General features: G+C 46.0%; 2 protein-coding genes across 3 annotated transcripts in view; both read left to right on the plus strand.

The window, feature by feature from the left end:
- The window catches only part of LOC118385697 (complement C1q-like protein 2), a 4842-nt gene extending 1231 nt beyond the window's left edge, over nucleotides 1-3611 (plus strand). The window contains exons 2-4 of the mRNA XM_052521785.1: nucleotides 2618-2747; nucleotides 2845-2979; nucleotides 3183-3611. Of these exons, the coding sequence (XP_052377745.1) occupies nucleotides 2618-2747; nucleotides 2845-2979; nucleotides 3183-3472 (555 nt within the window). The 3' untranslated portion in view covers nucleotides 3473-3611. The remainder of the gene's footprint in view (nucleotides 1-2617; nucleotides 2748-2844; nucleotides 2980-3182) is intronic.
- Nucleotides 3612-25246: 21635 nt separating this feature from the next.
- Nucleotides 25247-60437, plus strand: LOC118385470 (ceramide transfer protein-like). Of its 2 annotated transcripts, XM_035772620.2 has the most exons (16): nucleotides 25247-25888; nucleotides 28516-28650; nucleotides 44933-45049; nucleotides 47881-47958; nucleotides 52989-53096; nucleotides 53208-53343; nucleotides 54987-55070; nucleotides 55304-55554; nucleotides 55688-55774; nucleotides 55899-55991; nucleotides 56439-56534; nucleotides 56692-56824; nucleotides 56985-57055; nucleotides 57191-57319; nucleotides 57557-57686; nucleotides 58143-60437. In XM_035772620.2, the coding sequence occupies exons 1-16, from the start codon at nucleotides 25772-25774 to the stop codon at nucleotides 58268-58270; spliced, it is 1893 nt and encodes a 630-aa protein (XP_035628513.2). In that variant the 5' UTR covers nucleotides 25247-25771; the 3' UTR covers nucleotides 58271-60437. The 2 variants fall into 2 exon arrangements, with proteins under 2 accessions (XP_035628513.2, XP_035628514.2); XM_035772621.2 differs by lacking the exon at nucleotides 47881-47958.
- The last annotated feature ends 2477 nt before the right edge of the window (nucleotides 60438-62914 follow it).

Below are 62914 nucleotides of genomic sequence, written 5' to 3' on the forward strand. Positions count from 1 at the left end.
TGGCACAGGCAGGGAGCCCAGCCAACAGCGAGTTGCAGTAATCAAGACGGGAGATGACAAGTGCCTGGATTAGGACCTGCGCCGCTTCCTGTGTCTACTCTGCGGATGTTGTAGAGCATGAACCTACAGGAACGGGACACCGCCTTGATGTTAGTTGAGAGCGTCAGTGTGTTGTCCAGGATCACGCCAAGGTTCTTAGCGCTCTGGGAGGAGGACACAATGGGGACCGTGATGGCGAGATCATGGAACGGGCAGTCCTTCCCGGGAGGAAGAGGAGCTCCGTCTTGCTGAGGTTCAGCTTGAGGTGGTGATCCGTCATCCACACTGATATGTCTGCCAGACATGCAGAGATGGCCACCTGGTCATCAGAAGGGGAAAGGAGAAGATTAATTGTGTGTCGTCTGCATAGCAATGATAGGAGAGACCATGTGAGGTTATGACAGAGCCAAGTGACTTGGTGTATAGCGAGAATAAGAGAGGGCCTAGAACAGAGCCCTGGGGACACCAGTGGTGAGAGCGCGTGGTGAGGAGACAGATTCTCGCCACGCCACCTGGTAGGAGCGACCTGTCAGGTGCAGCGTGGGCCGCGCCGGAGATGCCCAACTCGGAGAGGGTGGAGAGGAGGATCTGATGGTTCACAGTGTCGAAGGCAGCCGATAGGTCTAGAAGGATGAGAGCAGAGGAGAGAGAGTTAGCTTTAGCAGTGCGCCTCCGTGATACAGAGAAGAGCAGTCTCAGTTGAATGACTAGTCTTGAAACCTGACTGGTTTGGATCAAGAAGGTCATTCTGAGAGAGATAGCGGTAGAGCTGGCCAGGACGGCACGCTCAAGAGTTTTGGAGAGAAAAGAGAGAAGGGATACTGGTCTGTAGTTGTTGACATCGGAGGGATCAGTGTAGGTTTTTTTCAGAAGGGGTGCAACTCTCGCTCTCTTGAAGACGGGAGGGCGAGCCAGCGGTCAGGGATGAGTTGATGAGCGAGGTGAGGTAAGGGGAAGGTCTCCGGAAATGGTCTGGAGAAGAGAGGAGGGGATAGGATCAAGCGGGCAGGTTGTTGGGCGGCCGGCCGTCACAAAGCGAGATTTCATCTGGAGAGAGAGGGAGAAAGAGGTCAGAGCATAGGGTAGGGCAGTGTGAGCAGAACCAGCGGTGTCGTTTGACTTAGCAAACGAGGATCGGATGTCATCGACCTTCTTTTCAAAATGGTTGACGAAGTCATCTGCAGAGAGGGAGGAGGGAGGGGGGGAGGATTCAGGAGGGAGGAGAAGGTGGCAAAGAGCTTCCTAGGGTTAGAGGCAGATGCTTGGAACTTAGAATGGTAGAAAGTGGCTTTGCAGCAGAGACAGAGGAGGAAAATGTAGAGAGGAGGGAGTGAAAGGATGCCAGGTCCGCAGGAGGCGAGTTTTCCTCCATTTCCGCTCGGCTGCCCGGGCCCTGTTCTGTGAGCTCGCAATGAGTCGTCGAGCCACGGAGGCGGGAGGGGAGGACCGAGCCGGCCTGGAGGATAGGGGACATAGGGAGTCAAAGGATGCAGTAAGGGAGGAGAGGAGGGTTGAGGAGGCAGAATCAGGAGATAGGTTGGAGAAAGTTTGAGCAGAGGGAAGAGAAGATAGGATGGAAGAGGAGAGAGTAGCGGGGGAGAGGCGAAGGTTTTGATACCATCAGTAGGGGCAGTGTGGGAAGTGTTGGATGAGAGCGAGAGGGAAAAGGATACAAGGTAGTGGTCGGAGACTTGGAGGAGTTGCAATGAGGTTAGTGGAAGAACAGCATCTAGTAAAGATGAGGTCAAGCGTATTGCCTGCCTTGTGAGTAGGGGGGGAAGGTGAGAGGGTGAGGTCAAAGAGGAGAGGAGTGGAAAGAAGGAGGCAGAGAGGAATGAGTCAAAGGTAGACGTGGGGAGGTTGAAGTCGCCCAGAACTGTGAGAGGTGAGCCGTCCTCAGGAAAGGAGCTTATCAAGGCATCAAGCTCATTGATGAACTCTCCAAGGGAACCTGGAGGGCGATAAATGATAAGGATGTTAAGCTTGAAAGGGCTGGTAACTGTGACAGCATGGAATTCAAGGAGGCAATAGACAGATGGGTAAGGGGAGAAAAGAGAAAGACCACTTGGGAGAGATGAGGATCCCGGTGCCACCACCCCGCTGACCAGAAGCTCTCGGGGTGTGCGAGAACACGTGGGCGGACGAGGAGAGAGCAGTAGGAGTAGCAGTGTTATCTGTGGTGATCCATGTTTCCGTCAGTGCCAAGAAGTCAAGGGACTGGAGGGAGGCATAGGCTGAGATGAACTCTGCCTTGTTGGCGCAGATTGGCAGTTCCAGAGGCTACCGGAGACCTGGAAACGTGGAGTAAACGCGCTGGGACCACCAGGTTAGGGTGGTCAAGCGTTTGTATGGTCTGTGCAGAGAGGAGAGAACAGGGATAGACAGACACATAGTTGACAGGCTACAGAAAAAGGCTACGCTAATGCAAGGAAATTGGAATGACAAAGCGGACTACACGTCTCGAATGTTCAGAAAGTTAGGCTTACGTAGCAAGAATCTTATTGACTAAAATGATTAAAATGATACAGTACTGCTAAAGTAGGCTAGCTGGCAGTAGCTGCGTTGTTGACACTACACTAATAATGACAATAATAATAATTTGTTGAGCCTTTACTACACTGTAATGTTGAGGTTTTATTACGAAATCTTTTCTGTTATTACAGCTCAAGAGGAAGAACTGAAAGCCTTGAAGAAGAGATTATCAACTGGTAAGAGCAAGGTTCCACTCTTCCTCAAAGTGGCATGTATCTATCTATGTCCTTCTTGACATCTACTTGATTGTTCGGTCATTCATTCATTCCCCAGCCCAGCCAAAGGTGGCCTTCTCTGCAGCTCTCAGAGACTCTGGGGGTGGGCATATTGGACCCTTCACAACCAATACCCCTTTACAGTACAAAAGAGTCTTCTCCAACACCGGCAGTAGCTACAATCCTGCTACAGGTACTGTGTGTGTGTGTGTGTGTGTGTGTGTGTGTGTGTGTGTGTGTGTGTGTGTGTGTGTGTGTGTGTGTGTGTGTGTGTGTGTGTGTGTGTGTGTGTGTGTGTGTGTGTGTGTGTGTGTGTGTGTGTGTGTGTGTGTGTGTGTGTGTGTGTGTGTGTGTGTGCGCGGTCAATCAGGTAGTGTTATTCATCTTCCTTCATAGGCATCTTCACAGCCATGGTCAGAGGGGTGTACTGCTTCCGCTACTCCATGTACGGCAACAACTCTGGCCGTCCCAACTCTGTCGTGTCTCTGATGAAGAACGGTGAGATGCTGGTTACTACGTGGAACACTGATGACAGTGTGAATGTCCACGAAAGCGCTAGCAACACAGCGGTAGTGCAATTGGAGGTGGGAGACGGTGTGTACATCCAGCTCTGGGCTAACAGGGTCCTCTATGATGACCGTAATAACTACAACACCTTCACTGGGTTCCTATTGTTCACTGTGTAACAAGACCAGTTGATTTAACTGAGGTTTTGTAAAAAATGTAATTGTGTGACAAGATATTAATTTGGCCACACAGTATAGGTTTTCAAAACAAATGCATCATATCTGTATGAGTGAAACGAAATAAAAGTGAGTTGGCTTATCTGCTGGTTCTCTGGCCCCTTCCTGACTAATGTGTTAAACGGACCTATTTGGATCTGTAAATGTCTCCCGAGGCCACTAGCTAGGACATTACCTAATGTAATGTTATGCCAGGGTATTGGTGTGCTGCTGGTCCCTGTGCTGTGACAGTCAGTTGACACCATGGAAATCCTGTGGGCTGAGCTGCTCGCTGCTGCTGCCAGAGATGCTGGATCAACGACAAGACGTCTAAACAACAGGCCCACTGCGGCCAAGGCCATTGTCTTACCTTTGTACGTTGTGTGTGTGTGTCCTGTGGGATGTGCGCACACACGTCATATATCACCACAGAGAAGCCATAATGACAAACTGCAGGAACACTGAGTGCATATAGTCGCTGGGGAAGGTCTACACACCTCTTGCGCAGTCTTCACATTTTGCTGCCTTCAAAATAAATCTTTAAAGAGATTCAATTAGATTTTGTTTTCCTACTAATATACACAACCTACTCCACATTATGAAAGTGGAAGAGAAATTATAGAACACCACCCCTCCCCACACCATAAACTGAACAAGTTCCACAGATATGTGACTAACATAAATGGAACAATGTGTCCCTGAACAAAGGGGGGGTCAAAATCAAAAGTAAGTCAGTATCTGGTGTGGCCACCAGCTGCATTAGGTACTTGCAGTGCATCTCATCCCCTAACCCTTCGCTGGCCATGGCAGAAACACTGACATTCCTGACTTGCAGGAAATCACGCACAGAACGAGCAGTATGGCTTGTGGCATTGTCAAATCCGACCATCACCCCTGCCTTGAGACAAAACTGCAACTCGTCAGTGAAGAGCACTTTTGCCAGTCCTGTCTCGTCCAGCGACGGTGGGTTTGTACCCATAGGCGACGTTGTTTCCAGTGATGTCTGGTGAGGACCTGCCTTACAACAGGCCTACAAGCCCTCAGTCCAGCTTCTCTCAGCCTATTGCGGACAGTCTGAGCACTGATGGACTGATTGTGCGTTCCTGGTGTAACTCGGCCAGTTGTTGTTGCCATCCTGTACCTGTCCCACAGGTGTGATGTTCAGATGTACCGATCCTGTGCAGGTGTTGTTACACATGGTCTGCCACTGTGAGGATGATCAGCTGTCCGTCCTGTCTCCCTGTACCGCTGTCTTAGGCGTCTCACGGTACAGACATTGCCATTTATTGCCCTGGCCACATCTGCAGTCCTCATGCCTCCTTGTAGCATGCCTAAGGCATGTTCACGCAGATGAGCAAGGACCCTGGGCATCTTTCTTTTGGTGTTTTTCAGAGTCAGTAGAAAGGTCTCTTTAGTGTCCTAAATTTTAATAACTGTGACCTTAATTGCCTAAGCTGTTAGTGTCTTAATGACTGTTCCATAAGTGCATGTTAATTAATTGTTTATGGTTAATTGAACAAGCATGGAAAACAGTGTTTAAACCCTTTACAATGAAGACCTGTGAAGTTATTTGGATTTTTACGAATTATCTTTGAAAGACAGAGTCCTGAAAAAGGGACGTTTCTTTTTTTGCTGAGTTTATATCCATTGTCTTTGTCAAAATGTCTCATGTTTAGTCAATTTGGTTGGGAATCATTGATGGACAGCGATATTCAAACCTTGTTTCTGATTTTCAAGCAGATTTAAGTCAGGACTGTGACGGGCACATTCAGGTACACCCGACGACAATTGGATTCTGGTGTGTCTTTGGAACTCAAATTTGCGTAGTTGTCCTGCTGAAAATGTTAATTCTATCCCAGGGTTTTCAGACGACGACGGCGGGTTTTCGTAAAATAAATTTACCCTGGGTTTTGCTCCTCATCTTTATTTTGATCCTGACAAACTCCCCGGTGTCTGCAGGTGATAAGAATACCCAGAAAATGATGCTGCCACGACCAATATTTGAAAATACAGACGATCAACAGCATTGCATTCACTCCTCACTACTGGCCTGTATGACAAAGTGAAAAGGAGGCCTGTGTTAATAAAATCCACTCCAAATAATACATTTATGTTTGCATCGAGGACGTTAAGTAATACTGCAAGACAACACAGCAAAGAAATTGCATTTTTGGCCTAAATGAAAAACAACAGGTTTAGGCCTGTAATACTCAAGGTTGACTGGTGGACAAACAAAGGATTGATTCCACCAGTCAGCAGGGTATTGAGGAAGAGAGGCCCTTCCCCAGTGGAGATTAAAACCATGTATCTCGTTCTTTCTCTCTCTGGCCCCTATGGAGCAGCAATCTAAGGGCATATCCAAACAACACAAAAGAGATGAAGAGAACATTAGAAAGAGAGATGAGGAAAGAGTCACTGACTGGGACCGTAGAGTGGTCACACATACAATTTGCGTCCTTTGTGTCCCCTGCCCAGACTGGCCCTGGTCAGACATTGGAGTAATATTGGCCAAACATTCCTCTCAACAATGATGGAGATGTGGAAATTACTATCAAGGATCCATAATGTATGAGTCCACAGAAATGGATCTGATTGGCTAGTCTGAGTGGACAGAAGGCAAATTATGGTTTGTTCAGAATTGGGGTTCAGAATTGGCTTTCCTATGCCACCATAGCAGCCATCCCCAGCCTCTGCCCCTCTCCTCACACAGATATACACAAACGCACACCTGTCCCTACATGCTCACCTCCCTCCCTCGGGAAATTCTATACTTGTCCCTGTCTGACCGACCGGCCGCTCCGTTTGGCTGGTCGCACTAGCAACGGCCTGCCCGTTGCCAACGGCAGCAGAGGATAAATAAAGCCTGTGTGTGTGTGTGTGTGTGTGTGTGTGGGATGAATGAGGCCGACAGACAGCCTTGCCATCGTCAGTAAACAGAGAGAGAGAGGGGGAGAGAGTGATAAACACAGGGCTGAAAAGTGCAGGAGAAAGACAGAAAATGGGGGGGAAGGGGGGGGTATGTTGCTGAAGATAAGGATATTATAGATGGATATTTCCTGTCTCTGCTGCTGTGTCGTATAGAATACCCATAATACATCACAGGAGGAACAACGGAAAGGGAGATTCCACAACATTTTCCTAGAAATTAGGCAGATGCTGTGGCTCTGCAAATCAGCTGCTCCCAAATGGATTATGTTAATCCAGTTGCATTATCACATAATGATGAGGATGGCTGGCTGTAAATTACAATGAGAGGAACGTTTTGAAGTGCTCTTATTCACCGTGGTGTGCTATGCAGACAGATTATCCCAACTGTTTTCTCTCACTACCTGTGATTCTGACTGGGTAACATTTGGTTTCTTCATATTGGGCAATGAGGCCACGTGCACGCAACGCGCACACACACACACACACACACACACACACACACACACACACACACACACACACACACACACAGTGCAACAAGGCTTTATTTCATCCCTCCGTTTTGCCAAGTCAGTCAGCTCAGTGATGTCATCGTGTCAGTGTGCCTATGCAGGATTACTGCCACAGCTGTTGTAACTTGCTGAGATCCAAAAATACACACACAAACAAACACACACCCTTTTGACTAGTCATAGGCTACAGGAAAAACGAAACACTTATAACCAAATGCACACATCTCACACCGAATAAGGGAGATGGACAGTATCGCTCACGTTCCTGCTCAAGGTATATAGACTCACTCACTATCAATGATTACATCAACAACAAAACAGCACCTTAGGAGTAAGGGGCATAAGAAGTGTCTGAGGAGAGTTAGTGTGAGGTTCTCCTCCATGCTGTGATTGTTTACGGAGGGTTAAAAAGCCTTAAACACCCGCTGGGTGTGAGTCATTGAGCAAGAGGAGTGTGTGAACACACACACACACTGGGACCAACAGCCAGCAAATGAAGAACATGCAATAAGAGTGGGGGTGTGATTGAATCAACCTGCTGCCTCTTGGCTCCCAGCTCTTGACTCACAGCCCATAACTGAATAACAATGCCAGGGAGTCCAGGTTGATTTGCAACTCATGGTGATTGATTTAGATTCTTACTCTCATCCACTCTACTTCTACACAGCAGGTCATTTACGAGCGCTCCCGTTGGCTATACTATCAGTATCAGTACTATCAGTATTATTAGATTTTGGGAGGATCTTTAGTGTCACAAAAAACTTGAGCTGACCTTCAGAATTTGGAGAGGTGATGTGTCTCGCTCTTCTACCATGAACTCTGGCCTGAAAATAGTTTATGGATTGCAAACATTCCCCCTGGCTTGCGCTGCTCCTTTCTTTCGGTCTCGCTCTCGCTCTCTCTGTCTTCCCCCCTCAATTCAATTCAAAGGGCTTTATTAGCATGGGAAACATACATTATGTTTACATTGCCGAAGCAAGTGAAATAGATCAACAAAAGTGAAATAAACAATAAAAAGAATGCACAGTAAACAATATACTCACAAAAGCTCCAAAGGAATAGAGACATTTCATATGTCATATTATGGCTATATACAGTGTTGTAATGATGTGCCAATAGTTTTCATTTCAATTTGAAGTACAAAAGGTCAAATAAATAAGCATAAATATGGGATGTATTTACCATGGTGTTTGTTCTTCACTGGTTGCTCTTTTCTTGTGGCAACGGGTCACATCTTGCTGCTGTGATGGCACACTGGTATTTCACCAAATAGATATGAGTTTTCCAACATTTTGATTTGTTTTCAAATTCTTTTTGGGTCTGTGTAATCTGAGGGAAATATGTGTCTCTAATATGGTCATACATTTAGCAGGAGGTTAGGGAGTGCAGCTGTGTCACGCCCTGGTCGAAGTAATGTATGTTTGTCTTCATTTATTTGGTCAGGCCAGGGTGTGACATGGGTTATTGTGGTGCGTTTTTGTCATGGGGTTTTTGTAGGGTGTCTAGCATAGTCTATGGCTGCCTGAGGCGGTTCTCAATCAGAGTCAGGTGATTATCGTTGTCTCTGATTGGGAACCATATTTAGGAAGCCATATTCTTTGAGTATGTTGTGGGTGATTGTTCCTGTCTCTGTGTAGTTTCACCAGATAGGCTCGGTCACTTTGGTTTTTCTTTTTTACTTGTTTTGGAAGAGAAGAGAACGAGCGCCATTCTCCTTGCGGAGATGGTGCTAAATACATCAACACGGTCGGTCCCTGGGATTGGGCTGGCCAACACGATTCGGTTTGCTTGGAAGGAAAAGGAGTTGGAGCCTTTAGGACGCAAAACTTTTGGAAGGATAATATTGATGGGGATTCTAAAGCTGACGGTGAAGGACGTGTTTTGTTTCCAAGGCAACTCGCTGGAGGGAGCATACGACGGACGTGGCACTATATACAGAGGAAAAATATGATGATATCCTAAGACGTGCCATGGGTGTGGCTCGTCAGCACACCTGTGGCGGGGGTGCCCGGCCCGTCAGAGGTCATATGCGTCTGCGGCTGGGGGGGGAGCAGGAGCGGGGGATGGGGGAAGAAGAGGAGGGGAAGGAAGCACGCCTCATGACCAGAGTACAGGTCCAGAGGGGAAGGCCACAAGGAAGGAGGAGGAGCAAGAAGCGGCGGATGGAAGAGAGAAGGAAACGGAAGGCACGGGAGTAGGAGAACCAGGAAAAGCGGCGGAAGAAGGCAACCGAGTGGAGGAGCATGAGAGAGAAGAAAGCGAGGGAGGAGTGGTGGAGAAGGAGATGGTGGAAGAGCAAGTGGACTGGGGGAAAGTGCCCTGGTGGAAGAGATGAGGGGTATGGTGGAGGAGCTGGCGGGGGGGGTGGTATCTCTCCACTGCCGCCATCACCAAAGAAGAGAATGAAGAGGAGGGTGCGATTGGCCGACAGTGAGAGGGAGGGGATGGCCAAGAGAGTGATGGGGGTGGGAGAAACCTCTGGGTTGCTGCTGGTTTCCCCAGGCCCTCAACTTCTGTTGGGTGGGGACACACCTAACAAGACTCAGGACTGGGTACAGGAGGAGGTGGGGAGTTTTTTGTTTGGGGACTCAGCCTCCCCGATTTTTTTCCAAACCAGCTACAACACTGGGGAGGGGGAGGATTGTGGGGGTAGACCCAGGGTGCAGGGCACCCCGGAGCCAAACACTATTCCTGCATCCTGGGATGGTGAGATGGAGGAAGAGGGGGGGATGTCGGGAGTACGGATGGTGTTTTCACCGGTAGATATGGAGCAGGGGAGCATCGGGTGAGTCTCCTGTTTTTTTTTTTCTGTCTGGGTTTAGAATTTGAGTGTATTACATGTTTTTATTTTTTCATGGGGTCTAATTTTACTTTTGTTAGTTTAAATGTAAGGGGTTTAAGGGATTTTGTTAAGAGGAGGGCGGTTTTTAGTTATTTGGAGGGTGTGGGGTTTGATTTTTGTTTTTTACAGGAGGTTCACCTGAGGGATGGAGGGGATGTTAGTAGGTTTAAGAGGGAGTGGGACAAGGGGGAGTCGGTTTGGGGTATTGGGGGGGTGCACTCATCGGGGGTAGGGATTTTGTGTGGGCACAGGGAGGTAAAAGTGGAGGATTCTTTTGTGGTAATGCAGGGGAGGGTTATAGGGGTGGATGTCACGATAAGGGATTGTAAATTTAGATTAGTGGTGGTGTATGGGCCACAGGTGGTGGCAGACAGGAGGGAGATGGTGGACTGTCTGACGCCCCTGTGTGTCACAAATAGGAAATTAGTGATGGGGGGGATTTTAATACAGATTTAGGAAGGGGGGATAGCAGTGCAGGCGCCATTGCCGGGCTAATGGCTTGCCATGGTCTGGTAGATGGTGGTCTGCACACTACTCCGAAAATGGACGGTCCTACATGGCGCAACTCCAGGGGTTGAGCGGAGGCGTGACTATATTTTTGTACCCAGGTCTTTGGGTAAGTTGTCTGGGCGGCTGTTGCCTGTTTTCTTTTCGGATCACGACGGGGTGCTCCTGCAGGTGGGGTCGCCAGTCTGCCTCTTTGGTAGGGGTACTGGAAGTTAGATCGGGATGTGCTGGAGGAGCAGGCTTTTGTTGACGGGTTTTATGGTTTCTTTGGGAGGCTTGAAGGCCTCCGGTCCATGTGCGAGGGGGTGTTAGAGTGGTGGGAATTAGTTAAGGTGAGGATTAGGGCTTTTATAATAGGGTATTGCAAGAGGGAAAAAAGGGAGGAGAGGAGGGAGGTGGATCGTATCCAAAGGTTAACTGAACTCGAATACGAGGCAGGCAACCTCGGCAGGTCGTTTGACTGGGGGAGACCCGAAAGGCGCAGCTCAGGGAGTTGCAGGAGCGGAAGGCTCGAGCTTTCCTGGAGCGTGCGCATAGTGGCTTTCTAGAACATAATGAGACTTGTTCTGCTATGTTCTTTAAGTTGGTTAGGGCCAGACAGAGTAGGAAGGTAATGCATGGTGTTAGGGAAGAAAATGGTAGTATAGTTAGAGAACCCGAGGATATGGTCAGGGTGACAACTGATCATTTCCAAGGTTTATTTCCAAGGAAAGGGAAATAGATGTAGAGCAGGGAAATGTGTTTTTAGAACACTTGTCCAGGCGGTTACCGGAGGACATTAGAGAAGTGATGGAGGCCCTGATCTCACTAGAAGAGGTTGAGAGCGCTCTTAGGAGGATGGGAAAAGGGAAGGTGCCTGGGATGGATGGGCTGCCGGCTGAGTTTTATCTCAAGTTTTGGGGTATACTTGGACCAGTGGTCCTCGAAGTCTTGAAGGCCATCCTTGAGATGGGGGTCCCGGGGGGATCAATGGCTGTTGGTGTGCTGTCACTTTTATATAAGAAGGGGGAAGTAACAGACCTTGGCAACTGGCGGCCGTTGACCATGCTGTGTGTAGATTACAAGCTACTAGCAAAGGTTTTAGCAGAACGGTTGCGCACAGCCCTTCCCTACGTTGTCCATGAGGATCAGACGTGCGGGGTAGAGGGCCGCTCTATTAGATGGAACCTACAGTTAATCAGGGACTCCATCGCTTGGGTTGAAGATAGAGGACTGCCTTTAATGGTAGCAGCGCTAGATCAGGCGAAAGCCTTTGATCGCGTGAATAGATCCTTTTATTCAGAGTGTTAGGTCGATTAGGATTTGGGGAGAAGTTTATAGGATGGATTCGTACATTATATGTCGGAGCGGGGTGCCGAGTTAGTGTAAATAGTCACTTGGGTGACGTTTTTGACCTCTCGTCTGGGGTCAGGCAGGGGTGCCCACTCTCGGCTCTCCTCTTCGTTCTGTACATGGAGCCTCTGGGGGCTGCCATTAGGGCAGACACAGGAGTGGAAGGCTTGCTGATCCCTGGATGTGGTGGGCTGCGTGTTAAGATGACGCAGTACGCCGACGACACTTCCTTGCTGTTGTGCAAGGACTCGTGCCTGACAAGGTCCCTTGCCATCTTTGGGGATTTCACCCGAGCGTCGGGAGCAGTTCTGAACCATGCAAAGTCTTCCGTCAAGTTTTTCGGAGATGGCGTGGTAGAACGGATGTGCCTGGGGGTTATCTCTCTGTGAGGGAGCCCTGAGGATTCTCGGGGTCCATTTTGAGACCTCCTGCTCAGCGACGCTAAACTGGAACATGCGTATCGCAGTGGTACAGAGGAAGCTAGCAATGTGGAAGGCTAGGTATTTGTCTTTTATGGGCAAAGTCCTGGTCCTAAAGGTGGATGTGTTGCCGTCTCTTTTGTATTTGGCATACATCTACCCATTGCCGGCTTGTCTGAGGAGGCCTCTAGTGAGGCTTGTGTTTCAGTTTATGTGGAGTGGCAGGTGCGAGTGGGTCGCCAGGGCACGCATGATCTGTCCCATCGGGGAGGTAGGTAGGGGGTACCACATTTCCCTCTCAAGCTGGACACAATTTTTGTTTCTTTCTTGTTAACGGAGCTTGCTCAGCCAGTGATACACCCGTCCGGTTACCTCCTGCGGGTGTTCTTCTCGTATCAGGCGAGAAGCATAATGGTGTGGTCTAACACGGGTCCTCGGGCGGAACAGCTGCCGTGGCACTTTGGTCATGCGGCCAAGTGGCTGCGTGCGCACCCTGAGGTTGAAGTTGCCCGAGTAGGTTTAGATCACAGGCACCTGTACGAGGAGGTCAGAAAGGCAGGGAGTCCGGCGCCTGTAGTGGGCATCTCGGAAGTGGTCTGGGAGGGAGTGCAGGCGCGGGGTCTGGACAACAGGCTCAAGGACCTGAATTGGTTGAGCCTCCATAAGTGCTTGCCGGTACGTTCCATCTTGTACCGGTATAGTTTGGTGCAATCCCCCACCTGTCCAAGATCCTCTTGTGGCAGGGAGGAGACTATGTGCCATGTCTTTTGGGACTGTGCCTTTGCCGGAGTAGTATGGGCTAGGGCACGGGTGTTGTTAGGTTTGGTAAAGGGGGATTTTGTATTGACGTGGGCCAGGTTAGCGAGGGTGTAAGGGAGAGCGAGAGGGACGGATAGGGACAGGTTTCTGCTCTGGCTTCTCATGAGTCTCTTTAAACGGGGGCTGTGGGAAGCAAGGCAGAACATGGTGAAGACAGGGAGAGATTGGGGGGTGGAAGGGATAGTGAGGAGGGTGGAAGGAGATTTGAGGGGGAGGATGAAGAGGGAGGAGAGGAAGTGGGGGCAGCATGCTGCTCGGGAGAGGTGGAAGGGGGGTTTAGGGCTGGGTGTCATTTAGATTTGTAAGGGGATAGATTATGGACGGGGAGATAGGGAAAGGTATTTTGTAGGGTGACGGGGAGGGAAGATGCTCCCCTGAGGTTTTGTTTGGGGTTTATGTTTAGTTTATTTAGTTTAATTAAAATTCCATTATTTGAGTATGTATGTAAATTATGAGTTGTAAAGAATGAATGGTATTGAAGATAATAAATTATATTTTTTATAAAAAATAAAAAAAATAGGCTGTCTATTAAAGATGTATCGAACTAACCACGCTGCATTTTGGTCCGACTCTCTTTCGACGGAAGAAAACCGTGACAGCCTGTCTTCTCTTGAGAGCTAAGTCTGCCAACGGCAGCCTCTCTCAATAGCAAGGCTAAGCTCACTGAGTCTGTACATAGTCAAAGCTTTCCTTAAGTTTGGGTCAGTCACAGTGGGCAGGTATTCTGCCACTGTATACTCTTTGTTTAGGCCAAATAGCATTCTAGTTTTTGTTAATTCTTTCCAATGTGTCAAATAATTATATTGTAGTTTTCTCATTATTTGGTTGGGTCTAATTGTGTTGCTGTCCTGGGACTTTGTGAGATCATTTTGTGTTTGTGAATAGAGCCCCAGCACCATCTTGTTTTGGAGACTCTTCTCCAGGTTCATCTCTCTGTAGGTGATGGCTTTGTTATGGAAGGTTTGGGGATCGCTTCCTTTTAGGTGGTTGTAGAATTTAACGGCTCTTTTCTGGATTTTGATAATTAGCAGGTATCGTCCTAATTCTGCTCTGCATGCATTAATTGGTCTTTTACGTTGTACACAGATTACATTTTTGCAAAATTCTGCATGCAGAGTCTCAATTTGGATCCCAGACCTCACAAACATAAAGGGCAATAGGTTCTATAACTGATTCAATCATTTTTAGCCAGATCCTAATTGGCAGGATTAATTTTATGTTCCTTTTGATGGCGTGGAAGGACTTTCTTACCTTGTCTCTCAGATCGTTCACAGCTTTGTGGAAGTTACCTGTGGTGCTGATGTTTAGGCTGAGATACAGTATGTATGCTCCAGGGCAACAGTGTCTAGATGGAATTTGTATTTGTTGTCCTGGCAACTGGACCTTTTTTGGAACAGCATTAGCTTTGTCTTACTGAGATTTACTGTCAGGGACCAGGTCTGAGAGAATCTGTGCAGAAGATCTCGGTGCTGCTGTAGGCCCTCCTTAGCAGTGGTGTAAAAGGGGGGCACTGCAAATAGTTTTGGTAGCCATTTGATTAGATGTTCAGGAGTCTTACGGCTTGGGGATAGAAGCTGTTTAGAAGCCTCTTGGTGCTCCGGTACCGCTTGCAGTGCGGTAGCAGAGAGAACGGTCTATGACTAGGGTGGCTGGAGTCTTTGACCATTTCTAGGGCCTTCCTCTGACACCGCCTGGTATAGAGGTCCTGGATGGCAGGAAGCTTTGCCCCAGTTATGTACTAGGCCATATGCACTACCCTCTGTAGTAACTTGCGGTCGGAGGCCGAGCAGTTGCCAAACCAGACAGTGATGCAACCAGTCAGGATGCTCTCGATGGTGCAGCTGTAGAACCTTTTGAGTATCTGAGGACCCATGCCAAATATCCTGAGGGGGAATAGGTTTTGTCGTGCCCTCTTCATGACTGTCTTGGTGTGCTTGGACCATGTTAGTTTATTGGTGATGTGGATGCCAAGGAACTTGAAGCTCTCAACCTGCTCCACTACAGCCCCGTAGATAAGAATGGTGGAGTGCTCGGTCCTCTTTTTCCTGTAGTCCGCAATCATCTCCTTTGTCTTGATCACATTGAGGGAGAGGTTGAGGTCCTGGCACCACATGGCAGGTCTCTGACCTCCTCCCTATAGGCTGTCTCATCATTGTCGCTGATCAGGCCTACCACTGCTGTATCATCGGCAAACTTAATGATGGTGTTGGAGTTGTGCCTAGCCATGCAGTCATGAGTGAACAGGTAGTACAGGAGGGGACTGAGCCCCTGTGTTGAGGATCAGCGTGGCGGATGTGTTGTTACCTACGCTTACCACCTGGGGGCAGCCCGTCGGGAAGTCCAGGATCCAGTTGCAGAGAGAGGTGTTTAGTCCCAGGTTCCTTAGCTTATTGATGAGCTTTGTGGGCACTACGGTGTTGAACGCTGAGCTGTAGTCAATGAATAGCATTCTCACATAGGTGTTCCTTTTGTCCAGGTGGGAAAGGGCAGTGTAGAGTGCAATAGAGATCATCTGTGGATCTGTTGGGGCGGTATTCAAATTGGAGTGGGTCTAGGGTTTCTGGGATAATGGTGTTGATGTGAGCCACGACCAGCCTTTCAAAGCACTTCATGGCTACAGACGGGTCTGTAGTCATTTAGGCAGGTTACCTCAGTGTTTTTGGGCACAGGGACTATGGTGGTCTGCTTGAAAGATGTTGGTATTACAGACTCGGACAGGGAGAGGTTGAAAATGTCAGTGAAGACACTTGCCAGCTGGTCAGCGCATGCTCAGAGTACACTTCCTGGTAATCCGTCTGGCCCTGCAGCCTTTTGAATGTTGACCTGTTTAAAGGTCTTACTCACATCGGCTGCGGAGAGCGTGATCACACAGTCTTCTGGAACAGCTGATGCTCTCATGCATGTTCCAGTGTTATTTGCCTCGAAGCGAGCATAGAAGTAGTTTATCTCATCTGGTAGGCTCGTGTCACTTGGCAGCTCTCGGCTGGGCTTCCCTTTGTAGTCTGTAATGGTTTGCAAGCCCTGCCACATCCGGCGAGAGTCAGAGCCGGTGTAGTACGATTCGATCATGTTCTGCCTACGGCTATGGAACCCTGACCTGTTCACTGGACGTGCTACCTGTCCCAGACCTGCTGTTTTCAACTCTCTAGAGACAGCAGGAGCGGTAGAGATACTCTGAATGATCGGCTATGAAAATCCAACTGACATTTACTCCTGAGGTGCTGACCTGTTGCACCCTTGATAACCACTGTGATTATTATTATTTGACCCTGCTGGTCATCTATGAACATTTGAACATCTTGGCCATGTTCTGTTATAATCTCCACCCGGCACAGCCAGAAGAGGACTGGACACTCCTCATAGCCTGGTTCCTCTCTAGGTTTCTTCCTAGGTTCTGGCCTTTCTAGGGAGTTTTTCCTAGCCACCGTGCTTCTACACCTGCATTGCTTGCTGTTTGGGGTTTTAGACTGGGTTTCTGCACAGCACTTTGTGACATCAGCTGATGTAAGAAGAGCTTTATAAATACATTTGATTGATTGATGTGGATAATGTAGTTGCTGTCGGATAAACGCAAACAAGTGGAACAAATGAGCGAGGACGAAGAGCCTGCAATGTCTCAGTCAAATTCCGGTGCCCAGAGCCATGGACATGCCTAGTGCCAGGTGAGCTCCACCAAACCTACTAAATGGATAAGCAGCATGGTTGAGGTGGAAAAGCCTGGCAAAATAAGAGTCTGCCTTGATCCAAGTGCCCTGAACAAAGCCTTATGTAGGGCACATTACCAAATGCCTACCAAGCATGGCAAAAGCACAAATATTTTCGGTTATAGATGCAAAAAATGGGTACTGGCAGGTACGTTTGGATGAAGAGAGTAGTTACCTCACCACATTTTGGATCCCCAATGGTAGATACCAGTAGAAGAGGTTACCTTTTGGAGTGAAACCAGCTGCAGAGGAAAATCAGCGAAGGCAACATGATGCACTTCAGGGACTGCCAGGAATAAGTGTCATAGCTGATGACATCCTGGTATACGGCTGTGGTGCTACAATGGAAGAAGCAGGAACATGACCACGACCTGACTCAGCTCTTACAAAGGGAAAGGGAGATGAATCTACAACAGTGGTAGGCTTGATTACCAACAACGACGAGACGGCCTACAGGGAGGAGGTGAGGGCCCTCGGAGTGTGGTGTCAGGAAAGCAACCTCTCACTCAATGTCAGCAAAACAAAAGAGATGATTGTGGACTTCAGGAAACAGCAAAGGGAGCACCCCTCTATCCACATTGACAGGACAGCAGTGGAAAAGGTGGAAAGTTTTAAGTTCCTCTGTGTACATATCACCGACAAACTGAAATGGTCCACGCACACAGACAGTGGGGCTTAAAAAATAACTTTTACAGGTGCCCAATCGAGAGCATCCTGTCGGGCTGTATCACCACCTGGTACGGCAACTGCACTGCCCACAACTGCAGGGCTCTCCAGAGGGTGTTACAGTCAGCACAGCGCATCACCGGGGGCAAACTACCTGCCCTCCAGGACACCTACAACACCTGATCACACCTGTCACAGGAAGGCAAAAATATATATAATCAAGGACAGCAACCACGCGAGCCACTGCTTGATCACCCCGCTTCCATCCAGAAGGCGATGTCAGTACAGGTGCATCAAAGCTGGTACAGAGAAGCTGTTTTTCAATCTCTATCTCAAGGCCATCAGATTGTTAAACAGCCACCACTAGCACAGAGGCGGCTGCCTACCTACGGACTTGATATCATTGGCCACTTTAAGGATATGCACAAATTGAAAAGGAGTGCCTCGTCATAGTGTTAACCTGTGAGCGTTTTGATCAATACCTTCATGGTAGGGACTTCATCACGGTGCACACTGATCACAAGCCACTTTAGGTTATCTTTAAAAAAACTATTCTGTCTACCCTGAATCGACTTCAAAGCATTATGCTAAAGCTTCAGAATTATTGACCACAGGTAGTATGCAAGAAAGGAATAGAGCTTCACATTGCAGATGTATTGTCTAGAGCAGCACTACCAACTATCGGACAAATTAGACGGTATATGCTGTACAAGCTGAGTTTGAAGATGTGAACCATGCTACTGATAAAAACATCTCCCCGCAGACACGGGGTGCTATCAAAGCTCATTCAGCAGAGGACAAAGACATCTCGAATGCTTCAGTCTTTTATCCTAAGAGGCTGGCCGGACACAAGAAAGAGTACGCCCATCCTGGTGAGGGACTAAGACGAACTCACAACGCAGGAAGAGGTCGTCTACAAAGGCGACAGGGTGGTAGTGCCAGAAACTCCACGCCCAATGATTCTGTCTCGTATCCATGCAGGGCACTCAGGGGTCGAAGCCAGTCTCAGGAAAGCCAGAGACTCAGTATTCTGGCCCAACATGACCCAAGAAATGAAACATTTTGTGGCTGTGTGCAGCATATGTAATGCTAATCTACCAAAGCAGCAAAAGGAAACGCTGCAGCCACATGACGTACAGTACCAGCACGTCCTAAAGAGGGAATGGATCTGTTCACAGCAAAGAACGTTCCTTTTCTGATTATGGTGGACAACTATTCCGATTTTTGGGAGGTGGAGAAAGTGATTGACACAACAGCCGCTTGCATCATCGACTGTTATAAGCAGCAGTTTAGCAGCAGTTATGGCATACCTGACAGTGGTATAGTGACGGATAATGGGCCCCAGTTCACGAGTCAAGACTTTGCTTTGTTTGCAAAAGCCTGGGAGTTCCGTCATGTGCCCTCTTCACCACACCACAGTCGTAGTAATGGTGAGGCGGAGGTCAGCAGTGAAAATAGCAAAGGCTGTCATCACAAAGGCTATGCACTATGCAGGAAGGCACAGATGTGTGGCAAGCCATTTTGGCATGGAGAAATACTCCCACAGAGGACTTCAGCAGCAGTCCAGTACAGCGCTTAATGTCTAGATGCACTCGCTCTCTGTCGCCAACAACTCCCAAGCTCCTCGCACCAAAGGTCATTAGGGATGTTCAGGCCCACAAACGTGCATGTCAGGCCAAGTCAAAACATTTTTATGGCCAGCATGCAAAACATCTGCCTGTAATAAAACAAGGCCAAGCTATCAGAGTGCTCCGGTGTGGGCAGGACACATAATGAGGAGACATGGAAGACCCCACCAGGGCAGTTCTCTGCTGACCGTGCCTCCACAATTTCAAGAGGCTGTGGAAGAGGAAGGAGAGGCCCTAAGGCTCCCAGAGGTGCCCAACATCCCAGAGGTGCCCAACATCCCAGAGGTGCCCAACATCCCAGAGGTGCCCAACATCCCAGAGGTGCCCAACATCCCAGAGGTTCCCAACATCCCAGAGGTTCCCAACATCCCAGAGGTGCCCAACATCCCAGAGGTGCCCAACATCCCAGAGGTGCCCAACATCCCAGAGGTGCCCAACATCCCAGAGGTGCCCAACATCCCAGAGGTGCACAATATGCTACTAGTGCAACACACTAGGACAAGGGCTAACATAAGACCGCCCCTGCGGTACGGGGACTATGTCCCTTAAGAGATGAACAATAAAAAAAAACGTCTTATGTTTTGGTTTTAATTAAGTGTTGATAATGTAAATAGGTATTTTCACTGTGGCATTAAAATGGTATGAAGTGCTCGAACTAATTTTACATGAAAAGGAAAATGTTAAGATAAATAGGCATAATGCCAACCCCGAGATGGCGCTAGTGGGGCACCTATCTAAAATATATAAACAGGTGCATTTTGAGCGTCTGATTAGGATGTCGTGACCTGTAACATGTAATACCCGAGTAAAGGATTAGGCAGTTGTGTAAAGTACTTAAGTAAAAATATTTCAAGTACTACTTGAAAAAGTCATTTTGTTTGGTATCTGTACTTTACTCATTTTTTTTTTTTACTTTACTTACATTCCTAACAAAAATAATGTACATCCTTACTCCATACATTTTCCCTGACCCCTAAAAGTACTCGTTGCATTTTGAATGCTTAGCAGGACAGGAAAACGGTCCAATTCAAGCACTTATTAAGAGAACATCCCTGGTCATCCCTCTGCCTCTGATCTGGCAGACTCACTACACAAACGCTTTGTTTGTCAATTATGTCTGAGTGTTGGAGTGCGCCCCTGGCAATCCATAATTTAATAAACAAGACAATGGTGCCGTCTGGTTTGCTTAATATAAGGAATTTGAAATGATTACACTTTTACTTTTGATAATGAAGTATATTTAAAACAAAATGCTTTTAGACGTTTACGCTCTTGATATAAATTTCAAAATAAACTTGTTCAACCATAACACTGACAACAATTCTCACTCAGAAAGCATGCAACACTCATAACACACTAACCGAAAAAAAACACTAACTTCTCTTTGAAGTTTGAAGGATTTTTCACATAAATCAGTATTTCACTTTATTGACTGTACTAAAGTATATGTAACAGGAATGAATCAGTGTAAGGGTGGGTGAGTGATGGGTGTGGAGTCAGACGCAGAGAGCAAAAGTAAACGGGGAAAAACCACTTTCATGTCCTCTACAAAGTAACAGGTCCAAACATGGGTGAAGCCCTAAACACAGGTGCAAACAAACCCAAAACCTTAGTTACAAAACCCGGATAGCGAAAACCCAAAAGACAACGCTACACCACAAACGTAACAACAAGCCCGCACAAACACCAGCGGGCTAAACGAACTTAAATAACACCCATCCCAAAACCCCAACAAGGAACAGGTGAAAACAATCAGACAAAACCAAACGAAAAGGAAAAAGGGATCGGTGGCAGCTAGTAGACCGGCGACGACGATCGCTGAGCGCCGCCCCAACAAGAAGGGGAGCCACCTTCGATGGTATTCGTGACAATCAGGAATGCAACAATTTGCTTCAATAGCCTTTATTTGTTCTATATCTTTGCAAATAGTAATTTACTTGTGAAAAAAATAAAATCCTGATATTACAGGGCTGCAATAATAATAAACACAAAAAAAACATCAACTTGTATAGTATAATCACTCATACTGTACAGTACTGTGAGGTTCTAGTTCTTATTAACATGTCTAGTATAATCACTCATACTGTACAGTACTGTGAGGTTCTAGTTCTCATCAACATGTATAGTATAATCACTCATACTGTACAGTACTGTGAGGTTCTAGTTCTCATCAACATGTCTAGTATAATCACTCATACTGTACAGTACTGTGAGGGTTCTAGTTCTCATCAACATGTCTAGTATAATCACTCATACTGTACAGTACTGTGAGGGTTCTAGTTCTCATCAACATGTATAGTATAATCACTCATACTGTACAGTACTGTGAGGTTCTAGTTCTCATCAACATGTATAGTATAATCACTCATACTGTACAGTACTGTGAGGTTCTAGTTCTCATCAACATGTATAGTATAATCACTCATACTGTACAGTACTGTGAGGGTTCTGGTTCTCATCAACATGTATAGTATAATCACTCATACTGTACAGTACTGTGAGGTTCTAGTTCTCATCAACATGTATACTATAATCACTCATACTGTACAGTACTGTGAGGTTCTAGTTCTCATCAACATGTATAGTATAATCACTCATACTGTACAGTACTGTGAGGTTCTAGTTCTCATCAACATGTATAGTATAATCACTCATACTGTACAGTACTGTGGGGGTTCTAGTTCTCTCTCTCCTGCATTTGGCCACAAGTTCTCATCAACATCACATCTTTTGTCGTCTCTGGCGATGCATCTTGGAAAGTATCTTCTGGAATGTCTCCACACCCCGCATTCATGTCCAGTGAGGACATCTGGTCATGTGGATGTTGGTCATAAACCTTCCACCTCCACGCAGAGAAACACTTCTCTATGGGGTTTAGGAAGGGGGGAGTGTGGAGGCAGGAATAGTACTGACATCCTGGGATGTGCAGCAAATCAGTCTGACTGCAGCAGAGTGGTGGAATGCCACATTATTCCACACAACAACGAAGGTAGGGGAGTTTCTTGCCCCTCCCTCTCTCGCTTCTACGCCATCATTGCTTGCTGTTTGGGGTTTTAGGCTGGGTTTCTGTACAGCACTTTGAGATATCAGCTGTTGTAAGGGCTATATAAATCAATACATTTGATTTGATTTTATTATGCAGGTCATCCAGAAAAGAAAAGAGCCTGTCTGGTTTCTGTAACAGCAAACAATCATTGGAAAGTTGATTTTATTTATTTAACCTTTATTTAACCAGGTAGGCAAGTTGAGAACAAGTTCTCATTTACAATTGCGACCTGGCCAAGATAAATCAAAGCAGTTCGACACATACAACGACACAGAGTTACACATGGAGTCAAACAAACATACAGTCAATAATACAGTAGAAACAAGTCTATATACGATGTGAACAAATGAGGTGAGATAAGGGAGGTAAAAGGCAACAAAAAAAGGCCATGGTGGCAAAGTAAATACAATATAGCAAGTACACATGGGTCGGCTTTCAGCTGAAATCAGCTGTGTTCGGAATGATTCAATATTCGGCTGAGATTTTCTATATTTTTCAGTCTAGTTACTGCAGAAATGCACGACATTTGAAAACATGTGCTGCAAATATCTAACAAGTAATATAACCGATATAGTTTTGCAGGTGGTGAAGTATGAATGAGAACAGAGTTCATGGATTTCGGAGAATGTGGTCATTGGATGCATTTTGTGTGAAAGCAAGGAAAAATGATTCAGAGTTTGGTCCACATACACTTCTGTTTCGCTGACTGTGTAAAGAGTTTTGACAATGTGACTTCAGTTTTGACCAATGCATCTTAGCAATTGAAAAAACTGTAACATATATTTACTTTTACTCAAGTATGACAAGTACTTTTACTCTACCACTGGGATTATGCTTGCATTTGACCAAACTCTCTGACGTGAGTTATACACTAAAGCACAATAACACTAACGTTGCTCATTTATGCTGAGTTTTGCCTGGAATCCACAGAGCTGGAGGTAATCTGCTGCTTTCTGTGAAGAGGGATGGTATTGTTGTTTGGCTAACAGAGGTGTGTGTGTGTGTGTGTGTGTGTGTGTGTGTGTGTGTGTGTGTGTGTGTGTGTGTGTGTGTGTGTGTGTGTGTGTGTGTGTGTGTGTGTGTGTGTGTGTGTGTGTGTTCAGCTAATGGAGGTCTTGTGGTTTCCTCTCACGGGTCTCATGATCGCACTGAGCTCCAAGTCAGAGCCATGGAACCCATGACACAGTTACACGGTGACCTGCTAGTAGAGGAGAATGCCCTCAGGCTCAGAACTTGGATCAGTTCACCCTCTCTAAATGATGCCCGTTTGAAGTCCACAAAACTGACCCTAGATCAGTGTTTATGGGTAATTTAAACACAAACACGTACACACACTTGGCTGCATACCACTGTGCCATACCACTGTGATATACATATGGTTCTATGTAGAATAGAATCTGAGGGACCCATCGAGCTGAGCCATTCTGGAAATCATAGCATAGCATAGGCCATCTCATCTCAGACTGGAGGAGAGGATAAGGATAAGTATATCACTATGTGTGTGTGACAGGGAGAGCTGCCCAGCCCGAGCGAGCATGGATTGTCACATGACTGTGACTTATAATTAAAACTCTCCTTTGAGTCAGCTCATGTGTTCTTACCAATATGACTGGTAGAGTGAGGGAGGGACAGAGGGGGGGGGCGACAAGATGAATGAAGTTGGGGCTTTGGGGATGTCATTGACGGTTAGAGGGAGGGCTTTAAGGGTTGAGCAAGGGATGTTGTCGTTGGGTAGGCGTGTGTGTGTGTGTGTGTGTGTGTGTGTGTGTGTGTGTGTGTGTGTGTGTGTGTGTGTGTGTGTGTGTGTGTGTGTGTGTGTGTGTGTGTGTGTGTGTGTGCTTCTACATCTGCATTGCTTGCTGTTTGGGGTTTTAGGCTGGGTTTCTGTATAAGCACTTTGTGACATCGGCTGATGTAAAAAAAATCTTTATAAATACATGTGACTGGTTGATTGATTACTAGGCCCACATAAATCACTACTTTCCCACTTACATGACAACACAGGTATTATACAGGTAGGTGAAGGTTTCCTCAGTGTGTCTGTTCTAATGGGTTGTTACTGAAACACATACACACTAATCTACTGTCATCAACAAATAGTGGTGTACTGTTCCCTTCATACTGGGTCATACTGATCTCAAGTGACATTTTTAATTGACAAAACCTGTTTGTTCATTGAGATTGTCGTAAATAGCTAACTAGAGCTTGACCCTTGACCAGGTGACCCTCTGGGATAGTCACTCCCACCTGTGCCATGAAAATCCAGACCTCTTGGCAGATATGTTTGTTTGTCTGCCCTATAATAGACACATAAAGATCAAAGGAACATGGCATGTGAATGAGAAATAATGCATATGTAGTCATTGACATGATATGCCATGCTATTTAGGCCATATCTATTGATCTCTGCAGCTGTACATAGCCCATTAAGTGGCTGCTCCCAACATACTGACTCAACTTCAGCCACTTTAATAATGGAAAAATTGATGTAATAAATGTTTCACTAGCCACTTTAAACAATGCCACTATATAATGTTTGCATACCCTACATTACTCATCTCATATGATGTATATACTGTACTCTATGCCATCTACTGCATCTTGCCTATGCCGTTCAGCCATCACTCATTCATATATTTTTATGTACATATTCTTATTCATTCCTTTACACTTGTGTGTATGAGGTAGTTGTTGTGAAATTGTTAGGTTATATTACTTGTTAGATATTACTGCATGGTCGAAACTAGATGCACAAGCATTTCGCGAAACTCGCATTTACATCTGCTAACCATGTGTATGTGACAAATAAAATGTGATTTGATTTGTAAATCGCCCTTCCAACTACCTGCCTCATCCCCATATTGTTTTTATTTACTTTGTTGCTCTTTTGCACACCAGTATTTCTACTTGCACATCATCATCTGCACATCTATCACTCCGGTGTTAATTAGCAAAATTGTAATTACTTCGCTACTATGGCCTATTTATTGCCTTACCTCCTTGCTCTATTTGCACACACTATATGTAGATTTTCATATAGTGTTATTGACTGTACTGTTGTTTATTCCATGTGTAACTCTGTGTTGTTGTTTTTTTGTCGCACTGCTTTGCTTTATCGTGGCCAGGTTGCAGTTGTAAATGAGAACTTGTTCTCAACTGGCCTACCTGGTTAAGTAAATGTGAATAAATAAAACAAATTATAATAATAATAATAATAATAATTACTGTATGCAGTACACGAAGGAGGGGCTTGCTTTATTTTTCGGGAATAGTTTAAGTGACGTCACCCCCAGCAGCCAGCGCCCCTTCCACCCAAGCCCTAACACGCTCTCCACTCGGGTTCTCCAGGCGTGTACATGGTGCTTAGTAGAGCTGTCAGCCGCAATAGAAATACACATCTACTGGTATAGAGCGTTTTTTTTTTTTGTCGTCGTAGTAAAGTAGGGATTACATTACCAAATCAGTTCGAATGTCGACATTCTTTATTTAAACGAGCTCCTCGTGTTTTGAGTATTTCAAACGGGTCCCGCTAGAAGGAGCAACATAAAAGGGGCGGGTGCGATTCATTACTGGCTCCAGTCCTGTGCAACACCTCAGCTAATCTGACGTTACAGTCTGGTGAGACATACTGTCACTGAGCCTGCCAGGTGAAGAGCTCATTTGGACGAACACTAGCGATGAAATAATTATTTACGGCATTTTTATAGCTATATGTGTCTTTCCTAACACCGAGGTGTCACGCGGGTGATATTGCGCTGTCAATTATTTGACTTTCTTTTAAAAAAAAATTTATATCTGTATTTATTCCATTGGCTGTTGGATAACATTAGCTTGTTAGCAAGATAGCTAGTTAAACAACAATGTCGGATAACCAGAGCTGGAATTCTTCGGGTTCCGATGAAGACGTGGAGACGTCGGAATCGGGAGTCGGGCAGCCAGTTGTTGGTGTCGCGGAGCTCGGTGGAATCATCAGCAAGGTAACTTTAACGTCTAAGCTGGTTTTAGGCTCACTCCCCCTCTTCATAAGATACAAAAATGAAACAGGTTGATGATTTTGAGGGTACTTAGCCCACATCCGTACTGGCGAAGCGTTGGTTTCCCCCTCTGTTCGCACAGAGCCAACTGTGGTCGAATGTAACCGCTGAAAGGCGTCACATTAAATGTTTTCAATAGCTAACTAAGCCTTATAGAATCAGGTATTGCCTGATTGATCTAATTGAAAACTGTGTGTGTGGGGTTGTCATTCTAAAGAGATTGTATGCCTGACCTGCTAACCCGAGCATGTTGAGAGCAGAATCATGTAATTAATACAACGGGTTTGGAATCTCTAACCCTGACAATTTGACTGGTAAACTCATGGGTACACTTGCAATGGCTGCCTGGTATTTCCATGGTAATGTAGAATGTTCATTTAAATGATGCTAACTAATGTGGCTCATGCGATGGAATGTATACTGAACCAAAATATAAACGTTACATGTAAAGTGTTGGTCCCATGTTTCATGAGCTGAAATAAAAGATCCCAGACATGTTCCATAAGCACAACAAGCTTATTTCTCTGAGCTTTCTCTTTCTCTCATTTCTCCTTTGCCAAGATAATCCATTCACCTGACAGGTGTGGCATGGCAATAAGCTGATTTAATGGCATGATCAATACACAGGTGCACCTTGTGCTGGGGACAATAAAAGGCCACTCTAAAATGTACAGTTTTGTCACAACACAATGCCACAAGATGTCTCGTGTTTTCAGGGAGTGTACAATTGGTATGCTGACTCCAGGAATGTCCATCAGATCTGTTGCCAGAGAATTGAATGTTAATTTCTCAACCATAAGCTGCCTCCAATGTCGTTTTTAGAGTATTTGGCAGTACGTCCAACCGGCCTCACAACTACAGACCATGTATAACGTAGCCAGCCCAAGACCTCCACATTCGGCTTCACCTGCGGGATCGTCTGAGACCAGCCACCCAGACAGCTAATATATCTGTGGGTTTGCACAAACACAAAATTAATGCACAAACTGTCAGACGCAGTCTCAGGGAAGTTCATCTGGTTCTCGTCGTCCTCACCAGGGTCTTGACCTGACTGCAGTTCGGCGTCGTAACTGACTTCAGAGGGTAAATGCACTAACTGACTTCAGAGGGTAAATGCTCTGACTTCAGAGGGTAAATTCTCACCTTCGATGGCCGCTGGAGAAGTGTGCTCTTCACTGATGAATCCCAGTTTCAACTGTACCAGGCAGATGGCAGACAGCGTGTATGGCGTCGTGTGGGCGAGCGGTTTGCTGATGTCAACATTGTGAACAGAGTGCCCCATGCTGGGGTTATGGTATGGACAGGCATAAGCTACACACAAGGAAAACGATTGCATTTTATCGATGGCAATTTGAATGCACAGAGATACTGTGACGAGATCCTGAGGCCCATTAATCCGCTACCATCACCTCATGTTTCAGCGTGATAATGCACGGCCCATGTCGCAAGGATCTGTACACAATTCCTGGAAGCTGAAAATCGCCACGGTTCTTCCATGGCCTGCATACTCACCAGACATGTCACCCATGGAGCATGTTTGGGATGCTCTGGATCGACATGTACGACAGCGTGTTCCAGTTCCCGCCAATATCCAGTATCCATTGAAGAGGAGAGGGACAACATTCCGCAGGCCACAATCAACAGTCTGATCAACTCTATGCGAAGGCAAGGTGTCCCACAGTATGAGGCAAATGGTGGTCACTAGATACTGACTGGTTTAATGATCGAGTTGAAAGATGACAATGGGATTCTAATATACCATAACTCTGCAAAACTGGGACCAGCGTTGCTAGTTAGCAGCGTTGCTAGTAGTTATCAATAAAGGTCCAATAAATGTGTATTTTCTAACGCTGCAAAATGGAATTATTACTTTGTCTTAACCCGTATATTTTTTTAGACCTAGCCTAGTATGGGTGCACATAACAATGGCCGTCAGTCTTCCCATTATGCCATCATTGAGTTGAATGGGGATAACCATTCTATTTCTATGGCTTGGGAGATTATTGCACATCGTCATTTTAAACTCACTCGCACGGTCATAGTGAGCCCCTTACACATGATACATGAGTTTTAGATGGATGAACATTACATTCCTTATATTCTCTTGTTTTTATACAGCTGTGTGTGTGTGTGTGTGTGTGTGAGAAAGAGATTGTGTGAGTGCTTGCCACAGATTGTAACCTCAGATTGTTGCCACAGTAGAAGATTGTATCAAAACATTTAGTTAAGAATCGGATATGAATGTGGATGTTATAGACTTAACCAATGAGCTCAAAGCACAGTAAGTTTATGGTTTGAGTGTTCCACTGGCTATCCTAATCACGACTCTCCCTTCCTAGTGTTTCATCACCTACTACCCGTTGTGTGATTTGAAATGGTTGTTTTCATCCAATTCAAATGTCTCATTTAATGGGGGGGGTTTCTCATATTGCTTGAATTGTCAGTGTTTCTGTTGTGGCCAACTAATGTGTCCCAAACTATCGTGCGCATCCTCATAACATTATCACTTTGTAAATTCCTCCCTCATAGTGAGGTAACTTTTTTAAAAATTGTACGTTCTCTCCCTTCAGTGGACTAACTACATCCACGGCTGGCAGGATCGCTGGGTGGTCCTGAAGAACAACACTCTGAGCTACTACAAGTCTCAGGACGAGAGAGAGTTCGGCTGCAGAGGGTCCCTGTGTCTCAGCAAGGCTGTCATCACTGTGAGTATGCTACCCTGTTCTATAGACCAGTGGTTCCCAACCTGAGGCGGGCCCCCTAGCAGGGTTCTACCCTGACCTTTAAAAAAAGAAGGGGGAGGAAAAAAGGGGGGGAAAAATTACTACAAGGCGCACGAGTGCGTTTTAAGTTGAAAAATGTAGGCGCGCGTAAAGAAATTTAGGAGCACAATGAAAAATATTTGAGGTAATAATTGGTTGCGCCTAAATGAGAATTCCAGGTCACACAGCAAAATATTTTGGCGCATATGCTAATAAAATGGTTGTACTGTGTGTGGGGGGGTAGGCGGGGGGGAAATGGTAGTGCATCAGCTGCCTTCCTCTTGTCATGTCAGTCATTGCAGACCTTAGAGAGCTATTTATAACTTGTATAAATGTCCAGATCAATTAGCCCATGTCAGCTAATGTTTTTAGCCCATTGCTTCTGTTGTAATGTTTGAGTCACATGAAATTCCAAAATGTTTGAAATTAGCTTTGTTGGCTGGTGGGATGTTCCCCAATGATGGAGGGGGGTCTGGCTCAGTCAGATGCTTGTATGCTCAGTCAGATTATATGCAACGCAGGACACGCTAGATAATATCTAGTAATATCATCAACCATGTGTAGTTAACTCGTGATTATGATTGATTGTTTTTTATAAGATAAGTTTAATGCTAGCTAGCAACTTACCTTGGCTTACTGCATTCGCGTAACAGGCAGTCTCCTTGTGGAGTGCAACGAGAGAGAGGCAGGTCGTTATTGCATTGGACTAGTTAACTGTAAGGTTGCAAGATTGGATCCCCCGAGCTGACAATGTGAAAATCTGTAGTTCTGCCCCTGAACAAGGCAGTTAACCCACCGTTCCTAGGCTGTCATTACAAGTAAGAATGTGTTCTTAATTGACTTGCCTTGTTAAATAAAGGTATAAAAATTAAACGGCAAATCGGCGCCCCAAAATACAGATTTCTGATTGTTATGCAAACTTGAAATCGGCCCTAATTAATCGGCCATTCCGATTAATCGGTCGATCTCTAGTAGAGATGGTGCCAGCCAAGCAAAGATTAGGGGCACAGTGGTATCTCCTGACTCAAGCTGCCTGCCAAGTCAACACACACACAGCAGGGCACAGCGCAACGTGTGGAAGTGCGTTTGGGTCAGAGAATGACATGACATGTCTGGCGCTGTGCCAAGATCACAATTCAGCACATACTTCTGAGCTCTTGTTTATTTCTGACTCCAGTTGAATTAGTGGGTATGTGAATGATCTGGAAGTGGTATTTTATGGACAGCGTAACAAGCTAGTGAGGGATCAGCTATTGACAACGACATACATTTTACACGCACTCTGAGATGTGCATTGGATCCAAAATGTGCCCTCTTAATCAACTGAGGAAAAACTAGCTACCAAAAGCATCTCATGGCTCAAGTTCATCGTTATAATCATATGGTTCTAAAGATTAACTTCAACTTAAGATGCCCTTGGGGAACTGGGCCCAGAGCTAAAGCTGAGTGTATGACTGAGCAGAAGAAACTGTTTTCATTTAAAAACAAAAACAACACAACTCCTGATTGCGACTTAGTGCTGGAGGGTTAGTAGCTCATCAGGTGACTGCTGGTTTCAACACACCACTCTGAGCTGGGATAAACTTAAGCCCTACTGAGACCTACTCAGATCCTTTCACAATGCGTCCTTCCTTCCTCCCTTCCTCCCTTCCTTGAACTAATCACTGATCTAAGGCTTAGATTCAATCAGATCGAGCGTTAACCGGCGATAGCCAACACAAGCATAGCTGATGTTTTGGCAGTGTTGGTGGTTTAACTGTGTTGGCGCTGTCAAATTTATGAGCAGCTGCTCTTGTGATTGTCATGAAGCTGCACCCGTCCCACTCGCCTCAGAAGTTAAGAATGAGAAAGTGACAACTATAGGCCTATAGAAATAATGATGCGAAAATGGAAAATCTTTAAGCGAAATAATTAGGATTTCTATCAGCCTAATTGAGGTGTAGATTACATCTCACATTCCCGTGTTTGGACCTCAAACGAGGGGAAATGGGATTTCTCTTAATGCAACCCCGTGCAGCCAATGGCAATGTCCATTTTAGGTATAACACCGGGAGCCACTTGTGGATTTGACAGCTCTGACACAGTTCCGACACTGCCAAAACAACCACTCTGCCTGCGGGTGTCGTCTCATGTAGATCTAGCCCTAACACTATTTGATCACGGCAAGGGGGAAAACTATCATAGCTTTTACCAATCTAGTCATGTCATCCACTGACCATAGCAGGATGATGACACGAATGGGGGGGGGGAAAAATAATGGGTTCAAAGGTCAGGTTGTCATGGTAACTGATGAACGTTGAAGACTGATTCTTCAGGGCTTTGAACCCTGTGAACCGTCACTGTCCTGTAACTGGCAGCTCAGTGGTTTGCCAAGCACATTATCATATCCCACCACCGTGTGTACACACACACACACACAGCAGGATGAATGAGTGACTGTTCCCGGACTGGTCAGAGTGGTCAATCCATTCAATCTGTATTTATTCAGCTTCATCCATTCTCTACCACTGTAAATATTAACTTCCACTGTGTGTGTAATTTAGTCTATGTTCCAGACCTGGGGAGCAAACTTTCCATAACGGAAGCTTCCATTTGATCATAAGAAATCAACAGTGGAAACAAACAAAACTAAAATGTTAGTGTGTGAGAGAGGCACTCGTCAGTAGGGCTGTCCCTGACAAAAAAACATGTTTAACCTTATTTTTCCCCATATAGACACACACCCAATGTGTTTGAATAAAATCAACTACATTTTTATTTTACCTTTATTTAACCAGGCAAGTCAGTTAAGAACAAATTCTTATTTTCAATTACGGCCTAGGAACAGTGGGTTAACTGCCTGTTCAGGGGCAGAACGACAGATTTGTACCTTGTCAGCTCGGGGATTTGAACTTGCAACCTTTCGTTTACTAGTCCAACGCTCTAACCACTAGGCTACACTGCCAGTATGCACTGAGCTTGTCTGATGCTTTAAGCATACTGATATATTAACTAACTAAGATGCACAAATGACTCAAGAACCAGCCCGATAGTCACACTGTTAAAAATGTTTTACAGCGAGTGCCTGTGTGGCTGGCGCACGTTGTCTCGCTCTCCTCCCTACTGCATTGAAAAAGCACCACAGCAAGTGTTTGTGCTGAAGCTCAACATTTCAGCCATTTAGTTTCTTACTTGTTTCTGACTGAAAGGTTATTTGTTTAGGAAAACCATTCCCTCAACCCTTGCTCTCTTCATGTGATATGTATGCATTGCATGCATGTGACCAATAGGCTATAGATCAAGGCCCTATCATGATCACATCAATAAATTGGTTATAACCAAACTCCGAATACAGTAACAAGTGACAGCAAAATGGATGTAGAGGACGTGAAAAAGAAACTCAAAGCGGGCAAATGTTTACTGGTTGCTCAGGAGGGAAAGGGGATGTCAGATGTGTGAAAGAGCCTGGGCGCGAACCCAGAGCCTGGGCACGAACCCAGAGTTTCTGGTGGCACAGCTAGCACTGCAGCGCCCTAGACCACTGCGCCACCCGGGAGGCCCTTTTTTGCAGCCTTTTAATTAAGAATTCTAGTACAGTTAAATAGTTAACACATGGACGCAGCGGTCTAAGGCACTGCATCTCAGTGCAAGAGTCGTCACTACAGACACCTTGGTTCGAATCCAGGCTGTATCACAACCGGACGTGATTGGGAGACCCATAGGACGGCACACAATTGGCCAAATGGGTTCAGCCCTACTCTCCAGGCAGTGGAGGACGGTTGGCAGTCAGGACAATTGGGTTCCCAGTTATTGTGACCAGGATCTAATACAATCTACTGCTCTCAGCTCTATTCAATTGAACTGATTCCATTTAGTCTGGAATACGCCGGCTTTTTCTCACTCGGTCTCCCTCTACCTCTATATGTCCCGTTCTATATACGTCTCTCTTTTATGTGTATATAATATCTGCTCTTGCTACTCTGCATGTGGCTCTGGCGTACTCCCCTTGCCTTGAAATCACTGAGTGACTCCCAAAGAAGGTTCACACTCCCCTGTTACACAAAGTGTGTCTGTCTGTCACGCTCACTGAAGTGGAAGATGTCTGTTGCTTTGCCTGAGGCTGGTTCGGCAGGCAAAATATATATATATACACACACATTGTCATTCTCCAGTGCTCAGTGATTGTCACTTGTGAGGTTAGGACATGCAGAAATGTGGCTTTACTTCCCTGTCAGTGTTAATAGACATGTTATCATGTCACAGAAAGACACCGAGGTAGGTAGATGTGTGTGTGTGTGTGTGTGTGTGTGTGAGAGAGGTCACAGGCTTCCGCTTCAGATGAAATCGCATCGTGCAGTGTGTGTCCGTTCCCCGAGGGAAGCAGAGAAAACAAAGATGAAAGAAACAACCCCAGGGGAAGAGGGAGAAACTCATAGAGGGGGCTGACAATGGGTCTGTCTGCTGTCTCCGTTGCTGCTCTGCACCGATTCAATGAGCCGTGTTGGCCTAGCTTTTTTTTTTATCCCCCCTCTCTGTGTGTGTGTGTGGTAAATCAGAGATTTGAGCCAGTATATCGGTTGAGTGGTCAAGCAGCACAGATCCTTGTGGATCTGCAGCATGGGCAGTTGTCTAATTCTCACTCTCGTCCTTTGCTCTCTCTCACTCATTATTTTCCCTCCCGTTCTCTCTCTCCTATATTCCTCTCTCATTCAGTGGGGGGTTTTGACGTTCAGTTGAATGCTATTAAAACGTGACTGCTCATTGTCAGGCCACTGCTGAAGGTGTCTGCATGCATCATGGCATTTCTTCTTGAGGCAGGCTGAAGTCGGTAGCCGAACTCTACGCCCATTCGTCTGTGATTGGTCAACAGTAAGGATTTTTCAGTAAAGTCTTTGTCATTCTTTTTCGTGCACATTTTTTTTTCATTTAGAAATACTACACCAAACATCTTGTAAAATTGTCCAACTAAGATCTCGCAAAACAACGTCAAAGCTCAAGAATTCTGAAATTTGTCTGACTATTTTGAGGAAGTTTGTACTGGCTATGGCGTCTCTCAATAGACAAAACGTACTATTGCCGTTTTTTTTTTCTTCAGGTTTTTGAAGCAAATGTCTTTTAAGGGAGTATGCAAGCACACTTGATCGCATAGCCGAACTGAAGCATGCTGACTCCTTTAGCCAGTGCAAACGACTGAACAGAGAGTGTGTGTTGGTCAACCAGTTTCTGTTGGAACTGAAACCGGAGTTGCTCAAGCCCACTTGAGCCTGCTGTCCTGGCACGCACGCACCCATTCCGTCCGCTCGACATTGAGGATGAATTTGAAGGAAGCACCTTTCCTGTTGTCACTCTCGCTTTTCATAGCCTTACTAGAAAAGCAAACGTGAAAATAGTCATGTAAATATTACAGCCATTCAACTAATATTGCATAATAATTCCGTTATATGCAGCCACTGACTGGATGATTTTGGCTTATTTAAAATATATATATATATATATATACTGCTCAAAAAAAATAAAGGGAACACTAAACTACGCTGACAGACACAGCAAACCTTCTTGCCACAGCTCGCATTGATGTGTCATCCTGGATGAGCTGCACTACCTCAGCCACTTGTGTGGGTTGTAGACTCCATCTCATGCTACCACTAGAGTGAAAGCACCGCCAGCATTCAAAAGTGACCAAAACATCAGCCAGGAAGCATAGGAACTGAGAAGTGGTCTGTGGTCACCACCTGCAGAACCACTCCTTTATTGGGGGTGTCTTGCTAAATGCCTATAATTTACACCTGTTGTCTATTCCATTTGCACAACAGCATGTGAAATTTGTCAATCAGTGTTGCTTCCTAAGTGGACAGTTTGATTTCACAGAAGTGTGATTAACTTGGAGTTACGTTGTGGTGTTTAAGTGTTCCCTTTATTTTTTTGAGCAGTGTATTTGAGTGGTCCATTTGTTGTTTTTTTCCCCCAGGACAATGGGGAATAAAATGTGTTTGTGTTTTAGGAGTTTACCCTGGATAAGATGACAACAAAAGGACACTTTAGGTAGCCTTGCTTGTAGGAGCGTTGGGCCAGTAACCGAAAGGTTGCTGGATCGAATCCCCGAGCTGACAAGGTAAAAATGTAATTCTACCTCTGAGCAAGGCAGTTAACCCACTGTTCCCCAGGCGCCGAAGACGAGGTTGTCGATTAAAGGCAGGCAGCCCCCCGCACCTCTGATTCAGAGAGGTTAAATGCGGAAGACACATTTCAGTTGAAGGAATTCACTTATCCAACTGACTAGGTATCCCCCTCTCCCTTTTAAGGATCAATTCCTCAGTTCAAAAGGCTGGCGAGTAGCCTAGAGCCCGAAAGTAGTAGACCTGGCCTTTAGCCTCGTCACTCAGAAAGCCACTAGCATCCATTATTTGCTCCAGATTTAGCTTCAGCTCTCCTCTCCTCTCCACTCCCCTCGGGGGCTTGGAAACAGACCACACAATGGGGAGGGTCTGTTGATTTGGTTCAATCTCTCTTTCTCTCTCATTCCCTCGCTCGTTCTCCTTCCTCTCTCGTTCTTTCTCTCTCTCTCATATGTTCTTTGGTTCTCTTCCTCTCACATTCTTTCTTTCCTTCTCTCTTTCGCTATTTTTCTTTTTTCTGACATTGTTTTTCTCGTACTTTCTTTCCTCCTTTCACTCGTTCTATCTTCTACCTCTCTACATCCCCTTTTTTCTCGTTCTTTTTTTCTCTCGTTCTCATGTTTTTTTTCTTTCTCGCTCTTGTTCTGCTTTGCACTCTACCTTTTTTCTCCTTCCCCCTCTCTATACATCCATCTCCCCTTCTGACTCAATGCATATTTGATAAAAACCAAGGCCATTGCCAGTGATACTCTGAGGAAGGATGGCAAAGCAGAGGTCAAGAGAGTTGACAAATGTCAATGTGTGCAAATTAAGTCTTCTCTCTGCCTACCTCAAACCCTTCAGCCTATTTATGTTGCTATTGCAGAAGGAAGCTATTTGATGGGTTTCATCTGTCCAATGAATGGCTGAATCTGTTTTATTCAGTAATATTGTAGTTTTAGGGTGATTGGGGAGGAATTGGAAGGGGCAGGGGCAATCAGGGTTGATTTTCAAGGGTTTACTAAGAGAGATTGGAGGGTAGTATGGAAGAAAAGAGAGGGAGACAGAGACCAACAGAGAGCCGGAACGAAAGACGGGCTATGGGGGAGGTGTTGAAAGTGTTAGAAAGTGTTAGTTGAAACAGGAAATGGGTCTCTTCCTCCGGTCTGGTTCTCATGACATCCTGTGGGCTGATATCACAGGAGACGAGTCGTCTCTGGCCCGCTGTCCTATTTTAAAAATGTATTTCACCTTTATTTAACCAGGTAGGCTAGTTGAGAACACCTTTATTTAACCAGGTAGGCTAGTTGAGAACACCTTTATTTAACCAGGTAGGCTAGTTGAGAACACCTTTATTTAACCAGGTAGGCTAGTTGAGAACAAGTTCTCATTTACAACTGCAACCTGGCCAAGATAAATCAAGCAGTGCGACATAAACAACAACACAGATTTACACATGGAATAAACAAACATGCAGTCAATAATACAATCGAAAAGGTCTATATACAGTGTATGCACTGTATATAGACAGTCCCGCCCTATCCTGCCCTCTCTCGTCCCTATCCTGCCCTCTCTCGTCCCTATCCTGCCCTCTCTCGTCCCTATCCTGCCCTCTCTCGTCCCTATCCTGCCCTCTCTCGTCCCTATCCTGCCCTCTCTCGTCCCTATCCTGCCCTCTCTCGTCCCTAACCTGCCCTCTCTCGTCCCTAACCTGCCCTCTCTCGTCCCTAACCTGCCCTCTCTCGTCCCTAACCTGCCCTCTCTCGTCCCTAACCTGCCCTCTCTCGTCCCTAACCTGCCCTCTCTCGTCCCTAACCTGCCCTCTCTCGTCCCTATCCTGCCCTCTCTCGTCCCTATCCTGCCCTCTCTCGTCCCTAACCTGCCCTCTCTCGTCCCTAACCTGCCCTCTCTCGTCCCTAACCTGCCCTCTCTCGTCCCTAACCTGCCCTCTCTCGTCCCTAACCTGCCCTCTCTCGTCCCTAACCTGCCCTCTCTCGTCCCTAACCCATCCTGCCCTCTCTCGTCCCTAACCTGCCCTCTCTCGTCCCTATCCTGCCCTCTCTCGTCCCTATCCTGCCCTCTCTCGTACCTAACCTGCCCTCTCTCGTACCTAACCTGCCCTCTCTCGTACCTAACCTGCCCTCTCTCGTACCTAACCCATCCTGCCCTCTCTCGTACCTAACCCATCCTGCCCTCTCTCGTCCCTAACCTGCCCTCTCTCGTCCCTAACCTGCCCCTCTCTCGTCCCTAACCTGCCCTCTCTCGTCCCTAACCTGCCCTCTCTCGTCCCTAACCTGCCCCCTCTCGTCCCTAACCCATCCTGCCCCCTCTCGTCCCTAACCCATCCTGCCCTCTCTCGTCCCTATCCTGCCCTCTCTCGTCCCTATCCTGCCCTCTCTCGTCCCTAACCTGCCCCTCTCTCGTCCCTAACCCGTCCTGCCCTCTCTCGTCCCTAACCCATCCTGCCCCCTCTCGTCCCTAACCCATCCTGCCCCCTCTCGTCCCTAACCCATCCTGCCCTCTCTCGTCCCTAACCCATCCTGCCCCCTCTCGTCCCTAACCCATCCTGCCCTCTCTCGTCCCTATCCTGCCCTCTCTCGTCCCTATCCTGCCCTCTCTCGTCCCTAACCTGCCCTCTCTCGTCCCTAACCTGCCCTCTCTCGTCCCTAACCCATCCTGCCCCCTCTCGTCCCTAACCCATCCTGCCCTCTCTCGTCCCTAACCCATCCTGCCCTCTCTCGTCCCTAACCCATCCTGCCCTCTCTCGTCCCTATCCTGCCCTCTCTCGTCCCTATCCTGCCCTCTCTCGTCCCTATCCTGCCCTCTCTCGTCCCTAACCTGCCCTCTCTCGTCCCTAACCTGCCCTCTCTCGTCCCTAACCTGCCCTCTCTCGTCCCTAACCTGCCCTCTCTCGTCCCTAACCTGCCCTCTCTCGTCCCTAACCTGCCCTCTCTCGTCCCTAACCTGCCCTCTCTCGTCCCTAACCTGCCCTCTCTCGTCCCTAACCTGCCCTCTCTCGTCCCTAACCTGCCCTCTCTCGTCCCTATCCTGCCCTCTCTCGTCCCTATCCTGCCCTCTCTCGTCCCTATCCTGCCCTCTCTCGTCCCTATCCTGCCCTCTCTCGTCCCTATCCTGCCCTCTCTCGTCCCTAACCTGCCCTCTCTCGTCCCTAACCTGCCCTCTCTCGTCCCTAACCTGCCCTCTCTCGTCCCTAACCCATCCTGCCCTCTCTCGTCCCTAACCCATCCTGCCCTCTCTCGTCCCTATCCTGCCCTCTCTCGTACCTAACCTGCCCTCTCTCGTCCCTAACCCATCCTGCCCTCTCTCGTCCCTATCCTGCCCTCTCTCGTCCCTAACCTGCCCTCTCGTCCCTAACCTGCCCTCTCTCGTCCCTAACCTGCCCTCTCTCGTCCCTAACCCATCCTGCCCTCTCTCGTCCCTATCCTGCCCTCTCTCGTACCTAACCTGCCCTCTCTCGTACCTAACCTGCCCTCTCTCGTACCTAACCTGCCCTCTCTCGTCCCTAACCCATCCTGCCCTCTCTCGTCCCTAACCCATCCTGCCCTCTCTCGTACCTATCCTGCCCTCTCTCGTACCTAACCTGCCCTCTCTCGTACCTAAGCTGCCCTCTCTCGTCCCTAACCCATCCTGCCCTCTCTCGTCCCTAACCCATCCTGCCCTCTCTCGTCCCTAACCCATCCTGCCCTCTCTCGTCCCTATCCTGCCCCCTCTCTCGTCCCTATCCTGCCCTCTCTCGTACCTAACCTGCCCTGCCCTCTCTCGTCCCTAACCTGCCCTGCCCTCTCTCGTCCCTAACCTGCCCTGCCCTCTCTCGTCCCTAACCCATCCTGCCCTCTCTCGTACCTATCCTGCCCTCTCTCGTACCTATCCTGCCCTCTCTCGTACCTATCCTGCCCTCTCTCGTACCTATCCTGCCCTCTCTCGTCCCTATCCTGCCCTCTCTCGTCCCTATCCTGCCCTCTCTCGTCCCTAACCTGCCCTCTCTCGTCCCTAACCTGCCCTCTCTCGTCCCTAACCTGCCCTCTCTCGTCCCTAACCTGCCCTCTCTCGTCCCTAACCTGCCCTCTCTCGTCCCTAACCTGCCCTCTCTCGTCCCTAACCCATCCTGCCCTCTCTCGTCCCTAACCCATCCTGCCCTCTCTCGTCCCTAACCCATCCTGCCCTCTCTCGTCCCTAACCCATCCTGCCCTCTCTCGTCCCTAACCCATCCTGCCCTCTCTCGTCCCTAACCCATCCTGCCCTCTCTCGTCCCTAACCCATCCTGCCCTCTCTCGTCCCTATCCTGCCCTCTCTCGTCCCTATCCTGCCCTCTCTCGTCCCTATCCTGCCCTCTCTCGTCCCTATCCTGCCCTCTCTCGTCCCTATCCTGCCCTCTCTCGTCCCTAACCTGCCCTCTCTCGTCCCTATCCTGCCCTCTCTCGTCCCCATCCTGCCCTCTCTCGTCCCTATCCTGCCCTCTCTCGTCCCTATCCTGCCCTCTCTCGTCCCTATCCTGCCCTCTCTCGTCCCTATCCTGCCCTCTCTCGTCCCTAACCCATCCTGCCCTCTCTCGTCCCTAACCCATCCTGCCCTCTCTCGTCCCTATCCTGCCCTCTCTCGTCCCTAACCTATCCTGCCCTCTCTCGTCCCTAACCCATCCTGCCCTCTCTCGTTATAGTCTTCTTTTCCCCAGTGACCCCACCCATCTACCCTTTTAGGGTTTGAGTTTTTGTACCAGAACACAGATTTATGCTCAGTGTTGTTGTATACACCGCAGTAATACTGTCTGTGAAATGCTGGCAGTCTTGTTCATATATGTAGATATGTGGTGGGCTGTTTAGATTGGTTTCTCTTAGGGATGTTAACAGTTTACGGTTAATTGGTTAGATGCCGAAAATACATTTGAGCGTCAAGCTTATTGGTCTATAGGATAATTTGCATAATTGAGTGGAATTAAATTGATGCGTGTTTTGTTAGTTAATCATGTAAATTATTTATGACATTCGCACAGCATGTGTTACAGAACCCAGGAGCTGAATAATATCACTTGTCGGAGAGTACAGCTCTCAAACAGCTGGATGCTTCTGGAGTAGAAAGTGTTCTTATTCGAAGCCCAGTCATTGTGCAACAATTCTAAATGCAATCGCATGTTAAAAACAGGTTGGGCCGGCCGCTTCAACAGCACAATGGGGAGTTTGTCTTTCGAAAGAGAGGCGTGAAAGAGGCCTCAGCCTGAAACCTGTCCTTTAGAAGTTTCAGGACTCCTCCCTGCATGCTTCAGACAGAACTTTAAAGAGAACGTTGGAGGAGAGGGTACCTAAGTATTCACTCGCGTGTTTATGTCCGTCAGCTGAGAGATCCACTCTTTGCCTGAAATCAAATTTTATGTCACATACACATGTTTAGCAGATGTTAATGCGAGTGTAGCGAAATGCTCTTTGCATCTTCCAGAGGAATGAGTGTTTATTTTAACCCTGCTTCCCAGTATACCCTCCCAGTTTACCCACGCCCGGCAGCCCATTCCAAGGAGCCCTCTCACCACCGTCTCCCATTCCTAGCACCCTAGAGTAGGCTTGGGCGGAATATCGTCTTTAGGGATATTTGAAAATAGCCACAATGTTTTTTTATTTTTATACCGTCAATACTGTTAACTATTTCGTTTATGTTTTTCAGTACATTTTCATGTTTGTAGCTACTTTTTAAGTAAATACTTGCAGTCAATATGTGTGCAATATGTAAGGAGATTGCGTTCTTCATTTCACATGTCGCATTAGTTTACATTATGAAGCTTACCGTAGTTCCCCAGAACAGTTGAGCCAGTCGTGTTTGTTTGTAAATAGCACAACGGGAGGAAGCTGGATCAGATGAGTCCATTTGTGTATTTACAGGGGTTGTGTTTTATTTTGACAGTCAAGTGTTTTTCTTCAATAGAGTGATCAGAGAAGTACAACTGTAGTTTTCCTTCACGGAAAATACATTAGTGTAACACATTTGGCTGGCAGCCACACAAGTAAATGAGCTTACAATTGAAAAGGTAGGGTCTATTTAATTAAAAAAAGATGCATGGCCATCATATTTCTAATGTTTAATCGTAAAAATAATGAGACCAATATACATTTCCTAAAGTTAATCTGGCATCAGTCAGAGCGCTGTCTGCTGATGTGCCTGTTCGTGAATTCTCATCTGAGTGGAGAAGAGTAACTGAGGCACAGAATCAGTCCGATGCCGAGCAGAAATTACAATAAGAAACATTATAGATCTTTGTTTACAGAACGCAGCAAGATATTTCTTGTGCTTTTTTTTTTAACCTTTTTTTTTTTGCCCTGTGTGAAAAAACGAATTCTGCGTTAACTAGCCAGTTTAATCTTAGGGGTCGCGTTATAAGGGGACGGGGCATCGTAATGTGTTAACTTTCTGCCATGTTTGAGAAGTCAAAGCCCTTTTGGATGAGTTATCTGTACAGCTGCCACTGCCAAATTTTTGATTTCCTTACGCTCCTCCCCCGTCTTCCCCGAGCAGCAGGCGGGCTCCCGAGTGGCGCAGCGGTCTAAGGCACTGCATCGCGCTCCTAGAAGCGTCACTACAGACCCTGGTTCGATCCCAGGCTTGATCACAACCTGGCTGTGATCGGGAGTCCCATCGGGCGGCACACAATTGTCCCAGGGTTGTCCTGGTTAGGGTTTGGCCGGTGTAGGCCGTCATTTGTTCTTAACTGACTTGCCTAGCTAAATAAAGGTTGCCCTAGCGAGTCCAGACTCCAGTACTCTTCTTCCTTCAGATAAACACAATGTCTCTCGTTCACATTCACTTGTAAATGTCCAAACTCACCAAAAATAACATTCGGTAGCTCTTTAAGGTGTTTGCACCAATTTGTAAGTCGCTCTGGATAAGAGCGTCTGCTAAATGACTTAAATGTAAATGTAAATGTCTTATGTGTGTGTGTGTGTGTGTACATACTACCTCAATCAGCCTGACTAACCGTTGTCTGTATGTAGCCTCGCTACTGTATATAGCCTGTCTTTTTACTGTTTTATTTCTTTACTTGCGTCTTGTTCACCTAATACCTTTTTTTTGCACTATTGGTTAGAGCTCGTAGGTAAGCATTTCACTGTAAGGTCTACTACACCTGTTGTATTTGACGCACGTGACAAATACACTTTGATGTATAACTTTATGAGCTGGATTGCCGGTCTTTGCAATTTGTTTTTCATTTGCGCTCGTTAGCATATTTAGCTAGCAGCCTCCGTGGAAATTCATTATTACTTGTGCTAATTTTGTTAACATTCTGGTAATAGATGGCCAATGAGCTTTTTTGTCTTTTGAGGCCTCATGTGTGCTAAACACATGGTAATACCATAAATCCCGGCATGAGAGAAAGACGGTATTATGATATGAAAATCTGGATACCGCCCTAGCCTTGAGACCCCCTCTCTCCCCTCAAACACACAGGCTTTCTTTAAGGCTAGTGGTAGATTATTAGTAAAAATAGAGAACAATAAAGGACCAAGACTGCTGCCTTGCAGAATACCACACTTGACATGTTTTACATTAGAGAAGCTTCCATTAAAAAGACCCTCTGTTCTATTGGATAGATGGCTCTCAACCCATGATATGGTAGAGGATGTAAAGGCCATAACACTTAAGTTTTTCCAATAACAGACTACGGTCAATAATATCAAAGGCTACCATTACAGCTCCCACAATCTTATCAATTTCTTTCAGCCAATCATCAGTCATTTGTCAGTGCAGTACACATTGAGTGCCCTTCTCTATAAGCATGCTGAAAGTCTGAAATTGCTCACAGACGAGGTTTTGGCTAATAGTCAGTCAATCAATCACTGGGTGTCAGTTGGTGTGCGACGTGGGGCTGAGGCTACTGAGCAACACGAAGACTGGAGATTGACGTTCTGCAGTAGTTAACTTCAGTAATGGACAGCAACGTTTGAACGTGTGTTTTGTATGCCATTTACTATTGTTATTTCCCACCCAAACTGAGCATCTGGTCCTGTCCTCTCTCCCGTCTAGGTTTCAGCACAGCTAAATTAGACTCTTCCACTGAGCCCCTCCATTCTATGGAGCTGATGCTGGCTGGCTGGGCTAGAATGACTCTGCCAACTCACTAAAATAGTCCCGTTCTGCTGTGATGCACACACATTCTCTCATTCCATTAGATCTGCCAGTGTGAGGTTTGGTATTGGAAGTGGGGTGTTGTAAAATAAATTGACCATCTTACAAGGTACTAGTCTGGACGGGCTTAACATTAGTTCACGCCCAAATAAATGTGTTTTGCCATAGCTTTCCAAGAAGGTCTGAGCCTACTGTCAGTCTTTACAATTTATGTGGGATTGAGGCATGCAGATTTCTACTAAGGAATGAATTCCAGAACAGGATTTTAAAACCACTTAATTAGCCTAATGTCTGACGTTCAGGTTTTGATGGTAAATGAAGGAGCCATCATGTTGTAGCTTGGGGATCTGGACATTTACCTTACTCTCTATCGCTCGCTGTCCTAAACTGCCCTTGACCAAACCACACACACCCAGTCCCCTGGCTGTGATTAGCCCTGGTTTGTGACTTGGCTCCTAGACTCGCTTCCGTCCCTCTCCCCGCCCCTACCTGGGCTCGAACCAGGAACACATCGACAACAGCCACACTCGAAGCAGCGTTACCCATCGCTCCACAAAAGCCGCGGCCCTCAGAAGCCGCGGCCCTCAAAAGCCGCGGCCCTCAGTCTCAGAGCGAGTGACGTTTGAAACGCTATTAGCGCGCACCCAGCTGACTAGCTAGCCATTTCACATCAGTTACACCAGCCATTAGGCTGATAGGCTTGAAGTCATAAACAGCAATGTGCTTTTGAAGAGCTGCTGGCAAAATGCACGAAAGTGCTGTTTGAATGAATGCTTACGAGCCTGCTGCTGCCTACCATCGCTCAGTCAGACTGCTCTATCAAATCTTAGACTTAATTATAACATAACACACAGAAATAAGACCCTTTGGTCATTAATATGGTCGAATCCGGAAGCTAACATTTCAAAAACAAGACGTTTATTTCAGTGAAATACGGAACCGTTCGGTATTTTAACTAACAGGTGACATCCCGAAGTCTAAATATTCTTGTTACATTGCACAACCTTCCAATGTTATGTCATAATTAAGTAAAATTCTGGCAAATTAGTTCGCAATGAGCTAGGCTGCCCAAACTGTTGCATATACCCTGACTCTGCGTGCAATGAACGCAAGAGAAATGACACATTCACCTGGTTAATATTGCCTGCTAACCTGGATTTCTTTTGGCTAAATATGCACGTTTAAAAATATATACTTCTGTGTATTGATTTTAAGAAAGGCATTGGTGTTTATGGTTAGGTACAGTCGTCCAACAATTGTGCTTTTTTCAAATCATCCCCGATTATAGGACAGGACACGCTAGATAAACTAGTAATATCATCAACCATGTGAAGATGACTAGTGATTGTTTTTTTATAAGAAGTTTAATGCTAGCTAGCAACTTACCTTGGCTTCTACTGCATTTGCGTAGGCAGGCTCCTCGTGGAGTGCAACGAGAAGCAGGTGGTTAGAGCGTTGGACTAGTTAACTGTAAGGTTGCAAGATTGGATCTCCCGAGCTGACAAGATACAAATCTGTCGTTCTGCCCCTGAACAAGGCAGTTAACCCACCGTTCCTAGGCCGCCATTGACAATAAGAATGTGTTCTTAACTGACTTGCCTAGTTAAATAAAGGTATATAGAAAATAAAAATCGGCGCCCAAAAATACCAATTTCCGATTTGTTATGAAAGCTTGAAATCGGCCCTGATTTTAATCGGTCGACCTCTAGTCTGTTCACTTCTGCTGATCGGCTACTTCAAAAGCCCATTTTGTCTCTCACCTGCCTCATAAAATGGAGGATGTTCTGATTTTGAACTCTGATTTCTCTCTGCCTTTTTCCTCTTTCTTTCAATGGCCTGCTATATAAGCTACAAACACGTAATGCTTCACTGTCCGTGTGAATCGCAAAGAACTTGCTGTCTTGTGTTATTCCCAGTACTATGGCCTGTGCAATATTTTAAGTGTTTTTGTTGCTGTACATTTGATAGTTTTTCCTCCCGTTCTCTTTCCTCGCTTCGTCTCTCTCTCTCTCTCGCTCCCTCAGCCCCATGAGTTTGACGAGTGCAGGCTGGATGTCAGTGTTAACGACAGCGTGTGGTACCTGAGGGCCACAGACCCGGAACACAGACACCAATGGATCAATTCCATCGAACTACACAGGGTAAGACTTCTAATAATACACACACACACACTGGACTGTTCAATATGTCTTGGTTTTTACCTTGGCTGCATGTTTCTTATCGTCACATCTTATGTCTACCGACGAGTGCCAGGGAATAAGATATCATGTAGGTCATGGTTGCACACAGTCCGATCAGGGATGTGGTACATATACTGAACCAAAATATAACCGCAACAATATTTCATTGATTTTACTGAGTTACAGTTCATATGAGGAAATCTGTCAATTGAAATAAATTCATTAGGCCCTAATCTATGGTTTTCACATGACTTTGGATACAGACATGCATCTGGTAACAGATACCGTAAAGACATTTTGAGGGGGGTCAGTATCTGGTGTGACCACCATTTGCCTCATGCAGCACGACACATCTCCTTTGCATAGAGTTGATCAGGCTGTTGATTGTGGAATGTTGTCCCACTCCTCTTCAATGGCTGTGCGAAGTTGCTGGATATTTGCGGAAACTGGAACACGCTGTCGTACACGTCGATCCAGAGCATCCCAAACATTATTCAAACATTATTCCAAACATTATTCATGGGTGACATGGTCTGGTGGTGAGTATGCAGGCTATGGAAGAACTGGGACATTTTCAGCTTCCAGGAATTGTGTACAGATCCTTGTCATGGGGCTGCAGACCTGCCAACATGCACGCATTTTGCTTACCAACTACGCAATTCTCTGTACATGTCCGAGTTAAAAGTACGCAGAAATGAATAGGGCCTGATTTTTTTTTTAAATTGTATTTTAAACATTTTAATGAAAAATAAATCCACTGAGTAAATCTGACATCCGATTCTCGAGCTGCCATATATGCAGATGTACGGAGTTTGTGCCAACCCGACATGGAGATGAATACATCATTATTCAACGTAGCTCCCCTGTGTCTGCTTTTCCTCCTGTTTGTTGTGTTGCTGAGTTTGCCGACCCGTCATCTGTACGTAAACACATGGACAAATCCCTTATCGGCTCCGTGTGTTGTGGAAAGGTCAACGTTAGAGAACATAAGATGGACATTCAGTGGGCTCTAAAGTGACAGCAGTTCACTCACATTTGCTCGTGAAAGAAAATGAAATGAAATGCAAATACGAAAATGAACTGGTCGCATTTGTGCGCGTGTGATATATTTAATTCTGTGTCCCATTAGTTGTATTTTCCACGTAACATTGCGAGGATCACGCAACCTGATAGACTAACTAATTATGAGCCATGTCACAAAAAGCATAATGTAAACATCTTGGCATTAAATGGAATTCGGGAGTTTAGAAGACGATGAAGATTGAATGAATGTCTGCTATTAGCTATAGCGGCAATGCTTCTAAAATGCCTTTACTCCAGATTTGATATTTTTCCAATTTCGACTATCTGAAATGAAATCCAATCGGCACCTTTTGACATAGGCTGAAGCAGCGCACTTTTGACATAGGCTGAAGCAGCGCACTTTTGACATAGGCTGAAGCAGCGCACTTTTGACATAGGCTGAAGCAGCGCACTTTTGACATAGGCTGAAGCAGCGCACTTTTGACATAGGCTGAAGCAGCGCACTTTTCTAGCAAACAGCGTTCAGATTCCCTTTGCGGCCCACTTAAGCTTTGTGTAGCCAGTTTGCGATCATTTGTTTTTATGTTTTCAAAATGATTTGCTTTTAGTGTTGATTAGGAACCGTGTCTAAAAAGCCAATACTTGTGAGCTGTCCCTGTTTGAGAGGTGACAAGCATTCCTCTACTATAGAGACTTGGGGGCATATGCTAAGAAAAACGTTATAGACAATTATCTCCATTCTACACTGTACATGTAATGGAATAAACATGCAGACAATCTGCGCTAATTCCACAAAACAAATATTTATTTTATATGTTCTGTACTTAGCAGTATGAATCTTATTTCTGTTTTGTAAATACCTTTTTCAGAGAACTGAACCGAACCACGCGTGATCCATAATGTTTGTCTAAGCACATGAATCTCCAATTTGCCACACACGTCTGGTACTCTAAACAGTTGGACAGGGTTGGCAGGTCTGGGGCTGTGCATTGTCGTGCTAAAACATGAGATGGCAGCAGATGAATGGCACGACAATGGGCCTCAGGATCTCGTCACGGTATTTCTGTGCATTCAAATTGCCATCGATAAAATGCAATTGTGTTCGTTGTCCGTAACTTATGCCTGCCTACACCATAACCCCACTGCCACCATGGGCACTATGTTCACAACGTTGACATCAGCAGACCGCTCACCCACACGTCTCCATATACGTAGTCTGCGGATGTGAGGCCGGTTGGAAGTACTGCCAAATTCTCTAAAACGACATTGGAGTCGGCTTATGGTAGAGAGATTAACATTCAATTATCTGGCAACCGCTCTGGTGGACATCCCTGCATTCAGCATGCCAATTGCATGCCCCTTCAAAACATGAGACATCTTTGGCAATGTTGGCCCTTTATTGTCCCCAGCACAAACTGCACCTGTGTAATGATCATGCTATTTAATCTGCATCTTGAGATGCCACACCTGTCAGGTGGATGGATTATCTTGGCAACGGAGAAATGCTCACTAGCAGGGATGTAAACAAATTTGTGCACATTTTATAGCAAAGAGAAGCTTTTTGTGCATATGGAAAACTTTTTAGTTCAGCTCATGAAACATGAGACCAACACTTTACATGTTGCATTTATATTTTGGTTCAGTGTAGATGGTTGAGTTGTTTCATTCATTTCGTATCAACCAGGCACTCACTCCCTGTTACAGTTGTGTGTGTGTGTGTGTGTGTGTGTGTGTGTGTGTGTGTGTGTGTGTGTGTGTGTTTCTATCAGAGTCTAAGAGAGGGGAGGATAGACAGTGGAGTCATCCAGAGGACATCACTAGTCCCTCCAGCAGCAGTGTGTTTAATGGCAAGTCTACCTATACTAAACCAGCTACTGTGTGTTCTACTACCATTTAGCACAGTGCCCTTAATCCTGTGTGTGTGTGTGTGTGTGTGTTCCAGACTTGTCATTTTCTGTTCTCACCATTGAAAGCAGGTCAGATAATGAGTGGCACCTATTGTTTACACTCAGGTGTTAAAGGATAAAGTTCCCAGGGAGGGGTTCTCACTGACACACACGCAGTAATAGGTTGTACAGGGCTCTGCATCACTGATCCAGTTTATAATTGTTTCCACAGACGCTCTGATCCTTCTGGAATTAGGTCCTGTTACTCATCAGAGGGAGGGAGGAGGGGGGAGAGAGGGAGGGCGGAAGAGCGAGTTGTGGATGGATTAGCGTAGAGTTTAGGATAGAGAGGAGGGGTGGGGGAGAGGCAAGATGTGGAGGGAGGAGGAGTGTACGAGTGGGAGGACCATAATAGACAGAAGGGATTCTTCACTCTGACAGTCTGAGGCTATTTTCTAGGGAGGGATATGCTTACGCAATGGTAATGGGTTGTGAGAAGGCTTTGGTGGGATTTACGGTATTACTGGCATAGCACACAAGGGGATGCTAAAAAATGCAATAAAAGCCCAATGGACCTCGATTACCAGAATGCTAACAAAATGAGCACAATCTAATAGTGAAATCACATACACTGTTAGCTAAATGCTAACAAGTGAAAACAAACAAACAAATTCCAAAGACAGGTAAATTCAGCTCATAAAGTTATACAAGCTTAGCTAGTAGCTACCAAATGTCATTTTTGGCGAGTGTGGACATTTACAAGGGGAATTGAACATGAGATTGTGCTAGTGAACAAAGTTGTGATGCTTTTCTGAAGGACGAGCAGCATGTGTGCATGGAGCAGAGGGTGAGAAGAACGAAGGAGGGGAAAAAACGCTAGTAGGAAGCAACAGGGGAAAATGGCAACTGTACAGACAACTCATTCAGAGCTCTTTGGCAAAAAGCCATTCTAAGATATCTGATGGCAAACATTTTACTAGTGAAATGCATACAAGCGTAACTTCACCTCATGTGCACCGCTCAACAGAGACTCGCCGATTAGATAGAACACTACGGACTCACCAGCTCCCGCAGTTGTGCTATTTACAAACAAACACGACTGGCTCAACTGTTCTGGGGAACTACGGCAAGCTTCATAATGTGACCAGCGACATGAAGAAAGGAAATAAAAACCTATTGCTAACGTATTGTTGACTGCAGGTGTTAACTTTTTTTTTTTAAATGGATACATATATTCACATTTTATTGGAAAAACCATCCCGTGGCTTTTTCTAAGTACCCCGATATGCGGTATACCGCCCAAGCCTAGAGGTTGCAGATGGTGTGAAGGAAAGGGTGTCTGTGAGAGCCCAGAACACAGCAGAACAAATGGTAGACCTTGTCCTATGAACATGTAATTGACATGTTTTAAATAGTGAACATTGTGTTTGTATGTGGCGTCAGACACTAACGCTTCAGAACATAATGATGAATTTGTCCTTGAAGGCAGAGTAACCGCCCCACCCTTAAAGGGATACTTGGGGATTTTGACAATGAGTCCAGTATAAAGGAAGTTGGAGGTAGTATTATCGGTTGCACTAGTGCTGGCTAGCAACTTCCTTCCAGCTGCACGCAGAGACATACAAATGGTATCCGCCAAGTTCTTTCTGACTGGGGAAGAGGAAAAAAGGGCAAAATCCCGGAGTATCCCTTTAAGGCATCCCCATGCTTCCCACCCGAAACGGGGTTGCGTGAGTATTATGACATTTTGTGAAGTTTTGGTCTTCAAGGTTGTTTTTTTTCGGCTGTTCGTGCACACATTTTGTCTCGAGGCATGCCGAAGTCTGTAGCCGAAGTCTATGCCCCTTCGTCAACCGTAGGGATTCTTCAATTAAGTGTTTCATTCAATTAGAGACAAATGCTTTCATGCACATTTTTCCCCTTGAGAAATACTGCACCAAACATCTGCATGTAAAATTGCGCAAAAATGTATGACAGATTTCTCGGTTATCTTTGATTAATTCAGACTATTTTAAGGAAGTGTATACTGGCTACAACATCTCAAGATGGAAAAACAAAACTTTTTTTCAGCTTTTCTTCTCATTTTTCAAGCGAAGGTCTGAAGGGAGAATGCGAGCACACTCGTTGGGTTCGCCTAGGATGGACGCCAGCTGAACCGACGCATGCGGAAGGCTTTCTCCTCTCCCTCCCTCGCTCTCTCCTGACACATGTTAGTCATTCCTGGCAGTGGGTTTTGGGAAACCCCTCCGTGTCACACTCTTCGCCCTTCCTCTTGTTCCTCCCAGCCCCAGGGTGACCCTCTGATTCAGCCAGAGCAGGAAGGAATGAGTCACACACACACACACACACACACACACACACACACACACACACACACACACACTACGCCTTCTCCCCACAGTGAGTCAACAGTCAGAAACTCTCGGCCTGTGAGGAGGCCCTTCTCTCCCCCTCGCAGTCTCTTGTCTCCCTCTGATCGCTCTTCAGACTCACAGCAAAGTGTCAACTTTCACTCGAGAAAAACAATCTGGTCAGGGCTAAAATGTTCTTAAATTCTTTTATATAGTAAATAATATTTTGTGTTGCTCTTTGCTACTTGAGTTAACATGGTCTGTGTGTGATTGTATGGAAAGTTCCACGTCTGTCTGGTAAAATATTCTTATCGGTTAGTACACCTAGATAGACAGCTGGTTTCACATAATCAGTCCATCTCTCTCTCCGTCTCTCACTCACTCACTCTGACACAGACGTTTTAGTACTGTAGCTATGTGTGTGTTTAAGTTATATTCAGACTGGGGCATTGCATATTTACTCTTTCTCTCTCTCTCTCTCCTCTTCTCCATCTCTCCCTTCCCCATCTTTCTTGGTCCTTGAGGGGCGCAGCGGTCACATCCTCTCACCATTACACAAGCACCCCTGTGTGTTTCAGGAGTGTGTGCAACATCACCCTGACCACACAGTTCTCTCTATGAGCCTGAAACAGCAACACAGTGGGACCGTAGCAACAGTGACCACGGCGACCATGGAACACTGTCACAGAATGGAGTATTGGGTGACTTCCTCTAACAGAGGATAGAATCCTTGACTTCTTACCGAACCCAGACACTTAAAATAGAGAGCGCGAGCGAGGTGGGAAAAGAGGGAAGATCTGTCTGGAGAGGACATAGTGATTTACCCAGTGTGAATTAGCACTCAGAAAAGAGTACAGACACTGTGTGGGGCGGCAGGGTAGCCTAGTGGTTAGAGCGTTGGACTAGTAACTGGAAGGTTGCAAGTTCAAACCCCAGAACTGACATGGTACAAATCTGTTGTTCTGCCCCTGAACAGGCAGTTAACCCACTGTTCCTAGGCCGTCATTGCAAATAAGAATTTGTTCTTAACTGACTTGCTTAGTTAAATAAAGGTCAAATAAAATACAAAATAAATAACACAGGGTTAAGGGTTCAAGTGGAACCGAGCGTGTAGCCTTGTTAAACGAAGATGCTAGAGGCGTCACTACAGACCTGGGTTCGATCCCGGGCTGTATCACACCTGGCTGTGATCGGGAGTCCCGTAGGGTGGCGCACAATTGGCCCAGCATCGTCCGGGTTAGGGGAGGGTTTGGCCGGGGTAGGCGGTCATTGTAAAATAACACCTGACTTGTCTAGTTAAATTAAAAAATGAAAATACAATTTCTGGTGAATGTGTTTGTATAGACTGATGGCAAACACACTGCTTCTTTGATCTTGTGGCCAATTTTGTCTTTATCAACCAGCCAGATAAGAAACTGCATTATATTCATTAGCAGCTCTGTGATTTGGCAGATAGCGGCTGTATTGAATGGTCATTGTTGAAATGGGTATAGCTGAGAGGGCGACAGTAGTATTGAAAGCCCTGGTGGAGGCAGGAAAATGGTTACTCCTGGTCATTGACCGATAGTAAGCTCTGGGTGGGTGATACAGGGCCAGGCAGCGGCCATGGGAACAGTCTGCCACCTGGTGGTGAGGAATGGAAGCACACGCAGTCTTCATCTTCGTTTAACAAGGCTACATGCTCGGTTCCACTTGAACCCTTAACCCTGTGTTATGGCCCCACACAGTGTCTGTACTCTTTTCTGAGTGCTAATTCACACTGGGTAAATCACTATGTCCTCTCCAGACAGATCTTCCCTCTTTTCCCACCTCGCTCGCTCTCTCTATTTTAAGTGTCAGGGTTCGGTAAGAAGTCAAGGATTCTATCCTCTGTTAGAGGACTGAGGATGTGACCGCCCAATACTCCATTCTGTGACAGTGTTCCATGGTCGCCGTGGTCACTGTTGCTACGGTCCCACTGTGTTGTTGTTTCAGGCTCATAGAGAGAACTGTGTGGTCAGGGTGATGTTGCACACACTCCTGAAACACACAGGGGTGCTTGTGTAATGGTGAGAGAGGATGTGATTCGCATTTAAGACGTTGTTTTTAAGTCAAAAAAAAATATGCGTGATAACACATCCTCTCATACAAGATGTACTGGCTAAACCTTGTTTACCACACCGGTAGAACCGTGGTCAGATGAAAAGACACGTGAATAACATGTACACAGAGGAAAGAGTCATGTGAAAATGTGTCAGCATGACTTGTCAGAAACACAGGTAGTAATTGGGATTGGAGGACAGAGCTAGAGATGGGACACACGGAGAAAAGAAATGGGGTCGGAGAGGGTTTAACGTTCACCTCATACTCTGTCCCAGTGTGACAAGTAGCGGTGAAGGTGCTTGGGGATCATTACTGTCGGGAGTGTTTGACTGAACACACCGTGGGTCTGTCTGTGTGACTGTGTGACAGGGTGAGTTAAGATGCTTTACATGTGGTGGTAGATGTAGTGGCGTGATACGGTGACTTGTATGTCACCTCCCCTTGCTGCTGCTGACGAAGCGCTTAGGACACTTAATGTTTTGGCTAATGTGTTAAGTTGATAGCGATGTGGATATTTACTTAAACGTTATCGTCACTCTCTTCCCTCCCTGTGTCTAGGCGGAGTCTGGGTATGGGTCAGAACCCAGTCTGAGGAGACATGGCTCCATGCTGTCTCTCACGTCTGCTACCAGCGGCTACTCTGCCACATCCACATCCTCCTTCAAGGTGAGACCTAAACACACACACACACACACACACACACACACACACACACACACACACACACACACACAGAGTGTTTGCTGACCGTGCCGCTCCCCTGTTTGGACCCGAAAGGGTCACAGCCTGAGAGAGAAGCTGGCGGAAATGGAGACGTTCAGAGACATCCTGTGCAGACAAGTGGACACGCTGCAGAAGTACTTTGACGGCTGCTCCGACGCTGTCTCCAAGGATGAGCTGCAGAGAGACAAAGGTAAGACGATGAATGAACCTGTCAATCAATCAGATGCTTATGTCAGACAATAAATTCTTAAGTGCTGGACAGCCACAGGTCTACGATCCTTTGTGTAACTGTGGAGGAAGATACTTCCACATGCACTGTGACAGCAAAACCAATACGTTTCTTCCTACTTATTGCTTAACTTGCAAATGAACAGAAAACACCGCAACAGCTACCTCCAAAAAACAATGGCAAAGTGCCACAAAAATGTCTCTAAATGTTATTTGGTGTTCCCAGCAGAAATGCTAAGTGTGTGTGTGTGTGTGTGTGTGTGTGTGTGTGTGTGTGGAGATCATGAAAATATTCAGAGCTTTGGGGAAACATTTGCAGAATCTTCAACGGAATGTGTTCCGTCAACCCCCTCGTTGAGATGCAGTCATCTCTCTGTCCCTCTCTCTCCCTTCCTCACTCTTTCTGTCTCTCACCCTCCCTCTCATTCTCTTCCTCCACCCCCCTCTCTCTCTCTCTCCCTTCCTCACTCTTTCTGTTTCTCACCCTCCCTCCCTCCCTCATTCTCTTCCTCCACCCCCCCTCTCTCTCTCTCTCTCTCCCTTCCTCACTCTTTCTGTTTCTCACCCTCCCTCCCTCCCTCTCATTCTCTTCCTCCACCCCCTCTCTCTCTCACCCCCACTCCCTCTCTCCCCCCTCTCTCTCCCCCCACCCCCCTCTCTCTCTCCCCCACCTCTCTCTCTCTCCCCCCACCTCTCTCTCTCTCTCTCCCCCCCACCTCTCTCTCTCTCTCTCCCCCACCTCTCTCTCTCTCTCCCCCACCTCTCTCTCTCTCTCCCCCACCCCCTCTCTCTCTCTCTCTCCCCCCACCCCCCTCTCTCTCTCTCTCTCCCCCCCCTCTCTCTCTCTCCCCCACCCCCCTCTCTCTCTCTCCCCCACCCCCCCTCTCTCTCCCCCCACCCCCTCTCTCTCCCCCCCCCCCCTCTCTCTCTCCCCCACCCCCCTCTCTCTCTCCCCCCACCCCCCCTCTCTCTCTCCCCCACCCCCTCTCTCTCTCTCCCCCACCCCCTCTCTCTCTCCCCCCACCCCCCTCTCTCTCTCTCCTCCACCCCCCCCTCTCTCTCCCCCACCCCCCTCTCTCTCCCCCACCCCTCTCTCTCTCTCCCCACCCCCTCTCTCTCTCTCTCCCCCCACCCCCTCTCTCTCTCTCTCCCCCACCCCTCTCTCTCTCTCTCTCCCCCACCCCTCTCTCTCTCTCCCCCCACCCCCCTCTCTCTCCCCCTCTGTCTGCAGCCAGAACATTTGCTCATGGTGGAGTTTGCGCTTTGTCACCGTGCCGAACGATGGCTCTGAATGACCACGAACAATCAAACCGTTCCTTTGTTACCCATCAAATCCCTTCCTCGTTCCCTCCTCTCATGCCCCCTCAGTCCATCCCTTACTCCTGAATAAGAGGCCAGGCCATTGTTGTTCTGAGGACAGTAGAGTTCTGTTAGCGTGCCGTGCTGGGTGGCTGCATAGGCAACTCTTGGCACTACTCTGGCTCTATTGATGACTCTTTGCAGGGGCTTTATAGGGACTGGTGTACTACTGTTTGACGATTGCTGATCTCTATCTCTCTTTTGCGCTCTCGTTCCCTCTTTTTCTCTCCCTCCTTCTGTCTCTAGTTGTTGAGGATGATGAGGATGATTTCCCCAACACTCGGTCAGACGGAGAGTTCATCCACAACAACAACGGCAGCAAGGAGAAGCGTGAGTACAGCAGAAGCACTTCTATCGAAAGGTTACATAGCTTGCAGGTTCAACCTTTTTTGAGGCTATTTGTGCTTTTGAAAACTATTTGTTGAAAATGAAAAACTATTTGTAGTCCATGTGTGTATGCATGTAGTAAACATGAAATACGATTAGTGTCCTGAAATAAATGTTTCAAAACACCTAGCTATGTTTAAACGTGTGTTTTTACACGCACATTCTTCTCTGTTCAGTGTTCCGATCTCTGAGCCCTAAGGGCATCAATGGAATAGACTTTAAGGGCGAGGCGATCACGTTTAAGGCCACCACAGCTGGGATTTTGTCCACCCTGTCCCACTGCATCGACCTGATGGTGAAGAGAGAGGACAGCTGGCAGAAGCGACTGGACAAGGAGACGGAAAAGAGGAGGAGGATAGAGGAGGGCTACCATTCCGCTCTCTCTGAGCTCAAGAAGAAGTCTCACTTTGGAGGGCCTGATTACGAGGTGAGAACCGACCCAGTCGTCTATGATGGTATTGAGCCAGGTGGGAAAAGACACCCGTCATTCCCGTTCTCAGTAGGTAATGAGCGCTGTGTAGCTCTTCCCTTTTCTTATCCTTCTGTTCCTCTTCCTCCAGGAGGGGCCTAACAGCCTGATCAATGAGGATGAGTTTTTCGATGCCGTTGAAGCTGCTCTTGACAGACAAGACAAGATGGAGGAACAGGTACAGGAGCCAGGGCAAAACCCCTCCGCCTCTATTGATAGAGATTAAATCCAATTCTGTGATGATAATGATCAATCTTCATATTAAATTGAGTGTTTCATCCTGGCCCCGCGTGTGTCTCTAGTCTCACACCGAGAAATCGCGGATACAGAGATCCAGTCCAGTTCCCCCGGGAGATGTCTACTCCACCATAGGATCACACAGATTCGCTGACAAGGTCATTCGCCTCATTTAGTCCATGAACACATCACTTTAACAGTCACCCTCACGCTATTCTCTCTCTCTCTCTCGTTCTCTCTCGTTCTCTCTCGTTCTCTTTTTGTTTGGTCGTGTTCTCTTGTTTTCCTTCCTCATCCCTCTCTCTTCTCATCCTCCCTGTAGCCCCATAGTCAGTGACACCAATCCTCAAGGACTGGAATTGCCCACCCCTGCATTATATTATTGGTTGCCACCCTGAGTCACTACACTGTATTTAGCTAGCATGCTTTAGTACAGAGATTGACTGGCCTTTGCAGTTTGCATGTCATAGCGGTTACCTCACCACAGTACAATCAGTGGTTTGTCTTTCCTTTAACACATTTGTGTTTGTCAGTGAGCTGTTATTTCCATCTGACATTTAACCCCATCTGTCCCTCATGTTCCTCTTCCTGGTTGCTTTTAATAGGTGGAGGAGATGGTGCAGAATCACATGACCTACTCGCTGCAGGATATGGGTGGGGACGCCAACTGGCAGCTGGTGGTGGAGGAGGGGGAGATGAAGGTAGGGGGAAAGGAGAGAGAGGAGTGATTTGATTTATGCATGTGCCTTATGTGAAAGAAAGAACCTTTGTTGCCAGCACTTCAACTAAGCCATTCTGTCTTCAATCCCATAGTTGAAGTAAAGTAGTAACCACGGTACCCCTCTCTGTTTTGTGTAGGTGTACAGGAGGGAGGTAGAGGAGAATGGTATTGTCCTGGACCCCCTGAAGGCCACCCATTCTGTGAAGGGAGTCACGGGACATGAGTTGTGTCACTACTTCTGGGACACGAACGTACGCAACGACTGGGAGAGTAAGTCTCATCTGAACATAAGTCGCTCTGGATAAGAGCGTCTGCTAAATGACTTAAATGTAAACATTGTAAACATTAAATTCTGTCATTTCGTGTTCCTTATTTTTAGTGGACATGTTCTAATCTGTTTCCCTGTCCGTCTCTCTTTTCATTCATTCAGCCACCATTGAGAACTTCAACGTTGTGGAGATGTTATCGGACAACGCTGTAATCGTCTATCAGACACACAAGGTAAGAGGGAACGTGTAAAACACACACACACAATCAATGGGCTCTGAGAAAAGATTGGGTTTTTAAAGGAAGGAGACAAAGCCAAAACCTGAAGACTTGTGATGTAAAGCAGCATACATGTGAACTGTATTGCAGAGGGTGTGGCCAGCATCCCAGAGAGACGTGCTGTACTTGTCTGCTATGAGGAAGATCCTGGCTAATAACGAGAATGACCCAGACACCTGGCTGGTCTGCAACTTCTCTGTGGACCACGACAACGCCCAGGTCATTTGACCCCATCCTACCACTTATGAGCTCCAAGATTTTTGGGGGTGTTGTATTGATTAGTTAAACACTTATTCAGGTCCGTCTTTGACCAGGTCCCTCTGGCAATAAATATTTGTGTCTCGGTGAGACAACCCAAATAATGATAACAAAATGATGGTTAATTAAAATATTCAACTTGGTAAGAATCTCCTATGCTTGTAATTGATCTTCCTCCATGTCATTGTCGCCCTGCAGCCCACCAACAGGTGTGTTCGTGCCAAAATCAACATTGCCATGATATGCCAGACCCTGGTTAGCCCACCAGAGGGCGACCGGGAGATCAGCAGAGACAACCTTACCTGTAAAATCACCTACGTCGCCAATGGTGAGCTCATCTCTTCAACCGCTCTAAATAGGCACTAGAGATGGCCATGCTAGAACAGACCAAATAAGCAGTATTACAATGGCCATGTAGTACATTGCCAGTAACTACGTATTCTTCAATTAGGATTTCAGTGACTTCCTTTTCAGAATAATAAGGTTAGGTTCCGGGTTAATGTTATAGGGTTAGTGAATGTTAGGCAAGCCAACAAGTGCAAAGGCAAGCTACCCTACTACTAGCTATTCCTGCCTCCCCGCGGTGGCGGTGTACGCACCCACTCCACCAGGGGTGACTATAGGAGATATTTGTACTGCGGCAAGTAGTTAACCACAGAAAACCATGTGATTAACTTGATTCTTTATCGTTTGACAGCTCTAATTAAATATGAAGGTGTTGTGAATTAAACTGTTCTCTGTGATATCCTGTGTAACGTGCATTTTCTCTTCCTGTCTGTCACAGTGAACCCAGGAGGCTGGGCTCCTGCCTCAGTTCTGAGGGCTGTGGCCAAGAGGGAGTACCCCAAGTTCCTCAAACGCTTCACCAGCTATGTCCAGGAGAAGACAGCCGGGAAACCTATCCTCTTCTGAGTCTCACAGGACTCACAGCACCCCTGTCCACACAAGACTGTTCCGAACATTGAGTACCATTTCAACCCAACTCTAGCTAGCCATCATACTAAGTGCTAGGGTACAGCTAGGCCTTTTCAGACTAGCTTCCATGCAAGCTCTCTTGCTAGGTCTTCAGCTAGCTTCAATATAAGGCCTCATGCTAGCTTCAATGCTAGTTTCCCATTCTATACCTCATGCTAGCTTCCTATACTAGCTCTCATGCTAGTTTCCTATGCCAGGTCTTATGCTAGGTCCTTTGCAAATTCTCATGCTAGTTCTTATGCTAGCTCCCATGCTAGTTTCATTAGCTAATGCAGAAAGACCTATAAGAAAATGTCAATTGTGAGAGATATTAATATATAAATGTACGTATGTGTTATAAGAAATTTATAAGAAAGCAGTTTAAGACTGGAAGACAAAACATTACTCTATTTTAGTCCTGCTTTTTGTAGTCCTTTTTTAAGAGATGGAGTTTGTTCTTATTTTCTGTTGATTTAGCTTTTTATAATAATCAGTGGTGTTACAGCTTATTCTCATGCTGCTAATTTTCTTAGTACAACTAAATGGGGCGGCAGGGTAGCCTAGTGGTTAAAGCGTTGGACTAGTAACCGGAAGGTTGCAAGTTCAAACCCCCGAGCTGACAAGGTACAAATCTGTCGTTCTGCCCCTGAACAGGCAGTTCTTAAACTGACTTGCCTTGTTAAATAAAGGTAAAATAATAAATAAATCAGATCACCTTTTTTCCAGAATGATCATCTTGTTTGTAAGAAACAAAAAAACAACAAAATTCCAGAGGGCTGTCATTGAACTATGACCCCTATGACATTTTCTTCTGTCTCTCTGGTGAAAACACTACTTTGCTGGTGCTGATGGAGGGACGAGGCTAAAAGTTATTTTATTTTCAAATGTTGAAAATGTATTAAATCTTCACATTTCTTTATTTTGGGGTTGTACTTGGGTTTCAATGTTATACTATAACACAATTTTGATTTGGGATTTTAGATATCTGGATTATAACTGTATATAATGTCAATAACCATTTCTGCTTCACAGCCAGCTGTAAAAATGTTTGCAAATGCTTTTTGTGACTGAATTGACTCTATGCCTTAGACTGGGGGAGATAATACAATACGTTTTGGGTAGGGGAGAGGGTGCTGATAGACATTACACCCATATGAAATCACTAGAGACGTGCCAAGGGCCGAGTTCCAATACCTGATTATCGTCCCTTTCTCTCCTGACGATCCCTGATATGACTGAGTGGGAAACTTAAACTTGACCCTTACTTATCCAATCAGGATGATGTCAGAGCAGTTATTAGTAGGAAGGGAGGAAGTAAGGAGGTCCTTTTTAAGCAAGGCATGGGTAGCAAACTTATTCCATGGAGGGCCTAGTGTCTGCAGGTTTTTGTTTTTTCCTTTCAAATAAGACCTAGAGGACCAGGTGAGGAGTTCTTTACTAATTAGTGACCTTAATTAATCAAGGGAGGAGCGGAAAAACCCCAGACACTCTGCCCTCTGTTTAGACAGTTTTTACATTTTACAGCAGACTGATGCTTTGTCGCCTGCTGGGTACTTCAGTCAAAACAATGATGGTCTCCACATAGTGAAGACTTGTCTTTAATTTCAGATAGTTCATATAAATAGGTAATCTAAGGGGTTAATACGATGACTAATTAATTTCATACCCCCTTTTAGTTCAAACATTGTGATATTGCAATCAGAGGAGGAGCTATATGCCAATCAACTTTTCTGTCCAATGGAGAGATTGGTTCAAATCCTTAGAGGATGATGGTGTGGCCTGTATGCTGGCTTTCATTCCAACTGATCCTTGATTTGGTCAAGTGTTTTTAAATTATGTTCACCCCTTTGTGAAGAAGTCCAATAAATTATTTCTAGACTAATGTATAAAGCCACGTGGAGAAATACCTGGTTAGAAAGACACTTTAAAGGCTGGTTTCCCAGACTCAGATTGAGCCGACTTCTGGACTAAAAGCATGTTCTACATACAATTTAGTCCTGGAATCAGCATAATGTGGGTCTCGCAAACTGTCCCAATAAGATGTCCCTCTCCTACGAATGAAGATACATTTGCACTGAATGTAAAATGTTTGGAAAATCGTGTAAATAAAAGTGTTCTCACTAAAGCTGTTGGGATTGACTTAACTGTACTGTGAAATTCTGGCGCTTATGTAGTCCTGTTTTAGAAAGAAAAGTTTGACATTTCTCCAGTCTGGTGTGCTTTGAATCATTGTTTTCCCTCTTCTCTCAGGTTCTCAAAACTCAGGATTTCACTAATTGTGCAGAATGCCAAACAGTCAATGTTTTGATTGGAAACATACTGCATTCGTGTTTGTTTTTGTGACTAAATACATTTGAGTAGAAAACCAGTTGACAGTGACATGGATTCCAACACAAGCTGTAAGGCCAAGCATCCCAACAATCAATAGGCCACTAGCAAGCTACTTTGTAATTTATTTTATTGCAAACATGAAACCTTGTCATTTTCCAATAAATAAAGTAAATGTCCACTACAGACAACTAGGTGCAAATAAATGGTGGTAAACACACATCAGGTGACGTGTGTGTGTGTGTGTGTGTGTGTGTGTGTGTGTGTGTGTGTGTGAGCTCATGGTTTTTACAGCCAGGGTGGCAACTCACTGGGGACATGCCCCCCCCACACACACACACACGTTCTGAAATTGCATTTTTGTCTCCCCCAGTTCTATCATTGGAATGTGATTTGGGACCGTGCGGAAGACCACCGAGCGGTCGGGTAGACTGTTCGGAGTGTTTAACCGACTGGATTTAGGACCACACGGACACCTGAAGGCAAAGCTTTTGGAAGGCTGGCTGGAGAGCACTGCACTCTTTCACGGGATGTAAAAAGAACAGAAACATGCTACTCTGTAGTTGACTGATGTAGCTGGCAAGGTAACTGCTGTTTAGCTTAACAGAAGAAAATAACTAAACTAGTGTTTGCAGTGCTGAGCTAGTATTGTAACTGACATGTAACTTTAGCTAATGTTTCTTCCACTCGTGACTGAGGTGAAGGAATAAGCTACACTAGTGAGAAGCTACCACAGCCAGGTTAGCTCTAGCCTCTTATCTGTCAGATGGTGATTATTGCTGTCTAACAGCTGTCGTTTGTATGGATGTTTTGTAGCTTTTTTGTTGTCACGTTTCAGAAGTAAATAAACATGGCAAGCTATCACCAGTTGATGTACTGTTAGAGAAAGAGCTGGCCAAAAGTTGGCTTACATTTGCTATTATTTTTGCCTCAATCAAACTAGATCTGACTCAAACGATTGAAGATTTGATATTCTGATGTTTTTTTCAGTGCAGTGTGAGTTGTGTTACTCAGTATGCCAATGTAACGTTACTGATCTGTCAGTTTCCCTAGCTAATTCCCTACTTTTCACAGTGACACAGTAATAAACAGCTCTAACATTACAGGTTTCACTGTCATGGTGCACAGTAAAAGTCTGTGCGGGAAGATTTATTCATCCTGCCCGCACCCGCTAGCTTTCTGTCCAACTCGCTTCTGCAAGAACTGGTCCCAACTGTTGTCCAGCAATGTTATTTTAGGTGTATTTGACACAGCTCATTTGCCAGCCATGGTCCCAGCAATTTTGTGCCCTATAAGCAATATCAAATGTGCAAAAATAACTTAAATAGGTTTCATTAGCAGAGATTCTCACATGGCCTTTACATTGTATTACTGGGCAATATCAGCCAATATGCTAGATGTAGTTTGAAGAGAGCAGAGTTGGAGAGACTTGCACTTTCTCTTGAGCTATTTTTATAACCTACCTTTTAGGAGTGGAAGATTTTCAGACAGAAATATGGGTGACCAATATTTAGGCCTATTTCTAGGCAATGTAGTAAACTATAGCCTAATCATAGGCCTATTTAGGAAGGACTTTTCCATGGAAAGATGACTGTCCCGTGATTCTCTGCCCATGTACAGTGCATTCGGAAAGTATTCAGACTCCTTTTTCAACATGTTATGTTACAACATTCTAAAATGGTTTTCCTCATCAATCTACACATAATATGCTATAATGACAAAGCAAAAACAGGTTTTTAGAAATGTTTGCAAATGTATAATTTAAAAAAAAAGAAATCCCTTATTTACATAAGTATTCAGACCCTTTGCTATGAGACTCGAAATTGAGCCATTGATCATCCTTGAGCTGTTTCTACAACTTGATTGGAGTCCACCTTTGGTAAATTCAATTGATTGGACATGATTTGGAAAGGCACACGCCTGTCCTATATAAGATCCCACAGTTGACAATGCATGTCAGAGCAAAAACCAAGCCATGACTAAAGGAATTGTCCGTAGCGCTCCGAGACAGGATTGTGTCGAGGCACAGATCTGGGGAATGGTACCAAAACATTTCTGCAGCATTGAAGGTCCCCAAGAACACAGTGGCCTCCATCATTCTTAAATGGAAGAAGTTTGGAACCACCAAGACTCTTCCGAGAGCTGGCCGCCCGGTCACTCTGACAGAGCTCTAGAGTACTTCTGTGGAGATGGGAGAACCTTCCAGAAGGACAACCATCTCTGCAGCACTCCAACAATTATGCCTTTTATGATAGAGTGGTCAGAAGGAAGCCA

This window comes from Oncorhynchus keta, chromosome 6 (genome assembly GCF_023373465.1).
Source record: "Oncorhynchus keta strain PuntledgeMale-10-30-2019 chromosome 6, Oket_V2, whole genome shotgun sequence".
NCBI lineage: Eukaryota > Metazoa > Chordata > Actinopteri > Salmoniformes > Salmonidae > Oncorhynchus > Oncorhynchus keta.

Coding starts and splice junctions, on each gene's coding strand:
- LOC118385470 (XM_035772620.2), top strand. CDS start 25,772: ATGTCGGATAACCAGAGCTGGAATTCTTCGGGTTCCGATGAAGACGTG. Junction 28,651..44,932: donor TCAGCAAGGCTGTCATCACT/GTGAGTATGCTA, acceptor TCGCTCCCTCAG/CCCCATGAGTTTGACGAGTG. Junction 45,050..47,880: donor ATTCCATCGAACTACACAGG/GTAAGACTTCTA, acceptor TGTTTCTATCAG/AGTCTAAGAGAGGGGAGGAT.